The 71,614-nt window shown below is 43.5% G+C and overlaps 2 protein-coding genes and 1 long non-coding RNA gene across 4 annotated transcripts; all 3 read left to right on the top strand.

The window, feature by feature from the left end:
- Positions 1-960: 960 nt before the first annotated feature.
- S100a11 (S100 calcium binding protein A11) lies at positions 961-5,991 on the top strand. Of its 2 annotated transcripts, none has more exons than XM_021660686.2 (3): positions 961-1,116; positions 4,752-4,904; positions 5,707-5,991. In XM_021660686.2, exons 2-3 carry the CDS (start codon positions 4,758-4,760, stop codon positions 5,860-5,862), a joined length of 303 nt encoding a protein of 100 aa, XP_021516361.1. In that variant the 5' UTR covers positions 961-1,116; positions 4,752-4,757; the 3' UTR covers positions 5,863-5,991. The 2 variants fall into 2 exon arrangements, with proteins under 2 accessions (XP_021516361.1, XP_060249122.1); XM_060393139.1 differs by lacking the exon at positions 961-1,116 and adding an exon at positions 2,491-2,508.
- A 12,093-nt stretch (positions 5,992-18,084) lies between these two features.
- On the top strand, positions 18,085-23,649 carry LOC132656985 (uncharacterized). The gene is made up of 3 exons (XR_009594830.1): positions 18,085-18,494; positions 19,184-19,374; positions 21,593-23,649. It is a non-coding gene; the product is annotated as an uncharacterized LOC132656985 (long non-coding RNA).
- Positions 23,650-25,136: 1,487 nt separating this feature from the next.
- S100a10 (S100 calcium binding protein A10) lies at positions 25,137-34,364 on the top strand. Its single transcript, XM_021660679.2, has 3 exons — positions 25,137-25,294; positions 31,189-31,340; positions 33,970-34,364. The coding sequence occupies exons 2-3, from the start codon at positions 31,209-31,211 to the stop codon at positions 34,129-34,131; spliced, it is 294 nt and encodes a 97-aa protein (XP_021516354.1). The 5' UTR covers positions 25,137-25,294; positions 31,189-31,208; the 3' UTR covers positions 34,132-34,364.
- Positions 34,365-71,614: the final 37,250 nt, after the last annotated feature.

The following is a 71,614-nucleotide window of genomic DNA, read 5'->3' on the forward strand; positions in this document are numbered from 1 at the left end:
ACTCCAAGGGTTCCCAAATAAGTGACAGGAACTGTGAGTCTGAAGCAAAGATGAAACTGGATCTGAGGATTTGGTCCCTTGGAATCAGGAGTCAGTAGCAGAAGGTGACAGCAGACACCAGGGCACATCACACATTTCCCAGTCACATCTACTCTGTGTTTTTGTGGGGTTTTTTTTGTGTGTTTTTTTTGGGGGGGTCCCCTTAAAGTGACAGCCCTAAAATTTTAATTAAATAAGAGGCGACATGGCTTGTTTATAGATGAAAACATAGAAGCTCAGAGGGTCAAGGGGTCTTATCAAAGTACTGCAGTGATGTTACCGACCTAGGATTAGAAGCCGGAAATGTTTCATACAATTTCATGCTTCTTTGAAATGCAGGCAGGAAAACGTCGCACTAGCACAGGCCAATGTTTCGCTGCTGCAATAGTTTGGTTGTTTTCTTTTCAGTTTTCTTAACTGCCATTTTAATGCTGGGGAGCAGGGTGAAAATTATCCCTAGACAATAATCGCCAGTATGCTGTTAGCAATGATAACCACAGTTAGGTAGGTCAGGTGGTGCACACCTGTAAGTCCAGCACTTTGGAAACCAGGTGAGGGAGGGGGGGATAAGAGGGTCCTAAGTTTGAGGCTAGCCTGTGCTACATAGAGATTAAAAGTCAGCCTCAGCTACATAGGAAGGCCATGTCTCATAGAACTTGTAATATCACCACTGTTTATTAAATATCTTCAGTGAAGCAGAATAGACTGCCCAGGCTCCTAGGGACCTACTTGATGCCTATGACCCACATTCTTCTTTTTAAAGGGACCTGTCTGCTTGTCGGTTCTGAAATGCAAATGGACCCGTGCAAGCAGAAGAGCAAAGGATATGAACTTCCCCCAAAGCCAAAGGTCTTCGAGATTCCCAGCAGCTAGAGGCCTGTTGAGTCCAGGGAGAACAGTGGGTATGCAGGATCCCAGGAAACAGAGTTTGGCAGGCTGTGAGGACAGGCCTAGGCTTGCGGAGGGCCGGGGGCGGGACGGGCGAGGCCAAGTCAGGCTGAGGGGCGGACCCGGACTCGCCACTCCCGTCCCAGTGCAGCCAGCCTCAGTCGCAGCCCTGTCTTGCTCCTCAACTTGGTAAGTGTAACTTTTGAACTTTATATTTTTTCCTCCTTTTCAATGAAACAACAAAGGGCAAAGCTAGGCATGCTCTAGGCCGAGTGTATCCCGGACTAACGTGCGGACGTGGCAGAAAATAGATCAGGAAGAAGAAACCGTGTGGGAGGCAATTAGAGAAGAGCGGGGAGCAGGACAAAGCCCCAAATTTACCCTCTAACGACAGCCTGGGGGAAGAAACCGGGATCTTTTGTTCTCTCTGCATAGACGTGGTCTAGGGCTGGATGCCGCCGCCGGCCTGGCCCGAGCCGGGGCTGGGTGTGGCCGCCGGAACTTCCCCGGGCCTTGCGCCCCTGCACCCAGGGGGCGGCGGGGACCTCGGCCTAAGCCACCGACTCAGCGAAGGCCGCGAAACACGCCGGAGAACTGGAGACTGGGTGGGAATTTGGGGGCGTCGTCGCTTGGCGTTTCTGCAGACCAGAAAGGGAACATTTCAGAACTTAGCCTTCCTGAGGTCTGGGGGGAGAATCAGCCGCGGGAAGCCGCTGGCAAAGGGCCAAGACACACAGGGAAACTGGAGCCTGTTGCAGCCATTGGAACCATGGGCAAGAATGTGGGAGATGGCAGGTCCCTCCCAGCCCGCTCCGCTCCTCTCCCCCTGACTTCCTCCCTGCCATCTTTCAGCCACTCCCTACGCCACCTGCCTGTTTCCACCAATTCACCCCCAAAGTCTACCCCTGTCCTTTGTCTCTCCAAAGAGGATCAGCAAACTTTGAAGAGTAGCCCAAGTGGGTTTCTGCCTTAGCCCCAAACTAAGCATAGGCTTTGTATTTTAAAACGGTTGAAAGAATTGAAAGGAAAACGATCTCTTGTGATCCACGAAAATCAAGTGTGTAAAGTTTACAGGTACTGCCACACCCATTTGCTCTATGTATTCCCTTCCTTGCCGCTGGGCTATAAACATTCACAGCTGTCCCTTTATTAACAACAGCCAAAAAGCTTGCAGACCCCTGCTTTGCTGTGTCAGTCTTTCATCACTTCCTAGTTATTCTTTCCTTTTACCACTTTCCGTCACGCAGGGTATGTTGGGCTGAATGGATGAGACCCTGATGCTAGAAGGAACAGCTTTCGTGTTGATTAAGAATGAGATGGTTAATTGGTGTGGTTATCTCGTTTAGACGTATTTCTGTCAAGGAGAAGCCTTTCTGGAATGTTCGGTGTTTAGGGTGCATTTAAAGTTTTATTTTACTGTGTCCTTTCACCATGTGTTTTCTCTCTGCTGTCACTGTTCCCATCATGTAAAAGGCCGGTGGTGTGGAGTGTGCCTTCTCTTTCAGGCACTGCTCCAGATGGGCAAAACCTTCCGATCTTAGCGCGCTGCTCTACAGGGAAAGGGGAAAGAAGCCTCTGTAGGTACGGAAAACAGCCACAATGCTAACATGGCCTCCGAGCCAACCTCCCTGCTATCATATGTCATGCTAATAACGAGGCAGCAAGATTTTAGTTCTGATAGGAGGGGCATGTTGTGCAAACATTTGTTTCTAGGCTGTGGTGTTCTGGTTTTTTCTCCATGCCCTGAGCCTACCAACACTTCTCTCCTTCAGTAAAAGCTCCATTTAGGGGAGAGTACGTCTCCAGCACTGTGACTGTTCAGAAAGAATTTGTCTCCAGAAGAAGCTTCTCAGAACATCTGTAGGTGCCAGCAGGCCACAGTAGCGCAGCTTTGATGGTAAAGTGCCTAAGACCAGAGACTTTGGGGCTGGCAGCTTTTGTCATCTTTAGCACTCGTGATCACAAGCCTAAAAGCTTCCAATGTATCCAACTTATTCTCACGTGTCCAGGAAGTCCGTCTTAGGGGGAAATAAAAGGCTAAACGCTAAATTGCAATTGTTAACGTTCGTCCAAATCGTAGTGTGCATCTCAATCATCAATTGAGAAAGCTTCAGGGTGTGGTGGGGCAGGTTCCAGGAAATGCTGCAGTTGCGCTGTTATCCACCAGGGGGCGCACAACAGCTCAGTTCTGAGTTCGGGGCTCAGATCTCAGCTGGAGTGACTCAACCCGGTAGAATTTCCTCTAAGAATTCCGCTATGAGAAAAGCGGAGTCCAGAACAGAATTTGAACTGATGCGCTTCCTGGTGCAACCACAGCTTTGGTTCAGCTCTGTAATAAGAAGTGCGGGCCACCATACCTGTGGAAATGAGTGGCAGTTGGATGGATGAAACAAAGGCAGAATTCTTAAGCTGAGAACCTTGGGGTGACTCTGACATGCTGATTACCCTCTCCTGCCTCAGTTCTGCACAAGAAAATTTAATGGTCTCTAGCTGTCTGCTTTACACACACACAGAATACTGTAACAGTACCTTTCATTCGCCTGATTAACCTAGGCCTAGTCCTGGAAGTTTCCGTACAATCTCATCTAGTCCCTAGAACGTTTTCAGCCTCTGAGACTTACTGCTGAATAAGCTCACCCTTTCTAGTTCTTTCTGAACTCTTGCTGGTTGGTTCAACTCAGCTGTACTGTCTTAAACCTCTCTCCCAGCTGACTTATTCAATCTGGTGTTTGTCTTGGCCCCTGAATTGCTCTGCTTGACCTCAAACTAACTCCAGCAATCTGCTCTAATCTTCTGACTCCTCTTTCGCTTGCTCATTCTCTCTTCAACCGCTCTCTGTAAAACTGCCTCCTCTCCCATTCTCTGTGATGCTCCCTTAGCAGCTTCCCTTTCCTCTCTCTTCTCATGAGTGTTGGGCATATCTATTCTGTCAATCTTTCTCTCATTCATCACTTTATCTGCCACTCAGACATCACTTTTCAAAGATGGGTACTTTCTTCTACAAACTTTACCTTCATTGTTTGGGATTAAACAGGTCCAACATGCCTGGACCTGAAACTTGCTCTATACCAGGCTGGCCCTGAACTCTGAGACCTGCTTGCCTCTGTCTCCTGGGATTAAAGGTGTGTGCCACCACTACCCCGCGTCTCTGCATTCTAGCCACAACACGCAGACCTACAAGGTCTTTGCATATGTTTTCTTGCCAGATCAGCCATGTTCTGAATTAAAATTCCTCTACACAGTACATGTATGGTTTCATTAGGTAGCCCAGGTTAACCTAAACTCTTGATCCTCCAAGTGTATGAATTCCCACACCTTGCTGAATATATTCTGAACACCTACGATGTCCTCCCCCCGCCCAGTGCACAATTACAGATATGCTATTCATTTTCTTCAAAGAAATGCACTAGGTTCAAGAGTTAATGGTGTCTCATTCATCACAGCAGCCTCTCCTTGCTCTTAGGTCACTATGATCTTCCTCCCCAGTTCAGAATGTGTGTGTATGGGGTGGTGGATAGGCTATTCATGTATTTTCTCACACTGTCTCAGAATATCAGGAAAGTTCTCTCATCTAGTGATTTCAAGCATGCAGATTTCCTTGTGGAACACATTAATTACTGCATAGGCTGGAGCTATAAAAACGAAGTTCACAAAATGTCACACTTTGTGGTGTCTTCACCTCTCTGGCCCCTGATAAATGAGCCAGACTTTAAGAAACTGCTTCAACCAAAATGAGGTGCTGTGATCCTCTGACACAGTCCATTCTCTATAGCCTTGCTAATTCTCAAATTATTTTTAACCTGTTGTTTATTTTTTCTTCAAAGGCAAAAATGTCCAAGCCTACAGAGACTGAGCGATGCATCGAGTCCCTGATTGCTGTTTTCCAAAAGTACAGTGGGAAGGATGGGAACAGCTGTCATCTCTCCAAAACTGAGTTCCTTGCCTTCATGAACACAGAGCTGGCTGCCTTCACGAAGGTACCTGTCCCAGCCCCCTTACCCTGATTGCTTACTGCACAAAACAGCCTGGCAGAATGGCCACACATGAAGGATCAGCAGCTGCCTCCTTGTTCCTCAAGGAGGAAATGGGGTCCATTTCTTAGCCCCTGCTGATGCCCTGTAATTTGGGGTGCACTCCATTTGAGCCATCCCAATTGCCTGGTGCTGGGAACGGTGATCTGGTTTTTTCTCTGTACAGAGAGTGGCATGTGAAACGGAACGTAGCCTAACAAAATAATTTCAAATTTTATTTCTCTACCACAAAGACTGTAGGGAAACCCTGCCAATGACGGGAATAATATTGTATTTCTCACTGTTAATGCCCTGAGTCACATGGTTGTACCAGACACTCATCATATTCACTTGAAATATGGCTAATTACTTTCTAAATTAATCTAAATGTAAATGTAGGTGGTGGTTCTGTGTGTGTGTGTGTGTGTTGAGACTCACATGGGTAGATGACACTTCTCAGTAGGACCTATGACTTTTACCTGAAACCACTCTCTTCCATATGGTTTACATGTGGGATTTGCATGTAACACTTTTCCAAAGTTTAATAATCCTTAATGCCACAGAAAAAACATAGGACAACGAGCAAAGAATTCTGGGTTCATGCTCAGGTCTGCTCCGAAGCAGGCCCCTTCATCTCTTTGAATCTGCTGAAAACAAGAGTATCAATAACCCCTTTCCTGAACCTTGTACTTCACCGAGAGTTAAATGTGGCAACATATAGAAAGAGCACTATAGAAAGTAAAATATAAAGGTGTCATTGTCTTTGCAGAATCAGAGGGACCCTGGTGTCCTTGACCGCATGATGAAGAAGCTGGACCTCAACTGTGACGGGCAGCTGGATTTCCAAGAGTTTCTCAACCTTATTGGTGGCTTAGCTATAGCGTGCCATGATTCCTTCATCCAGGCTTCGCAGAAGCGGATCTAACCCTCCCGTTCTCCTTCCAGTTACCAAGCCATCACCTCCTCCCCCATCCACACCTGCACTGAGCCCACCACACCATGCATCCCATGCCTGCTGGCAGAAATAAAAAAAAATGACATTTTTTTAAACATACACTGAGAGTCAGTAGATTTGTATAAAGGAGGGTGGCATGTAGGAAGAATATAATGGAAGCCGTTAGCAGAAGCTGCCTAGAAACAGTTGGATGCTTCTTGGGTATGCACAAAATCATGATCAATGAACGATGCACCCAGAAACAGCTCTGCTTTCTCAAGTTGCTGGTCAGAGGCCATTTGTTGTCATCATTCACAAATTAAAGGGCTATGTCATAGGCCCTGAGGATATGTCAGACAGCCAAGGTCCTGCCTTTGATTTCTAGTGGGGAAGAGAAGCAGAAGAAAGGCTTCTTCTAGTAAGGAAGGATGATGGGCATGTCACTGTGGCAGGATGGTGTGCTGCTGACATATGAAAGACGGAAGGACATTTCAGGAGAAGGAACTGGGAAGGGTAAGAGACAGAACAAAGCAAAGAGATGTCAGTGCTTCGTGATTGGTATGGACTTCCTCACCTATGACTGGCTTTAGCAGATATGAAGTCTTCAGTTTCTAAGCCCCCTGACTAACCAGGATGGAGAAAGCCTGGATGGTGAGGAGCCAGGAGATAAAAGATTTGAGAGAAGTGAGGAGAGAGAAGCAGGTTTTAGAAGTATACTATCCTTGCCAAGAAATTAAGCAAAAATGGACCAGACTATTTGTGAGGTTGTTTTAGCCTGTGAAGGTTCAAAGTGAAAGTCAGTGCCTCAGACTAAGGAGTGCCAAGCTTTTTAGGTATGAGTGTAGCTTCCTCTGAAGGACTTCCTTAACTGGCTGGCAGCATATGAATACGGGAACAATCTGTAAAGGGCTCCATATTCCTTTTGCAGAGGCACCCTGTATTTTAAAAAAATCAATAACAACAAAACCCTAACATTACCCCAGTGAAAAGACAGAAAAATACCAAACATATGAAGGCTATACTGGTGTGTTGGCTCTTCTACAAGAAACTAGTGACTCTCCTTTGAGACGTGAGGATTCAAGGGAAATAGCTGGGAGATCTTTATTTGTCTAGTGACATCAAATTATGATAAGAACTAAGACCAATTAGTTTCAAGCTGCAAACTGAAGATTCCAATAACCAACCTGCATGGAATGCCTGCTACCTGCAGAGAGAGTTGGTGGAGAGCTGCCTGGAGGAGGGGTTGGTTTAGTGGAGCTGATGAGTTCAGGAGAGTGCTGTGGTGATTATGTCACTGGAGTGAGCCAAGGTCTAGGTCCTGCCACCTGAACTTCACACTGTCCCCTAGGCCCCTTCACACAAAACAGTACAAAGAGCTTTTGTTTCATGTATTCACAAACTAAGCAAATATTAACTTGACTGGCAGGACCCTGTTCATAGTACCTCAAGTGAAATAGTGAAAAAAGCAGAGAAGATTACTTCTCTTAAGAACCTTGTACTCAGCTGAGTGTGGTGGTGTGCACACCTGTAATCCCAGCACTCAGGGGAGGCAGAGGGAGGCGGATCTCTGTGAGTTAAAGGAAAGCACCATCAGGTTCATCGTATTCCAGGCTGAGCTTACATACTTCCCCACCCAAGGCTCATCCTCAACTCTGCTGCATGTCAGGCCCCACACAAGAACATGGAGATCCACTTTCATCTCTTCATTCCTTGCTTCCCATCAGATCCCCCAGCCCATTCAACTCTCCCAGATTACCTTTTGATTCTTCCCCTGACCGAGACCACCTCCTCTTGTCAGATATATCTGTGGCTTCCTAACTGGCCCCTGCCCTGGCTTTGCCCTTCCTGCAAGTTTGATCCAGGTGCTGGCCAGCTGCAGGCCGCACGAGGCTCCCTAGTGCATTTGGACATGTAGGGCCATGTACCGTCCACTTTCCTTGGCTCACCACCTTTTCTTGACCTTGTTGCATCCTGTTTCCTGCTCCTACCCTACGAAGTTCCAGTACATGGAGCTTGTGTAATTCCCTCCATGGCCTTTCCTTGCCATGTGTGAGCATGTTGTGGGGACCTGAATTTGACTCCTAGCCCCCACATGGTGTCTCACAACTGCCTATAACTACAGCTCCAGGGAGATGCCACTCCTCTGCCTCCATGGGCTCCTGTGTGTGCATTCATATACACATATAAATAAATATTAAAAAATTGTTTCTGGTTTTGTTTGTTTTCTGTGTAGCCCAGGATGGCCTTTAATTGGCAGTCCTCCTGCCTCTCTGCCTGGCATGGCTTTGCTGTATTTGCATTATATCATATCATATCATATCATATCATATCATATCATATCATATCATATATCATAGCATAAAAACTTGCTTTAACAGAGCCTGGTGTGGTGGTACATGCCTTTAATTATAGCACTTAGGAGGCAGAGACAGACCAATCTCTGAGTTTGAGACCAGCTTGATCTACAAAGAGAATTCCTAGGACAGCCAGAGCTACACAGAGAAACCTTGTCTTGAAAAACAAACTAACTAACTAACTAACTAAAAACAACAACATAAAACAACTTTCTTTAATCAAGGCTTGTAACATGGAAGAGATTTGTCAGATAAACTGGAAAGTTTCTAATACATTGAGACATAAATCCATAAGTCACCATAAAAACAATACCCAATAGTAAAAACCACAATAACAAATTCACAGCATCCCTGTAAAAGCCACCATCTGATTTTCACATGGTTCCGGGAGATGGCGAATATGGCCTGCCACACTAGGGCTTTGAGATCACACTCATCTGACAGGGCTGTGGCATTGCTGGTTCAACTCAAGCAATGCAGGTACCAGCACATTCAAACAGTGCATCGAACAAACGTCCTCTAAATATCAAAGTGTGAAATAAGAAAGCAACACAGTCACACTATCAGAAACAAGATAGGAAGTAAGGACAGCTGTGTAAAGTTTGAGGCAGAAAGCTGTTCATCAGCTTCATTTCTTTGGCTTCTTGGGTAGTGGCTTCTGGAACAGTAAGATGTGAGACTCTGGTTCATGGATCATATAAACTTAACATAGCCAAGGCATATGCTGAAACAGAGGCTGTAATTATTAAGAAGATTGGTACCGTTAAGGAGATGAACTAACAATGGGAAGCATGTCCTCAGGGCAAGACTCCACCCAGCTGAACTTTCAACTTGTGAAAGGAGAAATTAAAAAAAAAAAAAATGCTTGCTCCTAGAAAGCAATTGCTTAAACATATGAAAGCTTCTGCTAATGGGATTAGAGGGAGTAATGGACCATCCTAACTTGGTAGCCATACTTGGTCACCCATGTGACACTGGCTTTGAAGACATGAAAGATGTAAGAGTAAATGGGTCATGGATTTTTTTTTTCTGTGGTTTCAGAGGCCAGAAATGTGTGGCAGGATTGGAGTCCATGTGAAGTATGAAAGGCCATTTTCATAAAGTTGTACAAATGAAGCCTTGTTGAAGTGGAGATCCCAAGATGTGAGAGATTTCAAAGCTGTAGGACATTCATCAAGGAGAACTATATACACAGAGTAGAAAAATGTTGAGAGAGGGAGATTGCAGGCAGCAAACCTGGAGAACACAGCAATCTAAACCCTTTGAAAGTAAAGTCCCAACATTAGACAAAGAGCAACAGGATTTGGTGTCTGCGCTGCTGAGTTTTAGTCTTGCTTTAGTCTAGTATTCCCCAATATGCATCCTTTCCTTCTTTTTTGAATGGGAAAGTATATTATGTGTTATTATATGTTAGAAGTATGCATTTATTTTTTATTTTACAGGAGGTCACAATTAAGAAACTGCCTTGAATTTCAAAAAAGACTTTGGACTTTTAATAAATCTTGAAATTGCTAAATATCATGGAGGCTTGGAAATTTGGACCAAATGCATTTTAAATTATGACATAGGCATGATCCTATTAGGATCATGGATTGGTATCTGGCAGTTTGAATTTAAAAATATCCCCCATAGCCATGTATTATACTTGGTTCCCTGTTGGCGGCAATGTTTGGAGAGGCTATAGAACTGGCAGAAAATCCAGGCTTGCTAAAGGAAGTAAGTCACTGAGACAATCTCTCAGCTTCCTGATCCTGCTGCCATGCCTTCAAGCCATGATGGACTCTTAGTTTCTGGAATCACAAGCCAAAATAAATCCTTTTGTCTATAACTTACTTTTGTTCATAAATTTTATCACAGCAACAAAAAAGCAACTAGTATACACGCCATCTTCCTGGTGTCTACAGTGACAAACAATAATGCACAGTGTTACAGTTTTCCACATCCTTGCCAACAATTGCTGCTTTTTGTTTTCAAATAATGGCCATTACCTCATTGAGGTCATAGTCTGCATTTCCCTGGTGGTTAAGGCGCAGGGCATTTGTTGGAGGTCCCCTGCTGGCTGAGGTTGCAGTCTCTACTGGTCTGGATAGCCATTGTGAGCTCTGCGTTAAAGGCAGGACTCCTTCCCCTTGGCAGGGTCCCCGCTCTCTACCTGACTTCACCTGGAGAGTGTCTTTAAACACAGATCCCAGTAACCACATTTGATATATGGCCTCTGACACAGACCATATATCTCCCTGCTAGCTCTCCCCTTCCTGTGCCTGTATGTTAATTAAGTTACTGTGCTTCCATTCATACAATAGGAGGATGCTGTGTAATGCAAATCAAGTATCAATTCCATACACCTATTCTTGGAGCCCCCACCCATTCCCCAAGGAGTATATAGCCTTTGTTGTCTGGACTTAAAGTTGGATTAGCCACCAGTTGTTCCCAGGTGTGTGATCCCCGTATGGTGCTTGCTGGCCATTCCAGGCACACTTCTCTCATGCCCTTCTTGACTTCATGAGCTGCTGGGAGGCAGGAGGAGAACCAACAGAAATTTTTCCCATTTCTGTATCTTCTTTGGAAAATATCTATGCAGTGAGAATTTTGGTGTCTTTAAAACCCAAGTTATGTTTTATAAACACTTTTTTTTCTCATATCCCAGGTGTGGCATATGGGGCTGCTTCAGATTGTCCACAGCAGGAGACTATTTGCCTCATACATGCTTTGGCAGGAGTGTGATTCTGCTAGCTGAAGATAGTTTAATTCTCTGAACTCTAGAGAGGATTAAAGGACCAGAGCCCAAAGAGAGGAGGCTTGGCTGTTCCTGTCGCTGCTGCTGCTAATCTGTCAAGTGGTTGAGGGGAAGAGACAACAAGAAAGAGTTGGGGATGTCCTGACAAGCTAAAGATTAGATTGGCCCCAAGGAATTCAACATTCCCAATCAGCAGGAAGTGGTGTAAAATGAACCGAATGCCCCCTTTCCCCTCTAATCTTTTTTCTCTCCTCCTTAATGTTGGGTGGGATGGGGGTGGGGTTGGAAGGGATTAGAGTGGAATAAGGATTGGAGATAGAGATATAGGAACCCAATTAAAATAGCAAAAAAAAAAAATACTCCTACATGTCTCTTTGAGTCCTTTCTTTTAGATACAAAGGATAAACTAGGACCTCACACACGTTAGCAGAGGGTTTTGTGTCTACCTGAGCCTGGCTCCAGTTTGGAGACCTGTCTTTGGCTTCTGATTTAAAAGGCGCCACTTCTAGGCAAAAGTGACTCAGTATATCCGCCTTAAAATTAACCCTGCCTGGTAACTGCTATGTGGAATTTTGTCACTGGCCCACCTCTCCTTGCGCTACCTAACCTTGTCCTCTGCGTCATCTTACCTCACTGCCTTAACCCTGCCCCCTGACCCAAACCTATAAAAAGGACAGCTTTATTCAAAAAACTGAGTTCCTGCTTCGACAGATCTCCAGGCTCGGTGGTGATTTATTCCCTGGGGTATCTGAGGAGGTCTGGGCCGTCGACACTCATCATCCCACTCAGCCACAGAGGGCGTCCAGCTGGACTGGCCACCCTCCTCTCAGCTCCACCTGCCGGGTACCGACCCGGCAGAGAGGCACACCTCCATGTCTGGCAGAGTAGTGTTGTTTGATGCACAAGTGTTTAATGTTAGAGGAGCCTAATATATTCAATATTTATGTTTTATTCTTTTGATGTCGCATCCAAGAAATCATCACACCAAGTTCAAGCAAAGATCTATAGTCATGGTTAAGACTCCAATATTGATAATGGGACTTCTAGCTAGAATGAAGATGGGAAGACTGAAAGAAATCCCCGTTCTGCTAGGTAGATCCATGAGGGAGGAAAGGCAACAGTTGTACACAGCAATGAACTCTATAACTTTCAACACCACCTTGCCCACCTGCCAAGCAGGATTTGTTCACCAGAACATGAGAGACCAATCTGAAAGGACTTTAGCATGCATATGGTTAAAAGTGCAAATTAAAAAAAAGCATTGAATATAAGAATACACAAAGGAAAAAAGAACCAAATAAAGATGCTATAAATTAGATCATTAGGAAATAGATAAAGGCTCCTGAACTGAGTGGTCCCACCACCAGTTCATGGCCCAGCCCCAGTGACAAAGGGAAGACTTCTTCCTCCCCACTGAACCCAGGAAGACCTGAGTAACTCATCATCTCTGTCCACCTCACAAGGACCTTATTGTCCGGTAATGCGGTCAGAGAAACGATGGGAATTCGAGCAGCAGTGGGAGGACCACACCTGAGTAGTAACTATGACAATGCATACTTCGTTTCTGGTTCTTCTTACTCTCATAAGCCTCTCTCTACAACCACTGAGGACATTCCTCGATGGTTACAGTCGACAAGGAATGCTGGGAGGAAGAGGCAAGTCTGCACTGGCTGGAAACAGCCATCTGAATGACCTCAGCAGTCCGGGAACACAGCCAGCTGGGGGAGAAAGAAGCCTGCACGGCCTCCTCAGTCGGGAGCAAAACCAGAGAGGAGCAATGTCTGTGTTCCAGAGTCACCGCCTGTCTTCCCAACAGCTTAGTGGCATAACCCCTCCCCTCGAAGTCACCATGGTTTCTGGTAGGAATGCAGAAAAACAAACAGAAAGGACAAGGACTCAGGAATGTTGCAAGTCCACGAACAGATTAATTTTCAGCAGAGGAAGAACACCAGTTCTGGGAATCAAACCCAGGTCCTCCAGAAGAATGCTCTTAACCACCCAGCCAGCTCCCCAGTGTCCAGGGCTGGTTGTTTTTAAACATACTGTCCCCCTTTTGTTTCTATCATAAAAGATTTCTACAGAAATTCAAAAGTGTAATCTGGCTCACAGGACTCTGTTGCATGTTTCCTGTTGATATTAATGGGAATTATGGCCATAGCTAATAACTTACTGATGGTTCATGGTATAGTTGAGGAACTTTCACGTATCATCTGTTACTCCTCTTAACAGTCCTTTGCTATTAGCTCTGCCAATGGCAGCAATGCCTCTGCTCTAAACTCTTTCAGCATGGTCTGTGGAACACATCAGAGCTCACTGATACGCTGTTGTGGATTCTTTCAGTGGTAAATTTAGATCTCTGAGTCCAGGTGAGGCCTTGAGATACAACAGTTCCGGCGACTGTGAGACAGTCGGGAACTGTCTGCTGCCTGTTCATGGACCTTACATGGAAAGCCAGGATCTAGTGTTAATCCTGAGTTATTTTCAGAGAAAAACAAATCCTACCATTTTAGACCAAATTTAAAGCAAGCTTTATTAAATATTAAATACCGATTAAGAGATGGACTTTGGTCAGGACCATTCTCAGGAATTTCCCAGCTGACAATGGCCTCAAGCCACATGTTGCAGGGACTTATAAGGACAAACCTTCGGCCACCATACTTTCCCACGTGGGGTTGTTATTTTCTGAGAACTACAACTCCCAGCATTTCAGGAGCTTACCTGGCTCTTGGGAAGGTGAGGCTTACAGGTTAATTTTGGGCATTACACTAGTAGATAGATATATACACTTCTACCAAGTAAGTAAATACAAATAATACAGATAATAAATACAGAAAATACAGATAATAATTGTCTCTGAAGGCCTCCTTTTTTTTTTTTTTCTTGGTGTTTCTGTAATATACCCCCCCACCTTTTTTTTTTTTTTTTTTTTTTTTTTTTGAGACAGGGTTTCTCCATGTAGCCTTGGCTGTCCTGGAACTCACTCTGTAGACCAGGCTGGCCTTGAACTCATACTGATTGATCTGCCTGCTTCTGCCTCCTGAGTACTGGAAAGAGTGAGTCACAGCACCCGGCTCATTTTTTCTTAATGGAAACTCCCCTGCCCCTACTGTGTGTGTGTTTGTGTGTGTGTGCACCCACGTGTGAGTGGGCATGCACATGCGTGAACAAGTGTATTGGAAAGACATGCCATACATGCACAGGTGAAGGCCAGAGTTCAACGTTGGATGTCTTCTTCCATTGTTCTCCATTGTTTATTTTTTGAGACAGGGCCACTCACTGAAACTGGAGCCCTCTGATTGGATAATCTATCGAGCCACTAGCTGCCAGAATCCTGTCTCTATCTCCTAGTGATGTATAGCAGCTCAGGCGACCAGGCCTAGCTTTTTAGATGGGTTACTCCTATAGGTTATCTCAAACACGAAGCACATAATCACCAATCCTCCTTTTAAAATACTATGTATAGAACATTCTGCCTGCGTGTGTGCCTGCACACCAGGAGAGGGCACCAGATGTCATTATAGATAGTTATGAGCCACCATGTGGTTGTTGGGAATTGACCTCAGGACCTCTGGAAGAACAGACAGTGCTCTTAAACTCTGAACCATCTCTCCAGCTCCCAATCACCAAACCCCTTATATTAGTTACTGCTCATGTCACTGTGAGCTGTGAGGGCAAAATTAGCTCAATGGAGGAAAGGTGCATTGTGGCTCGAAGTTTAAGGCTGCAGTCCATTGTAGCGGGGAAGGCACAAGGCAGAGGCACAAGACAGCTGGTCGTACCTCATTCACAGTCAGCCTAGGGAATGGTGCCACCCACAGTCAGGGTAAGCCTTTCCACCTCAGTTAACCAGGTCTAGGGACACATTTACAGAGGGCCCAGAGGTTTGTCTCCTAGGTGATTCTACATCCTGTGGAGTTGACCATCCAGGATTAACAATCACACCTCCTAACTAGCTGCTTCTCCTTTCTGGCTTCATTTCCCCAACGTCCTTTCCTGGCTAACTCTTTCATGTCTTTCAAGATTATTTTCACATGGTTCAGCCTCCAGGAAACCTCTCATAACTCTTGACGAGCCCTCATCTCTGCACTGAGGCACAGTCCCTTAGCCATGATAGATTTCACCTTACACATTTTTGTTGTTGTTGCTGTTTTGGCCTATCTTCCTCCTAGCTTGATTACCGCAAGAGAAACATTGTATCTTTATTTTTTTATCTACATGTTTCTATAGTTCTAGGCAGATAGCTGCCACTCAGTCAGCATGTGAATAAATGTAGCTCCGCCCCCCCAAAAAAACTGAGGTTCTCCAATACACAAATCTGTTTCCCAGTATACAAAAAGCAACTGGTTCCAAGACCCCTAAAAATTAAGAGATGTGCAAAATAACACAGCACAGTATTTGCACATTACCTATGCATGTTCCTTTGGATTTTTTTAGATCAGCTTTAGACTATTCATAACATATAATACACTATAAGAGTTAGGTAAACCATGGTTCCCCTGTGTTATTTAGAGAATAATGACCTATTCATATTCAATGCTGATACTGGTTTTTAAACTTTTCTTGTATATTTACCATCTATAATTAGTTGAATCTGTGCCTGCAAAACTCATAGATTCAGAGGGCCAACTTTATTGGTTAGTATCCTCAAACTGAAGATTAAAAAAAAAAAGAATGTTAGGTGAATTTTCCTAAGTTACAAATCTAATGAATGGGAGTCCTTGCACTCAAATTCTAAATTTTTAGTCTTTTATCTTAAAAGCTGCCCCATTGAGTACTAGTGAGAAAAAATATTCTGTGTTGGCTCAAGGTGATGGGCAGATGTCTCATAATGGGAAGCCACTCTGTCCCTTACAGTCCTTGGCAAAGCTCAGGCTAGTACATAAGCTACTACCTTCAGGAGCTGAGGGAGGGAGGGAGACAGCACTCACACTGAGACAGAATGCTGTCCATAGGGAGGAATCCATACCTTCATTCTTGCTCTCTGCAGATGCACATACAGTGAATAACTCAGAGAGAGCTATGGCAGCATGCTCAGCATGCTCAGCATGCACAGCTTCAAGCCACAAGTCCTAGCACTGAGACAGGGAAGTGGACACAGCTATTCACCCCTAACAAGGAACTATTTGTAAATTAGTTTTCTCTAATGGAGTCTCCTTGAGTATATTAACCACATTTCAGGCTAGGTGCCATGTCCAGGAGTAACGGACCAGCAAAAACAAACTAAATGATATTTTTTGTAGGTTTTGTTTTCTCTAATGTTGCTTTTTTGGTGTAAATGTTGTTTTTATTTCCTCAGATGATGGGATGAGAGCCAAACCCAAGCTTTACTCATACATGGCTTGGGCTGAGCCCAGAGCGTTTCTATCTAACTATCTTTAGGCCTAGGTCTGGAATCTTCTAGTCTCTATGTAATCTAATCTTCTGCAAGCTAGACCTTGAAGGCTTCAGCTTCCAGCCTCTGTCTGCTAACCTAGTCTTAGAATGTTTTCAGTATCTGAGAGTTACTGCTGAATAAGATCAGCCTTTCTAGTTCTTTCTGAACTCTGGTTGGCTGGTTCAGCTCAGCTGTTCTGGCTTAAAACTCCTCTCCAAGCTGACTGATTCAAACTAGCTTCTCTTGGTTTCTGATTGAATTGCTTGGAAAAACTGCCTCTGAACTACACAAACTCAGCTGCACTCAGCTGAGCTTCACCTAACTGTATTGTACTCCTGAACTCTACTGTGCTGTGTCCACAAACCTCTTGCTCTCTCTCTGACCTCCTTTTCCTGACCTCCGGAAAATTGGTCATATCTGACCTCTGGCTCATTCTGACAAATTGTTCTCTGATTTGTCACTTTGTCTATTCCTCAATTAAATCTCATTGTGTAGTATTAAAGGTGTATACTAAGGGTGTGTCTGTATTCCATCTGGCTCACACAGACCTAGGTCTTTGGATATGATCCCTTGACAGAGCAGCCATGTTGCTAGATTAAAATTCCTCTGCAGTTTAGACGTTTAAAAAATCTTGTTGGTGTTTTGTTTATTTATTTTGGGTTCCATTTTTGTATTCTTGTTGGGGAATTTTGTGTCTGTTTTAGGGGGTGTTGGGTTTGTTTTAGAGAAAGAGTGTGGAATTGGGTGAATGAGTAGGTAGGAGGATCTGGGAGGAGTTGGAGGAGGAGAAAAGTGTAATCAAAACATATTGTGTAAAAAAAATCTTCAATATAAAAACAAGTTGCACTCAGTGGGTTATTTTTTAAGGAAAATTTTAAAAAAGAGGACACGAAGTCAAGAGGGGTAGCGTTGGATCTGGGAGGCATTAGGGAGGCTAGCGGTATAATGATCATTATATATACATAAAGATCATAGTACATTGTATGTGTGTATAAAATTCTCAAAGGTTTAATAAAATATATCTTAAAATAAAGACATGTAAGATACAACAAACTGTTACTATAATTACAACACTAACCAACCTAAAATGATTGTGTGTGTGTGTGCTGGGGGTGGAATCCAGAGTCCCAAGCATGGTAAGTTAGAGTTCTACTGCTGAGCTACACCACCAGGCCCTAAAATACCTTTTGAGATAACAGCGCATTATGATCTATAAGAAAAAATCTGTCAGTGTCTCAAACAAACAAACAAACAAACAAACCAAACCAAAACTCCCAAACCTAAATCATTCTGTGAACCTTTAGCAGGAGAGAACTAGACTACTCTTTGGTTCTTATAGGACATGACTAGGTTCTTGGTTGTCAGAGGATCTATGCTCAAAGAGATGAGAATGAATTTACTTAAAAGTCCACCAATAAAACTGGTTGAATCCCATCCCCAAACTGAGTTTTGACACATCTGGAGACAAAACAGAGTAGAGTTCAATCAAACATCTCTATGTTCACCTTTTTTTTTAAGTACCTGGTGCACACATCATTCCTTTCTTCAACATTTCCCCTGAGAAATTACACCAGACACAAGAGCACACAAGGCAGGGTGCTGACCTACAGTTTATGTTCAGCCAAGTAGGCCACTTCCCCAGCTCCCTATTGGCTCTTCAGAATACAATCACTGACTGCCTCAGCCAGAAAAGATTGCGCAAACCCTGAAGAGCTATTCACCCCGTGGCCACCAGAGGGCTCCACAGCACTAACTAGAAGGCAAGGACTCACCCTTTCCCTGTATAAGTCTGTGATCTTCCACCCAAATGGAGGCCCTGGGAATTCAGGCCTGAGGTCTCCCGTTGGGCCTGCATTTTACAAGGGGTTTAGGCCACTGCAGTTCCAAGGAGTCAGATTTCTGTGAGCCTGCACCATTGCCAGGCACATTACACTCTCACCAATTAACACAGAGCAGCCATAGCTCAAGTAACAGTTTTCCTCTGATGCGGTCCAGGGTTTCCGCCAGCAGCGCTGTTTGTTTTAACTAAGGGAAAGCTAGGCTGCAGCTGATGGCCTCCATGGGCACACTGGCTGTCTTGCAGTTCTTCGCTCAGAGCCGAGCACTGGGATTTGGACAAGCTGGCGTTTCCAGCCTAATTACTCAAGTAAGGTACAAGGTATGTTTTCTCCTCCTTGGGGGGGGGGGGGGGAGGGGGAAGTTCTGGCAAGAACTGGGAAATAAGATTCGCTGAGGACTAGAAAACGGTAGAAAATTCCATCTTCCCTTTGCCAGCAATTCCAGCTGGTGACAAAAGCAAACTTAAATGTTAGAACTGATTCTTATTCTGGTTCTATATTTCCCCCACCCCTGGCTTATAACAAACTGGAAAAGAGAACTAGAGAGATGGCTCAATTGTTAAGAGCACTGGTTATTCTTCCAGAGAACCTGGTTTGATTCCCAACAGCTACAAGGTAGCGCACACCCCTCTGTAACCCCAGTCCCAGGGATCCAAAGCCCTTTTCTTGCCCCCACGAGTACCATATACCTGTGGTGCAGAGCTATATGCAGCCAAACATTCATCTGCATAAAGTAAAAATCAAAATTTAAAAAGTTGCTAAAGGTAAAAAGACTGACAAGATCCAGGGTTTTTTATTTGTTTGTTTGTTTGTTTTTGTTTTTGTTTTTCTTGGTTTTGCAGAGACAGGTGTGTGTGTGTAACCTTGGCTGTCCTGGAACTCTGTAGACCAGGCTAGCATCAAACTCAGAGATCCACCTGTCTCTGCTTCCTGAATACTGGAATTAAAGGTATGCACCACCACTGCCTGGCAGAAAATATTTTCAAACAGCTAAAATTTTTTTTTTCAGACTACTTAAAAGGCTGACTCCTTCTTCAGTATGGCTGCACATAGATCACCAAATATAATTCCCATACTCTTCATAAATAATCCTCATCATCACCAAATTCCTCCAGGGTAGGAATTTGAAATCGGCATCAGAGGTGAAGAAAAAGACGCAGTGGAGACTTGGCCATGGCACAGTGCCTCCACACCACAAAGGTGGGTTTGGCACAGATCTGCCTGGCCTGTGAAACCCATGTCTAGCTTGTGTGGAGTACTTACTATGTGGCCGGCACTCTGCTAAGTATTTACATGCATTTTCTTACTTATATTCATAAAATCCCCATGAGGTGGGTGTCTGCTATGAAGTCTCTTTGCAGAAGAAAAAGCTGGGCCTTGGGAGGCTGGGTAACATAGTCAAGCTCTCGTAGATAATAAACAGCAGAAAAATAAGATTCACTCCCAAGTTCATCTTAATTTGCAGAGCCTGCCCTACTTGGTAGCTGGTTGGGTTTCTTTTTTGTTGTTGTTTGTTTTGTTTTTTGTTGTTGTTTTGTTCTGTTTTTCTATTGCCAGCAAAATATTTGAACAGATTCTTGTAAATGCTGCCCTTCTGGGCTCATCTCATGTCCCCCCTCCCCATATTCGGTGTGCTTCAGACACATGTTCTGCTATCAGGCTAGCATTCACCCCGCCTCTCCTCCCTCCCTCTGGAAACCTCCTGCTCCTAGCAATTGTAGTGCTGGGTTTCAATGACCCCAGCTCACAGCAACCTTCTCTAATCTTCTACTTAGAACAGGTCCCCTCCATTTTCATTTTTCCTTTCCACTAGGAAAGGCTCGTGTCTTAGTTGGAATTAGTATCACTCTGATAAAATACCATGACCAAAAGCAGTTTGAGGAGGAAGGCATTTATTTGGCTTATGCTTCTACACTATTGTTGATCATTGAAGGAAGTCAGGGCAGGAACCTGGAGACTGGAGCTGATGCAAAGGCCATGGGGGAGCACAGCTTACTGGCTTGCTCCCTTTGGCTTGCTCAGCCTGCTTTCTTATAGCACCAAGGACCATCAGCCCAGAGGTGGCACTATCTACCTTATCCCTCCCCCAACAATCACTAATTAAGAACAAGCCCGAAAGGCTTGCCAGCAGCCTGGTCTTATGGAGGCATAGTCTTAGTTGAGATTTCCCTCTTCTCAGAAATCTGCTAGGTTCTGTCAAGCTGACATAAAACTAGCACAGCTCATTAGGTCAGAGATTTTCTGTCTTGGTCATTGGCATATTTCCAGCTAAATCACTGTGGGAATTGATAAGTCACTCAGGAAATATTCGATACAGTATATCCATTGGCATTTGCATCTTTCCTACAGAAGGAAGTGGTGATTTCTAGCCCTGAGCTAAGAGGACTTCTGTAGGATTGGTGACGGTCCCAGGAGTTAATAGATATTGTTGCTCTTTCAGAGAACACAAGTTCAACTCGCAGCACCGACATCAAGTGACTCACAACTGCCTGTAACTCCAGCTCCAGGGAACCAACATCATTTTGTGGCCTGTGCAGGAGCCTTCACACATATGGCATACCCTCATAATGGAGCACGTACATACACATCAAAAATAGACCTCTTTTTAATGGGGAAACTTTTGTGGGAAAACAAAACACTAGTCTTTTGAATTCTGCCACTTTTAGACAGAGAAAAGTTATGCAGCCTTGGCTGAGTCCTCTACTCACCTTTGGTAGTGGCAAACACCTTTGGTAGTGGCTTTTTCTAAAGCTACTTTCCATGCAAAGTAGAAGATCACACAGAAGAGGTAGGACGTGAGGAGCCTGAGATGGACAGCTTCATGCTCATTAGATAGCTCGGTCTTTCCATGCACAATAAGAGATGAATCCAGCACATCTTACTGGCAAGGAAATGCTGGCTGGCTGTGGTGGTGTGCCTAGAGCCTAGGAGAGCTGCTCACTTCCTGTTTACATTCTTCAGCTTTGGCTCATTACCTTAGACACAAGCTCCCACTTACTAAGCAGGTGTCAATGGAGGCACCAGTATCAGCACCCTGAGCTTTAAGGACTTTGCATTTTCCCCACTCCTCTGGGACAGTTCCTGGAATCAGCACACTCCTGAGTCCAGACCAACAGCTGGTTTTTCCTCTCATCTACCTCCACCCTCCCACCAAAGTGCCTGTTTGCTCTTGGTCCTTTAAGAACCACATAAGCAAATTCAGAAAAAAATTTCTTGCAGGAGTCCAGGTAAAACAAGCATATGGGCAAAGATAGCTGTTCAAAAATGAGTCCTTTCATATATTATTTGATTTATTATTTATAATAATATAACAATTAGGAAAAAACCCTAAATGTTCAACTCTCACTATAAGCTGGGCAAGCTTATACAGTCATATTTATTTAGATCAGTTTCTCTTCTTTTCCTTTTGTATTGACAGAAAAAAAAAAAAGGATGAAGAAGGAGAAAAGAAAAAAAAAGTGTTGGCCAAATCAACGTAACTGAAGTACCCTGCAGGACTGTTGTGACACCTCCAAGGGCACTGAAATTGACCAATAAAGTTTCTTCGGCTATGATTTATGCTTACCTAGAATCTGGGTAGACAGAATGCTTATCTGGGCTGTACAGGTTTCTGCATGGTCCAGGGCACAAACTGCTACAAACAGTCTAACTTCCAGGACCTACAAACACTTCACCCCATCAGAGTCTAGGACAGATTGGTCAATGACCTTGTGCTGCCCAAAATACTAGCACTGGAAAGAATGCCATGTACTCACACAGGTTATGTTGTAGCAAATAAACCCACTAATTCTTGGGTCTTTTTTACCCAGTGATTAGTTTTTAGTCAACAAGTAATTTTCTGCTATATGTTGATTTGCGGACCTAAGTTCTCCCAGCTACGGTTCTTCCACCTCTAGACCGTGGAAGTCCTGGCAGACATAAACAGAAACATGGGAAAATCACCTTTGCTGCCTGAACCTGGGAATGACTCACGTCACTTGCAATCACATTCTGTGGATGACTAGTCACATGGTCCCAGATGGATGCAAGAAGCGCTAGAGACTTAATCCCTGGCCGAGTAGCCGCTTCCCGGAAACAGCGCCCTGTGGAAGAGAAACTGATCACCACTGGTAACAGGGTTTTATTGCTTTGCCCCGTGGAGAAGGAGGAGTCTCTAGTAATGGATTACCAATAGAGCAACTTTCCTGCTAGCATTCTTCACACTGGAAGGTCCCTGGTGGACAACTCGTATTCCTCCTCATTCCAGGGACCACACTACATCGAGTCCCGGTTCCTCCAGTGCCATTCAGTTTGCTGCTCTCTTCACATCTCCCCTTCATTGCCTGCTCCAACATCATCCTTCACAGAGCAGCTCCAGCTCAGGAGCTAGTTTCATTACAGTCAACAGTTACTAGGGAGGCAGGGCTGGCTTCGCTTTATCCATGTGGTTGATAATGCATAGCTGTTTCCTGCAGAAAGAACTTGGCAGGGATGGCTTTTCCTGGAGAGGAGAGTTTGGGTTTTGGTTTGTTTTTGGCTGCCTCACTGTGTAGCCCAGGCTGGCCTCAAATGCACAATCTTCTTGCCTCACAAGTGCTAGTATTACAAACATGTGCCACCAAACCCTCTCTCCTAAAGATTTCTTTAAGTATTGCAAGCTTCGCGAACCTATCAGTACACAGAACATCTAAGAAGCTTCATGGGTGTTAGTGAAAGAGCATGTGCTAGAGTTAGCGTCCATGCTGTTGGCTCTGTTCAGCATGTACCCTCAGCATTCCCACAGTGTTTCAGAATCGCAGCATCTTCGTAGAGTGGCACCACTAGGGCTCCAGAAGCCCACAGTTCTGCCAGCAGACTGAAGGAAAGAACAACTATTAAGTGAATGAGAAGAGCGGAAATGAGTGAGTGAACACGGTGTCTTGACAGAGAACAACACACATACAAAGCAAAAGTGGGCTTGAGATGTAACTCAGGAGTAAAGGGCTTCCCTAGCATGTGAGAAGCCCTGGGTTCAATCCCCAGCACCTCAAAAGCAGAGGGGTTGGGGAGAGAATGAATATTGTGGAACAAAAAAAAAGAATACCACCATTTTTTTAAATCAGTATAATTATAATTATGTAAATATATGCATCAGACTAGCAAGGAATACATGAAAATGTTTATTCTTTGGTCCATGCATTTATAAATAATTATTCATTGTTTTAGTTGCTATGTTTTCCAAGCCCTCGACAAAAAGAATGTGATGTTTGGGTCAGCAGTGGTTCAGAGAGTAAAAGTGTCTGCTGTGCAAACCTTACGACCTGAGTTCCATCTCCAGATCCCACAGTACCAGGACGAAACCTGCTCCTGAAAACTCCACTGATGTGCTCTGGGACGTGCACGTGGAGGCCCTTAACAACTAAAAGCAAACAAACAAAACCATTCAGACACATGAGCACCCATAGGCATTTTTAAAAGGTTGTAAAAATTTTCAAGATTAAAGAGTTACAATGACAAGTTAGTTTTTGAGTTCTTATCAAATGTTGCTTTCTCCGTGAATCAGATTGTCGCTCACTTAGGGGCCTTGGAAGCCCCTGTCCAACACTCCTGTCCTGCTCACCAATCACGGGGAATTAGGCTTACTATCTCCCCAGAAACCTTGGAGCCCTTTGAGAGAAGAGGCCGGTTTCCCATCTTTGACTCCCCAGGGCCTCACACACACTAAACATTCTAAGGCTTGTGGCCCAGCTGAAGAAAGCCAGTGAGTAGGGATATTATAAATCCAATTGCGTCTTTCCTGAGACCCAAGGGAAGTGGCAGGATTTCCTCCACTGGTCTGGGTGACCTGGGGCCTCAGAGGCCTGTAGGATAATTTGGAAGAACTGGCTCTTTGGAGAGCCAGGCTGAGGTTTCAGAGATCCCGGAGAAAAGAGAGCTGACCCACGTGGGATTCTCCCCCACCCCCATCACTCCAAGGCTGTCATATGGTGGTGGCACTCGGAGGAGTCCTGTTCTGTTCATTCCTTTGGAATCTCTCATTCCTCCCAGGACTTCCCCTGGTGACAGGGGAAACCCCAGTACCACATACTGTGCTGTCTCACCAATAGCTGCGAGTAGTCTGCATTTAAACCCAAACCACAATAAGTGTGGGGGTGGGGGTGGGGGGATCGTCAGGAGACACTTCGGTTTTCTCTAAATACCTTCCAGAAATGTCTTCCAAACAGCTTTTTAGGGTCAAATAGAGTCAAGAAAAAGGCTCTGAAACAGGTTTTAGCAATATTGGCCACAACTGAAACTCAACTATCTGGCAAGCGAAACAACAAGCTGAACTAGGAAGGGTGAACCCCGTTCAAGAGATCTGAGACCCCCCCCTGAAGATGACCAGCATGTGCCCTCACCACTGAGTGACAAAGCTAGGCAGGAGCGCGGGGGCCTAGCTTCTGCTCTCAACACAGGAGACCCCAGGTAGATCCTAGAGCAAAGTAGGTGGCCCAAGCTGAGAGCTGCTCAGAGCATTCCTCCTTGTGTAGAAAATGATTCCTAAGCTGTAAGTTCCGGCAGAGGCTCTTGGCTCTAGTTCTGGGCCGGTGTGCCCCGCCTGCCTGCGGGACAGCTGGATTCATATTTCTATACTCACCCACTTTCTAAAACCAAAACCGAGAGGAAGGGCACTGCCCTGGGTGGGAGTGACTAAGAGCATTTCAGCTCGCAGGGACGTTTACAATAGCACTGTCCCTGGGGACTGGCGAAGTTAGTCTGTCCATAGAGTGGAAAGGTGCAGCGTGTGTGTGTGTGTGTGTGTGTGTGTGTGTGTGTGTGTGTGTTGTTTTGGGAGAGGGAGGAAGGGAAAGAAGGAAGAAGAGAGAGAGGGAGGGGAAGAGGGAGGGGAAGAGAGAGGGGAGGAGAGAGCGGTGCGCCCTGGGGCGGGTTGTGGGGAAGGCAGGGAGGGGCAGGGGTGGGTGGGGAACGCGGCGGGTTGGGGGGCAGGAAGGGAGGGGCTGGGGCGGGTGGGGAGCGCGGCTGCCTGACCTCCAGGCTCCTCCCGCTCCGGGGTGCCTCCGCCCTCTGTACCCGCCCCGCTTACAAAGACCCGCGGTCTTCGGTGCTGGCCTCACCGCTGTGTGCCTAGCTCTTTCAAGCACTGCTGCGCCTCGGGGCCCAGGTGAGTTCAGCACCTCGCATCTGTCATTGCGGAACCTCAAACCCTCTTGCTTAGGTCTCTAGCCGGGCTTGGCGAGGTGCATTGTCCTGTTGCCTTGGGTGGGGCCATCCTCCAACGCCCCCAGAACCGCTGGGGCGGAGGAGGCCACCCCACCTTGGCATTTGGGGCGGCTGCTTCTCTGAGTTCCCTCAAGGCGTGTGGCTCTTCACTTTCACCCTTTCTGCTTTGCAACTAGTCTTAAGAGTTAACTAGAGTTTAGCAGAACTCGCTCTCGTTCTGTCCCAGCTGGCATGTTCCTTGCTGCCTTGGGCTGCAAGCAGACCTGAGTCCAGATGTTCTTAGCCTCCGCCCAACCCGGCTGCCTGAGCTGCTTTGGGCCAGGAAGAACTGGCGGCTTTGCAGCTGGAGGATTCCCTGTCTAAAGGATCCTGCTCTGCTAGATGCCTTAGCCCCAGTGCAAGCTGTAGGTAGGTTGGAAAGGATCTTTAAGGCAGGACCTGCGATTTGTTGTCTTTATAAAGAGGTGCTGGGGTGAGAGGGAGTGAGGTGATTTCTCTCTAACAAGTTTCCCTCTTGCTGCTTGAGTTAAATAAAGGGAACTAGAAAGAGGAGTGACAGCAGACTTGGTGAAGGATCTTCAGTCCCAGATTAATTTGATGTGGTGCAATGAGGAGGAGGTACCTGCTTCCTGGCCTGAGCTTGGCCACAGAGATGACCTCTTTGGGAGGGCTCTGGAGAGAGTGGCGAGGTAAACAGAAATGTAACAGACCAGCGAAGAGCCCAGAGGCAAATTTTGAAATTCACTAAAACCTACCTCCCTTCAGTCTCTACCCGCAACCCAGGGAAGCTTAGACACAGTTTTCAGGGTGGGGTTAGCACAAAGGGTTCCTGGATTCTCCTGGTGATCTGAGGCCTGTGACTCAGCTGAGACCATGGGTGTGGCCGAGCTGGCTGCAGATACTCCCTCGGATGGTATGAACAGATCACTCCCTGAAGGAAAAGAGGAACTGTGCCATCTTCCAGGGCATTTTCCAAGAGGAAGTGAGTCACACTCTAACTGGCCACCAATCTGCAGGAGTGGCTTCTCGACGGTGCTGCCTGGGAGGATAGTAATTAGACTGGCAGGGCCATGCCGAGACCGTTGATAGGTTATCATTAGGTTACTGGCCTATGGCAGCCTATGGCAGCAGGCCTCCACTTCACTGGGGAAGTTGCTTCTCTGGTAAAACACTTTTGCATTTAGTGCTGCAATTTTTTTCCTCTGGAGGAAGCTTGAGTTTTTTGCTTCCAGGAGTGGATTTTTTACGTGTTGTATTTCAGGTCAGGTAGAAACACCCTGTCAGAGAGCTTTGCTTTCAGTGTGTTTCAAGCAAACTGCAAATGATAATGCCAGGAGCTGCAGCAGGAATGAGTTCAAGTAACTCACTGAAATTTCATTTGCCTTCCTCAGCCCTCCCCCACAGATTCCTTTGCAATGTCTGCCTCCTGAAAGCCAGGGAGGAGTTTCTTCACTGTAACCTTTGATCCAGCACTCAGAGCTTTCATCTCAGCTCACTGCTTTTTGTTTGTTTGTTTGTTTGTTTGTTTTGCCTGCTTGGCATAGAGCAGTTATTTGAGTTTATTCTGATTTCTGGGTGATGCTGTTCCCTGGCTTTTCCTTAATACAACATCAGATGGGCCATTGTCTTCCTATTCCTGGCCTATGGCCAGGCTCTGGGCAGTCTTCTCAGTGTGATTAGGCCTTGGGCTGGGTGGGGCTGAGACTGTATTGCTTCCATGCTTTCCACTGACAGCTCAAAAAAAAAAAAAAAAAAAAAAAAAAAGACGCCCCTCCCCAACACCACATATTTGATATGCTTTTGGACACAGTCCATTCATTTAAGCATAGCTAAGGGAAACAATGGGATTCTTTCAGAATTATGAGATATAAATTAATGCTCACAGTGCTGGGAATAGCTGGACTAAAATATGGGCTCTTAAGTTTCCCTTTTTTTTTCAGGACTCACAACTTCAGAATCAAAAGCAAAGGAAGTAACATGGTTAGCATGTGTGAGGCTCTAGTTCTTCAGGGCAAGCACTCCTCTTCAAACAGAGGAAAGGAGGGAGGGAGGGGAGAGAGAGGGAGAAACTATTAAAGACAACTTTCAGGACTTTGTGCCCCTTCAACTAAATAATTTCCACTTGTCAATGTAGCTATTGTTGGTTGGTTTTGGCTGACTCATGACAGCGCCTCATGGAAAAATGGGTGTTCTTGGTTGGGTGAGAGTAAATTTCTCAGTTCTTTCTTCCTACTGAATTGCATCTGGAACTTTGTTTTGTAGACCATGTCTGTAGTAAGCAAGTTTTATTTGGTGAGAAAGCCTGATCCCAAATCCATTGTTTTAATCTCACTCCTCCCCCAAATATACTTTAAGGGTCAGATTTAAGATTCTCCTCTGGGTTCAATTAAAAAAAAAAAAATTATTCTTCAAATTCTCCTAAAGAACAGAAACTCTAAATGTTTTAAAATAATGGATGTTTATGTTCACTGACACCCTCATTAATTCTTGGTGGGTTCAAGAAAAGTAAGATAGGGACAAAATACAGATGAACAAAATAAATCAGATCTCCAGCTTCTGAGATTTATAGCCTAGACCTGGGCATAGGTCCAGAGCAGACATTTGGGATTGCTCAGGAAGAGGGACTCCTGCCTGCTGCCCCACCCAGAAAGACCAATGGAGAGAATGAGAACATTGTTGGTTCTTACCACCCTAGGTGATATGTGCAACGTAGGTGCTTGGTGTTAAAGAAACAAAAACCAGAATTGTTTTCTTCAGAGAGAGAGGCAGTTAAGACGCATTGCTCAGGCTAACGTGTGAAGGGCATACGTGGACAGCAAAATAAAATGGTTCAATAAGAGGTGAGTAGGCCAGGAGCTAGGTCCATCCCACAGAGCTATGAAGCAGTGGAAGGTGTCATGAACAAAAGAGAAACAGCAGGGGGAGAAGCCCGCCCGTGTGTTTCTGACCAGACTTGCTTAGCAGGACACATTTTTTTTTTCCCTTTGTGCCTGGAATGTACTCTCCGTGCTCTGCCATTCCGTTCATAGGTGAACCCTGTTGGGGCCCCTTTCCCTACCAGTCCCAGAACTCATGTCCTCTAGCTGCTGAGCTACAAAGTTGTCAACTGCCTAAAGATACTCTCATCTGTACCTCAGCTACTTTGAGACATTCATTTAACAAAGGTGATATTGTGTTCTCTCAGTTAAAGCAGAATAAAATGTTGTTCTTGACCAAGACAGCTTTAGAGTTAGGACAGACAATGAACACATGTACCTGACTAAATTAATCAGGTATGGAGCGCGGTGTCCAGGACACTGAACAGATTCCCCTGACTCTCAGACCAATTCCCAGGGTCCTCATGACAAAGCATTACCAAACCAGAAGTGAAAGGCCACCCAAGCTAGAGTGGAGTTGCTTGATTCAAGTTCCTGAAAGGCTTTTAGTAGAGTAACTGATTAGAGAGCTGTAGTGAGAGCCCTGTAAGGCAAGCCCCATCTATGCAGTAGTGTTTGGGCAGAGACCACTTTGCCAGAGAAGGACTACATGATTCATTCATCCAAGAAAACAACATTTCCACATTTTTCCTTTCTCTTACTTTTTCTTGTTGTTTGTTTGTTGTTTGACTCTTAAGACAGGGTCTATGTAACCCAGACTGGCTTGGAACCCTGTTTCTCCTGTCCAGCCCCACCCCACCCCTGAGTGCTGCGTTCATAGTTCTTGGGGCTGCCACACCTGGATCCTTTGCCTCACTTTGAAACTTTCTCCAGGACAGTTCCTTGCATGTAGCCCTGGTCAGTGCCTATGGGATCCTGTGAGTTTCAGCTCTGTTTTCACTTTCTGGCCAGGCTCTACTATTATACAGGCCTCTTGAACAAGCAGGGAGTCGGTTGGCTGCTTAGTTCCCCAGTGTGTGGGATAAAACAGGTAGGGGAGTCAGAAAGGGAGGACCAAAGGGCAGATATGGAGCTTCAGGGAGGAACATTGTCACTTCATAACCAGATGGGTAAGGAAGGATTGGACTGACCTCAGCTCCCCCTTAGCTCTTAGCTAAGGTAGCCTGACCTCACCCTCCTGAGGAGGATGTTCAAGTAAGGCCAGGATCTTTTTGGATTACAACTTGCATTCCTAGGAGTCCTAAGTTGGCCCATTATTTGGGGGATCCCTATTCTGCCGATTCCTCTCTCTTCTCTGGTGCTACAGTATACTTTCCTGAGAAAAATATACTGTGAGCAAAGTTCAGTGGGTGTCCACCCAGCTCTCACATCTGGGACATCACCTGGAATCTTCTCTCTCAGAAGAGGTCACAAAGCTCTGGCCCTGAATATGGGCCACATTTAAACTTCGTTGGTGTCCAGTTCCTTTCCTGGACCATCAAAGGACTGAGGTGGCATGCGGTGCTCTCTTTTAAGTGTCTTCAGTTTAGTTCTCTTAAATTCCTGCACTTCCAAGTCAATCCAGGCAAGGCAGACTCCCTCTAAGCCCACTTCCACCAGCAGAATCGTGGTATCTGGGATCGGGGAGGTGGGGTAGATCTGCCATGAAGAAGAGAGGAAAGGGGGTGTGGCTTCCCTGGATTTTATGGCACTGTACACCTTGAAGGGCAAGCTTGCTGCTAAGCTTGCTGCTGTCCAAGTCACACACAGGAATCATGCCTCATCCTCATTGACAGTGTTCTCAGAAGTAGCATTCTGTATCTGGTTCTTATAATTTTTTGAGGCCAAGAGGTAGAAGTTACAATCCTTAAATATAACTCTTTAGTGCTCCTCTATAAAAGACAGTATTAAAGCCAGGCCTAGTGGCTCAGAGCTGCAATATCAGCAATTCAGGAGGCAGGAGAATATCAAGTTAAGGGCAGCCTAGGCAACTTAGACCTGTCTCAAAATAAAAAGTGAACAGAGGGCTCAGGCATAGAGTTCAGTGATGGAAGACATGCATGGCATGAATACAGCCCTAGGGTGCTGTGGGTTACAGAATTTTGGGATCTGTACTGAGCATACCCCACGCTTCTGTTGTTGTCCTTCAGCAGAGGAAGTTGCCAGCTTCTACTACCATCTGTGCTCAACCTCTCTGTGGACACTGAGCTGTGCCGGGCACTGGGTCTTGACAAAACGTCTGCCCCAGTTCATTGTACCAGAATACAATGACCTAACATTTTCTTTCCACTCTTTAAACTCTTCCTGATGAAAGGCCCTTGTTCTTTTGCTGCACCCCAGCTTGTGAGGAGAACAGTTCTTTGTAGTCCTACCAAAAATGTATCTGGCTGCCAAAGGCGTTTGCACATGCTTCTGATTACTCCTTCTCTGCTGAGCTTGCTAATGAACTTTGTGAGGAGTGTACTCAGGCAGAGCAGCTGTGGTTTACTGCTAGACAATGAGTTCAGAGTCCTAGTATACATGTCCAGCAGGCCCATCTGCAAGCAAGTCTAGAGTCAGACTGGTCCAGGTTCCTGAGTCTATGTTAACAAGGCTGGGCTTGTGGCTTGTTGGTGTTCAGCCATTTCTAGGAGTTACATTTTCATCGTCAAGGGAAATAAGGAAATGTCTTCATTCATTTGGTGCTTTCCAGTTGAAAAGAGCAGCTTTTTTCTTGCTTTTCCAGGAATTTACACCTTCTTTTCTTTATTAAGAATATGTAGAGTAGCTGGCATCCAGGTGGACCCATATTCTGAGATTCAATACCTGAAATGTCTGTTGCCACTGACAAAAGCCTCCAAACAGGGCCTTAGATTGATTTATTTTTATTGGAGAGGTGATTAGACCTTCTGTTTTATCCTTTCCAATTGCCCTCTCCAGACTTTCAGTACATGTGGTTTAGAAGCTAACACAAATTCTGTTTCTTTACGTCCTTTAACAGGTTTCAAGAGAATCTTCAAAATGCCATCTCAAATGGAGCATGCCATGGAAACCATGATGCTTACATTTCACAGATTTGCGGGCGACAAAGACTATTTGACAAAGGAGGACCTGAGAGTGCTCATGGAAAGGGAGTTCCCTGGGTTTTTGGAAGTAAGTGTTGAAACTCTCAGAACCTGACATAGAAATCAAAGTGTCTTTCCTTCTTTCATGCTTTCCCTGTAGATTCACTACTTGGAAGAGTTTTATCCATTTACTTAGTAGACAGTACCTACTGTGTGTTAAGATGTCAGGGTAGCAGAGTGGAAAAGACTCCACCCCTTCTCTCAAAGAGCTCTCAGTCTGCAAGTGAAAATATCCACACCCACTGGCATGACACAGGCTTTTCACAAACGTGTAATGGATCAAGGGATGCTGCACCTCCGTTCTATAGCCCTTGTGATGGAGGTTCCATATTCTTGTCATATGTCACTTAGAACAACTTAAATGTCCATTATGTGTAGAAGTGAGCTACAGGTTGAGACCAGGGACTCATTCATGCAAAGCACGTGCTCCCCTCTACTCAGATCTTAAATCCCTTTGGACAAAAAGAATTAAGGCCCTGGCTCTTGTACTAATAAACAGAGAGCTTTGCAGGGAACTGTTTTCACACATAATCAATATCAGTTAAATAAGTGGCCTGGCTCCTCCTATTAAGCTACAGTCACCCCAGTGCTCTCTCAGTGAGCTCGTTCTTTGCTGACATAGGCTGACATAGACTGGCGCTGCAGTCTCAGAGAAGGGCTCAGAAGACCAACAATGGTGAGTGGCTTCCACTCTCTTTCTGGTCACCTCCTCTCTCAAATGAGAGGGCTGGACATACTTGTTCACATGCCCATTTTAACTTGTCATGATCTTTCTAGACGGACAGAAAACGCAAGAACAAAATGTGCTCATTTTAAGCCAGCCCATCACACCGATGGTGGCATTGTCAATGTGAAAATACTCACGAATCATGGGTGACCTAAGACACAGACCCTCCCATCCGCAAGGCTTTGTGACATGAGAGACAGAAAGGATGTGTACAAGGGGGTGTGCTGAACATGGCAGAACAGCACAGGCTGGTCATGGTTCTAGACCTGTGCTCACTGCCTTAACAGTGTTTGCCTCTAAAGTGGATGGCTTATGTCATCCACACTTCACTCGTTCTGACCACAGCCAGGAAGCTGGGGGTGAGGCCAGAGTTAGCTACGTAGAACAGATTTCGGTTGATAGCCAAGGGTAGAAGTGTGCAGTCTCAGGCAGACAGTGTGACTCTGTTACCGTAAGAGATCTCTGACTGCAATTTCTAAGCATCTGGCACACTTAAAATATTGCATGTCAGTCTGATCCCCCACTAATTATAAGGTCACTGGAATTCATAATTTCTTCGTCCCTTTAACAACCACTACTGCATTAGAGGTTACTTCCTTCTTGGAGATAGCATGGACCTATAGGTGTAACCACACTTTTGCACATCTAACCACTGTAGCAGCAAAAAGAATAACCAAGCTCAACAGGTGAGAGGCAGGGCATCCGCCTGTCTGTCTCTGACCCACACACTCATGCTATGTGTTAAGGAGTTTATGATTCTATCATACATGTTCACTTTGAGTGTGTATGTAGGTGTGTGTTTGTGTAAAGGCCAAAGTTTAATGTTAAGTATCATCCCTAAATTACTCTTTGCATTAGTTTTTGTGTGTGCCATAGTATGCATGTGGAGGTCAGAGAAGAACTTGGGGAAGTAGGTGGTCCCCTTCTATCATGTGGGCTACAGGGACCTAGCTTAGGTCATGAGACTTAGTAGCCAGCACCCTTCCACTGAGCTATCTCACCGGTCTGTCACACTTGAAATAAGGTCTCTGACTGAACCTGGAGCTGACCAATTTGGCTAGACTGTCTGGCCAGTAAGCCTGGGGAATCTTTCTGTTTCTGCCTCCTTGTTACTGGGATTCTAGGAGTACACTGCTGCATTAGCTTCTATGTGGGCGCTATGGAAGCAAACTCAGGTTCTCTTGCTGGCACCTTACCCACTGAGTCACCCTCCCAGCCACGCACACTTGTTCTGAAAATGTGTCCAATATATAACATCCATGATGAGCTTAAGATGACATAGGTTTACGCACTCAAACAATGGAAAGAGGTTGGAGTGTGTGACTAGCATTTTTGTTCATGAAGAGTGGAAGAAATCTTAGAGAGGGCACTCACCCAAACCGCTCAGTTTGGACTTGAAACCTGAAGACAAACTAAACTGTGTGATGGACTCAGGCTACTTAGCTATGACAGCATGCTGGCTTGACCCCAGCTGTGAAAGGAGAAAAGAGAGCTGTCTGCATCTTCTTTAAAGTGAAAACAGTGTCCTCCTTGGCACCTGCTTAGAACTGATACAACAGTGACCCAACACTTACTATCTGAGTGATCTGAGGCACTTTCTTCATGAAGAGTTCCCTTTTTAAGGATCTGACTATGGTGTCCGGAATGAAAATTTGCTTTTTTTTTTTTACATCTAAGTTTGAAGTAGAAAATGGTGAGTGTGGTTCTTAAGCAGAATCTAAATATGAAGTTACTGAAAAATGCATTCCCGAGAAATACCAAAAAAAAAAAGAACAAAAAAAATGTGCTGATGATGACTCACAAGAGACTTGAAAGACTGTGCTTCTGCACATGGTTGTCAGCGGTTTGAATCAGATAAGATAATAGTTGCCTACACCATTAACTGGTTGTTTGCCTTTGTTCTTTCTTTTTGATTTTTTTTTTTCTCTAGAATCAAAAGGACCCTCTGGCTGTGGACAAAATAATGAAGGACCTGGACCAGTGCCGAGATGGCAGAGTGGGCTTCCAGAGCTTTTTGTCGCTAGTTGCAGGTCTCATCATTGCGTGCAATGACTATTTTGTAGTGCACATGAAGCAAAAGGGGAAGAAGTAGGCGGAAGGGAGCACTGGCGCGCCCTCCCTGATGCATGCTCTCCTACAGCATCACTTGAGGAATCTGTCCCGCTACTTCTTGTGAGCAGATCGGGACCCTGAAGAAATGTGCAAATAACATCCAACTCAATTCGACAAGCAGAGAAAGAAACGTTAATTCAGTGACGGAGAAGCTTTTGAATTTTATACTGTTCGCATCCTGCTGCCCTCAATAAAGTCCCTTTTTTTTTTTAAGTTCTGAATTTGAGCTGGTGTGTTTGTTGTTCCTTCTGAAATGCTTGCTTCCTGCTTCTTTGGTTCAGGAAGAGTCAGCATAGCCTAGGACACTCAGCATACCCCAGGGCTTTCCTTAGGACCGGCGAAATGAGAACACACTCTTCATTCCAGCTTGGAGCCTGACTTTTCTGTTTGCTCTTGAAACTATGCCTAAGTGAAAGTCCAAAATTCAAAGTGTTATAAGAGGCCTTTTCAAGAACATACTTGAATTCTGTAATTCCTCAATGTAGTTTTATCCCACTAAATGAGTGCCTTTTTAGCTAGGACCTTGGATGCCCATGATGTCTAAATCCATTTTCTCACTGCAAAAACTACAGCAAAATCTAGAGTCAAAATAAGCCCATCAGAAAATGAGCCAAAGCTCATAGGGTTGGCACATGCCTTTGATCCCAGCACTTGTGAGGCAGAGGCAAGAGGATCTCTGAGTTTGAGGCCAGCCTGGTCCACAGAGTGAGTTTCAGGACAGCTTGGGCTATATAGAGAAACCCTGTTTCAAAAAACAAACAAGAGCATCTTAGCCAGAGTCCTCCTACCTGATTAGCTTCTTTAGGTGTACAGATTTTAGTTTATTTATCTTATATTATATGTCTAGTATCCACTTATGAGTGAGTATATACCCTGTGTGTCTTTTTGCTTCTGGGATACCTCACTTAGGATGATCTTTTCCAGTTCCCACCATTTACCTGCAAATTTCATGATTTCTTTGTTTTTTATTGCTGAGTAATATTCCATTGTGTAGGTGTACCACAATTTCTGTATCTATTCCTCAACTGACTAGTGTCAGAGGGAAGGGGAGGAGGACCTCCCTTTTCAGTAGACTGGGAGAGGGCCACGGGTGGGGAAGAGGGAGGGTGAGATTGGGAGGGTAGGAGGGAGGGAGGTACGGGGGGGATACAAAGTGAATAAACCAATTAATAAAAATAATTAATAAAAAAACAAACAAGAAAGAAAGAAGATACGACATGACACCATAATAATAAAATCTGACAACAGTGATTTAGTTAACTTGCAGATGTTAAGAAATAAGCAAGATGTGACATATAGACACTGCATAGTTTTTGGATGAAAATCACAATACTGATGTTGAAAATAACAATGTTTTCCCCAGCCTTTTGTGTGCCTGTTATATATATTCCGTGTTATATGCTTACTAATGGAGAGGCAATATATAAATTCCATGAATTGACACATTGAACGGTTCCAGTTAACTAGGTTCACAACAATGGAAACATTTAAAACAAATTTTCAGAAACAGGTCTCACATTTCCAGCCTGGCTTTCAACAAAATGTGTTGTTTGAAGTGTTATGTAGCTGAGGGTGACTTTGAACTCCTGATCCTCCTGTCTTCTACCTTCTATCTGCTGGGATTACAGGCACACACCACCATGCTCAGCAAAACTGTCTCTTTTAATATTGGACTCACGATTATTCCAGGGGAAACTTCCAATGTAACCCTAGAAGAGAGTTCAGTACAAAGCCATCCACCAATGTATGGAAAAGTTGATAAAATGGAACTGGATAGTTCAAAACTAGCTTTAGAGAAAAATGCATAGTAAAGATGATGAGAAAATCCGAATAAAGTACGAAAAATCACAGCTTTGCAACCATAAGATCATATCAGCTGGCTTACCAGGCATTGATTAAATGGAGGAGTGGAGACAGCTGGCTAAAGAGTTTAGGTTGACCCAGAAATATCTTCCATATCCATGTTCTAGAGCTAGACAGCCAAGGTTGCTCCTGGGTCAGGAAGCTGCTTGCTAAACTGAGAAGCCATTGCTACAGCTGGCAAGTCCAGAACCTGAGACACAGTCCGCACAGACAAGAGACACCTTTGCCCTGTCTCCTTCCATATATGACTTGTTTCTACATCCAAGCTTCAATCAACAAAGTTCTAACTTCAGGGGAATCAGAGTTTGACCCTGGTCAGACTCTGTACCCTTGTGCTGGCTTGGAGATCCATCTTATCTGTCATAGTGAAATAAAACCTAAAGTGATGGTTGATTTTCTTTCTTTTTATTTTATTTAATTACTTTGAGATGGGGTTTCTCAAACACAGTTGTGGCTATCGTGGACTCACTCTGTAGACCATATTGGCCCCAAACTCATAGAGATCCACCTGCTTCTGCCTCCCTGAGTGCTGGGATTACAGGCATGGGCCACCCATGCCTGGCTTGTAATGGTTGATTTTCAAAAGTGCCTTGAGTCCTACTTAGGTTTAGTTATAGATGAAAACACCAGGCTCCTGCTAATGTTTGCCAGTCTAGACACCCCTGCTTACACCAGAAATTTAGAGTAAAAAATTATTAATAACCAAGCTTGCCTAACAACCCACAGATATAACAAGTTCATGTGTCTAACAAGCATTAAAATAAGTGGGATATAAAACACAGAGATAAACCCAGTAGGACTTTATTGAGAAATAGGAAAAAATGCAAGGGGCAGATAATGAGGATTGCCCACCCCTGATTGCTCAGACAGTGAGAAACGCCGGGAGGGACCAGTGTTCAGGGCTTTGAGAACTGTTCTCTGCACTCCTTTGAAATACCCCACCAGTTTTATCTGTTGGAGGCAGCCAGCTTTGCAAAGTTATAAAATAAACTGTATCACTTTTGCTACTCTGAGTCTTCAGGAGTGTATGCTTTGGGGGGAAGGAGTGTCTTCATTTCTCATAATAATGAGCCTGTTTTTAAAAAAATTGATTTATTTTTATTCTATGTATGTGACTGTTCTGCCTGGACATATTTCTGTGTTCCATGTGTATGCCCTGGAAGCCAGATCTCTTGGAACTAGAGTTATAGAGAGTTGTGATCTGCTATTTGGGTGCTGGGAATTGAACCCTGGTCTTCCAAAAGAGCACCTAGCACTCTTAACAACTGAGCCATCTCTCCAGTCCAGATGATAGGTAGTTGGAAGAGAGCTTCCAATGTGGAAGTTAAAGAAACTGTGTCTTTGAGGAGAGGAGACTCTAAAATGTAAAGTCTTTGAAGGCCACAGACATTAGAGAAATCAACCGGCCCATTATAGTGGGGAAAGGTCCTCTCTCCCATGGGAATGTGTGCCGGTACAGTTGTACCACCTGCCTCTTGGGGGAACTGCTTTTAGTGAGTGGAGCGTGATTAGTGCTCAGTCCTCAAGTGGGCAGATAAAACTAACACAAGATGGTGAGCATGTGCCCAGATGCCCCGATCCATGAGAACATTCATACTACCAGGGTGCCCAACCTTTGACATCTGTATTGTCATCTGCAGGGTTCATACTCAAGAATAGCGCAATTAAGTTTTTAAAAAGTCACATACACAAAAGTCCCCACAACGTTTATAGTGAGTTTATAATGTTGTGTTGGGGTGCGTGCATAGTCCTCCTGGGCTGCATGTGGCCAGTGATTGGACACCCCTGACCACAGAACACGAACTGTCCCTGCAAGGAGAAGCTGTTGGTCGGGTGAGGAACGGAATCCGAACAACTGCTCTTCATAGTGGATCTGGAGACTTGGGGGAATTCGAAGCAGTGTGTTCTTCTGAGCAGATCCCTCCAGACTCTGGCAGCCGGAGAGGTCCCTGTTGCCAGGGAATCTGTGTCCAGGATGGGTGTGCCCTTGTGCGTTGATGGAAGGGCTGCAACACCTAACTTTAGCCCCATTGGTCAACATGTTTACAGGGACGCTAGCACCGGGAAAGCAAGCACAGTGTGGAATCCTTCAAGTCTGTGCCAACCAAAACAGAGTTCCCACAACCTGACCTGCTAAAGCAGCCGGCGAAGCTTTGGGGCTTGCAGCCTAACAGCTCGCAGAAGGCAAAGTTGTAAGTCTGCCAAGCAGCAAGAAGTGGAAACAGCTGGAAAATTCCACTCACTCTGCTAAATGGCTGAGTTGTAAATTGGATCCCACCCTCTCCACACCCAGAAGGAGGAACAGACGGCAGTGCAGAAAGTCCACTTCAAACATGTGTCAGAGCTGATCGGGTCAGTCCATTTTCTTTCTCAGACCTGTTCCCTTGTGTACCCCTTGAACACTAGCCAACAATCTGTGATTCAATCTTTTCCTCCCCAGCCTGGAAGACTGAGGACAAGGCCGTAACATTTTCTTCCAAATTGACTTAAGTACTTCATCCAGCTCTTAATCCCAGAGAGAAAGTAGAAGATGGCAATTCATTCATTCACTCTGGTGCTATGTGAGTGATGCTAGGCAGAGTTCAGTGGCAGAGACAAAGAAGCAGATGACCACAGCAGCTGCCCAAGATTGAGATCTAGGTAGCAAGATAATAGATTAAGCAGAAGAAAAGTTTCATAACACTCAACCGAAACTGGCAAAAAATGATGTCTGATGGGCATCTTGGGTCACTGTTGACAGGATGTAATCTTTACAACCTTTGAAAATATGAATGTTGGCAAAACAGGATCCTTTAATACTGTAATTCTTTGATGTGCTTTCTTTGATCCAGTATTTCTAATTTGGAGACTTTATATTAATAAAGTAAGCAAAGTTACAAAATTCATACATGAAGTTATTTGATCCACCATGACTTAGATTAGGGATAACCTGTTTTATGGTGAAACTACTTTATATAGTTGTACACACAACAGTGAAAGCCATGACTTTGGAATAGTAAATGAAGTGGAGCTATGTCTATACCAAATAAAGTGGGTGCAGAATTAGTACATAATAGGATTTCATTCAGTGGGCAGGTGAGATAATCAGAGGAGAGTCAGTAGAAGGTGGGAGCTCTCTAGTTCTTGGAGGTTAGAAATTTGGACAAGAGCTAACAGTCACTGTGTTCACTCTGTCCTAGGCTTTGATGACTGTTTCACAAGTAGGTAGCTACAATGCTATTCTTGCTTTTCAGGTGATTTGATCAAGAGCAGAGGTGATTGGTGATGGAGCAGGATTGGATATAGGCTGCCTAAGATATTTTTGTTTTTGATTTTTTTTTTTTGAGACAGGATTTATCTGTGTAGCTTTGGATGTCCTGGACTTGCTTTGCAGACCAGGCTCATCTCAGACTCACAGAGATCCATCTTCCTCTGCATCCTGAGTGCTGCCTCTGAGTGCTGGGCTTAAAATTATGACAACCACTCCCAGCTGACTGTCTCACAACTTGTTTATTCCCTCCCCTTTGGCATCCAGACCGAGCAGAAAGAAACAAAGGAATTTTCAGGATAGCAAAGGAGGGCAATGTGTAGCTGGCCAAAAGGGAGCGTGCTCACACGGAAAGTGTGCAGAGTTAGGCTGGGAAGGGGAAGTGAGGCTGAAGAAAAAACAAATCATGGAAAGTAAAGGGTATGTGTGCTGTGGTATTAGGGTCACTTAGTTGAAAACACTACAGATGAAATGTTTGAGTATTACTTTTTTTTTTTTTGGTGGTGGGATGGGGAAGAAAGAGATGATTTATACACAAAGGAAGCCTGTCAGACCACACTCCCTTTATCAGTGTTCCTCCTACCCATCCATTTCAATTCCATTTCAAATGGAAAAGAAGCAGGGTGGAGATTCATATTTGTCTTTTTGAGCTGTTCTGGGAACAGAAGAAGTGAAGAAAACTAACACACAAATTTACAAGGGAAAAACTCAAGACGACAAAACCTTGGGGCCTGGGTGAGAAAGACCTCCGTCTATGGAACACTCACTCATCTGGTTTCTTATCAAGACCTGCAGATTGTACTGCAAAGTACCCTGTCTGCCTGGACTGTAGCTACTGAACAGTGTCTTTAATATGTGAGTGTGAGCAAAATCTGAAAGAGGTTGTGTGAAAGCGAGAGTGGTCACATCAACAATGGGATTTCTTAAATGCTGTGGCATCACCTGTCTGTGAGAGAGGAAATGATTTCCATTAGGTCTTGGGACTCAAAACTTGGAGAAAACAGCGTTAAACCTTATTTGCCTTGTTATTAAGAGCTGTGAAGGGATGAGTCCTTTCATACCTGCTGTTTTACAGCCTCTGTGGCTCTACCCTTTGGCCTCTTTTAAGCTTGTCCATCACAGCCTAGTGAGCAGAAGAGCGCTTAGCCTCCAGCCTGGTGTTCTAGAAGAGACAATGATTCATCTTTGGACTCTGCTCTATGATGTGCCACCATGGGATGCCAGCGTGAGTCAGTCTTGGCCTTCCAAGAAACTTACACAATTGATATTTACCTTCAATGATGGGTTTGTCACACTGTAGAATGCAGAAGATGTGGCCTCTGTCTTACACATGTACAGTTTGATGGCGCAAGAGGCACGTGTTTCAAAGCACATACCCAATAGTATGTGGCACACAGAAACACCATGAGGCATGGCAAAATGCTGGTGTAGCTCTGAGTGTTGGGGTGTGATGAATGAAGAAGGGTTTAAAGATCATCCTGAGTGAGGTATCCCAGAAACAGAAAGACACACATGGTATATATTCACTTTTAAGTGGATGTTAGACATATAATATAGGATAATTATGCTAAAATCATTATACCGAAAGAAGGTAACCAAGAAGGAAGACCCTGGGTTAGATGCTCAGTCCTCATTCAGAAAGGCAAACAGGATAGGCATCAAAAGAGAGAGAAAGCACGGAACAGGACAGGAGCCTACCACAGAGGGCCTCTGAAAGGCTCTACCCTGCAGGGTATCAAAGCAAATGCTGAGACTCATAGCCAAACTTTGGGCAGAGTGTAGAGAATTCATGAAAGAAGGGGGAGATAGAAAGACTTGGAGGGGACAGGAGCTCTTCAAGGAGAACAGAATAAAAAAATCTGTGCCCAGGGTTTTTTTTTCTGAGATTGATACTCCAAACAAGGACCATGCATGGAGATAACCTAGAACCCCTGCACAGATGTAGCCCATGGCAGCTCAGTCTCCAAGTGGGTTCCCTAGTAAGGGAATCAGGGTCTGTCTCTGACATGAACTCAGCTGCTGACTCTTTGATCACCTCCCTCTGATGGGGAGCAGCCTTACAAGACCACAGAGGAAGACAATGCAGCCAGTCCTTATGAGACCTGATAGACTATGGTCAGATGGAAGGGGAGGAGAACTTTCCCTATCAGTGGACTGGGGAAGAGGCATGGGAGGAGAAAAGGGAGGGAGGGTAGGACTGGGAGGTGATGAGGAAAGGGGATACAGCTAGGAAAGAAAGTGAACAGATTATGATAAAAAATTTTTTTAAGGAAAAAAATAGGGGAAGATACACTTTGGACAGGCTAATATGGGAGAAGAGCAAAAAATAGAGGAGCCAGAGCTGGTGGGGACTGAGACCTATTAGACAAGGCGTGGACATAGATTTGAGTTGTGTCTAAGATGTGTGAGCAAACGAGGGACACCCACAGTTGAACTGACATGGGAGTGGCCAGGTTCACGGTACATTTGTGGAAACAATCGAGGAAGAGCTATGTATGCTGTCAAAATGGTCCTCAAGACAGGTTTGAGTGAAAGAGCAATTGGTATATTTGTGTCTATTAAACAAAGCTGAAGAAAATTATAATGGGGAATATACACGCATAATTACTTTGACATGCCTAAAAAAAATCTCTGAAGGAATATAGATGAAATTGGGAAGACTGAATGTTTCCCAAGAAGCAGTGCAGCTGGGATGAAAGGGAGCAGGAGGACAGCATTTACATATTCTTTTGTACCATTAGAATTTGAGTCCATGAATATAAAAATCAATAAAAGTACAATTTAAAAAATAATTCACAGTGTTTGGATATATATTAAGTATAATTGCATTCTTTGAAAATTTAGTACACATATACAATAAAATATGATCATATCACTTCGCATTTGCTCCCTTCAACTCCCATTCATATCCCTCCCAATGCATTCTCCTTCCAACTTTACGTCTTCTTAAAGTAAAACAAACAAAAACCTCATACAATCCCAGCATTCAGGAAGCAGAGGCAGGCAGATCTCTGAGTTCAAGGACAGCCTGGTCTACAAAGTGAGTTCCACTACAGCCAGAGTTACACAGAGAAACCCTGTCTCAAAAAAAAAAAAAGAAAACAAACAAAAAAAAACAAAAAAAACACCAAAACAACAACAACAACAAAAAAAAACAAAAGCAAAAACAAACAAACAAAACAAAAACAGAAAAACAAAATAGACAGTGACAAAACTACTTTTTATCTCCAGTTAGTGCACAGGCATGACATCATCTAGAAGAGCAAGGGAAGCTAAAACTCATCCAAAAAGGATGATATGCCCCCACCCTCCAAAACAGCTATTAACTTGCCAATGGTTCCTCAGTAAGGGGTAAGACCTGGAGAGTATTTCCTTCATCTATGTGATAATTAGGGCTGGCTGATCTTGTGTATGTCATATACAGGTAGCCACGGCTATTATGAGTTTGTGAGTTCAATAGCTGTGTCAGGTCAAGAAGCTAGCATTTCAAAACTCTCCTCCTTATTCTCCAGTGTGTATTCTTTCAGCCTCCTCTTCCTTCATGCTCCCTGAGCCTCAGGGATCATCATTCACTCTCTTATTCTCAGTACTTTGTCCAGCTATGCATCTTTGCATTGACTGCTACCCACTGGGGAAAAATATTTCTCTTGGAGTTAGAGAGATGGCTTGGTGGTTAAGAGCACTCAGAGAGGCAGAAGCAGGTGGTTCATTATGAGTTCAAAGCCAGCCTGGTCGGCAAAACAAGTCCAGGACAACCAAGGCTACACAGAGAAACCCTGTCTTGAAAAAAAAAAAAGATGTTCTGTTTGATTCCCAGTACTCACGAGGAGGCTCATAGCCATCTGTAACATCAGTCCCAGAGGTTCCAATGCCTTCTTCTGGCCTCCACAGGTGCCAGCCAGTGTACACAGTACATACACATATAGCATCCAAAGCACTCATATGCATAAAATAATAAAATAACTAATCCTGATTTTTTTAAAGTAGATTCTCTGACCAAGGTTTAGAGCAGCTCAGGTCTATGGGTATATACAAAAATATTTAGAAGACACTTGACAACATGAGCATTTAGCAAAATACCAATAACAAGTTCTTCTCAAGAGCCTGTGGTTTTGACAAGGATCTTTTCATATATTTTTAAAGAACTTTGCTGTCTTTAGTGAACATATGCTTTTGTGCTCGTTCAACAATCTATTGTGTAGTGATCATACAAACAAGTCTAGGCTAGTGTACTAAATCCAGGATGTGGGAGAGGAAGATACAAAACATCCCATCTCCAGGGTCCCTGAGTCTACGTTGCACAGCACCCCCAGGATGTTGAGGGAGGGAGGGGCAGTGACCATTCAAGTTACATCATGGAATAGGAGCACTTTTCTAGACCACCCTCTTTGCCTGAAAATGTCATAGACTTACATTAACATAAAGCTTGTGTACAAGCCATGGTTCTTCAAATAAAATGCCCTCCTGGAAGGCATTTCTTTTGGCTGCACTCTCTGATTACCCTCCATAAAACACACACACAGAAAGAGAGAGAGGAGAGAGACAAGCAGACACCCCCAAGACAAAGTCCAACACCCATTCATGTTTAAAGTCTTGGAGAGATCAGGGGTACAAGGCACATACCAACTTAAGTCAATCTCACTGAAATCAGGGACAAGACAAGGCTGCCCATTGTCCCCATATCTCTTCAACATAGTACTTGAAGTCCTAGCCAGAGCAATAAGACAACTAAAGGAAATCAAGGGGATAAAAATAGAAAGGAAGAAGTCAAAGTGTCAATATTTGCAGATGATATGATAGTATACATGAGCGACCCCAAAAATTCAACCAGAGAACTCCTTCAGCTGATAAACATCTTCAGCAAAGTTGCAGGATACAAAATCAACTCAAAAAAATCAGAAGCCTTCCTGTATACCAAAGACAAAAAGGCTGAGAAAGAAATTAGGGAAACAACACCCTTCACAATAGCCACTAATCACAAAAAGTACCTTGGGGTGACTCTAACCAAGCAAGTGAAAGACCTGTTTGAGAAAAACTTCAAGTCTCTGAAGAAAGAAATTGAAGAAGATATCAGAAGATGGAAAGATCTCCCGTGCTCATGGATTGGTAGGATTAACATTGTGAAAATGGCCATCCTGCCAAAAGCAATCTACAGATTCAATGCAATTCCCATCAAAATACCAACTCAATTCTTTTCAGACCTTGAAAAAAAGATTCTCAGCTTCATATGGAGAAACAAAAAACCCAGAATCTCCAAAACAATCCTGTACAACAACAGATCATCTGGAGGTATTTCCATCCCCGATCTCAAGCTGTACAACAGGGCAACAGTAATAAAAACTGCATGGTATTGGCATAGAAACAGAAAGGAAGATCAATGGAACTGAACAGAAGACCCAGAAATAAATCCACACACCTATGAATACTCGATTTTTGACAAAGAAGCCAAAACCATTCAATGGAAAAAAGATAGCATCTTCAACAGATGGTGCTAGTCCAACTGGATGTCTACATGCAGAAAAATGAAAATAGATCCATATTTATCACCCTGCACAAAACTAAAGTCAAAGTGGATCAAGGACCTCAACATAAAACCAGATACTCTAAATCAGTCGGAAAAAAAAGTAGGGAACAGCCTAGAACTCATTGGCACAGGAGACAACTTCCTGAACAGAACACCAACAGCACAGGCTCTAAGAGCAACAATCAATAAATGAGACCTCATGAAACTGAAAAGCTTCTGTAAAGCAAAAGACACCATCATCAAAACAAAATGACTGCCTACAGATTGGGAAAGAATCTTCACTAACCCTTTATCTGACAGAGGGCTAATATCCAGTATATAAAAAGAACTAAAGAAGCAGAAAAGCAACAGACCAAGTAATCCAATGGAGCTAAACAGAGAATTCTCGATAGAGGAACATTGAATGGCAGAGAAACACTTAAAGAAATGCTCAACCTCATTAGCTATTAGGGAAATACAAATCAAAACGACCCTGAGATTTCACCTTACACCCATCAGAATGGCTAAGATAAAAAACTCAAGTGACAACATATGCTGGCGAGGTTGTAGAGAAAGGGAACCCTCCTCCACTGCTGGTGGGAATGTAAACTGGTACAACCACTTTGGAAGTCAGTCTGGTGCTTTTTCAGACAATTAGGGGTAGTGCTACCTCAAGACCCAGCTATACCACTCCTAGGTATATACCCACAATTTGCTTAAGTACACAACAAGGATATTTGTTCAACCACATTTGTAGCAGCTTTATTTGTAATAGCCAAAACTTGGAAACAACCCAGATGTCCATCAACGGAGGTATGGATACAGAAATTATGGTATTTTTACACAATGGAATACTACTCAGCAATCAAAAAGGAGGAAATCATGAAATTTGCAGGCAAATGGTGGGATCTAGAAAAGAACATTCTGAGTGAAGTATCCCAGAAGGAGAAAGGCAAACATGGTATATACTCGCTTATATAGACCTACAAGATATGATAAACATAATGAAATCTACACACCTAAAGAAGATACTCAAGAAAGCGGACACGGGCAAAGATGATCAATCTTCACTTAGAAAGACAAATGGGATGTGTATTGAACGTATGACAAGAGTCTACTGCAGAAGGCATCTGAAAGACTCTACCTAGCAGTGTTTCAAAGCAGACACTAAGACTCATAACCAAACCCTTGGCAGAGTGCAGGGAATCATATGAAAGAAGGGGAGTTAGTATGATATGGAAAGGATAGGAGCTCTACAAGGATCAAATATATCCGGGCACAGAGTCTTTTCAGAGACTGACACTCAACCAAGGACCATCTATGGATATAACCTAGAACTTCTGCTAGGATGTGGCCTGTGGTAGCTCAGTAACCAAGTAGTTTCCCAAAGTAAGGGAAATAAGGACTATTTCTAACAGGATCTCAAGGTCAGGCTCTTTGACCTCCCCACCTCCCCAGGGGAGGAGCAGTCCTGTTAGGCCACAGAGGAGAACTTTGCAGCCAGCCCTGAAGATACCTGATAAAACAGGGTCAAATGAAAGGGGAGGAGGTCCTCCCTTATCAGTGGACTTGGAAAGGGGCAGGGAGGAGACCAGGGAGGGCGTGTGGGGTTCGGGAGGGAATGAGGGAGCTGGATACAGCTGGACACAGAGTTAACAAAATGTAACTAATAAGAAAAATAAAATTTAAAAAAATGATTAAATTAGTCAGGCATGGTAGTACATGCCTGTAATCGCAGCACTCTGGAAGGCAGAGGCAAGTGGGTTGCAAAGCAAGTCTAGGACAGCCAAAGCTACACAGAGAAACCCTGTCTCCAAAAACAAAAAAAACCAAAACAACAGAAAGATTAAATGATTGCATTTTATGTTAGTGTAAAGAATTTTTAAGTGTACTGTAGTTTAACAAGTAATATAAATGGATAAGAAATACAAAGGCCTGTAATGACTAGTAAGGCTTCATTATGTGCTGGATTTATCATCTGCCAAACCCTCGCTTTGACCAGGCACTAGCACGTGATTGCGAGTTGACTGTTGGGATCTGTTGGCAGTGTTGGGGACCCTCTGTGTGGTTCTGGCAATTATTGTGGTCTTTACCTGTCTCTCACAGATTCCATTTCAGCTTTAAGTCCCTTTTCTATTGTCTCTAGCCTTCATTCTGGTCCTGGTGCTGCCTTCCCAGCTCTGACTGCTCATCATAGTAAGATGGAAAGGGGTAAGAGCCAAAGACACCCAGTGGGAAAAGACTTACAAACCTACTGATCATATCAAGGAAGTCTGTGAAGGACTGTCTAGTGCTGTGAAGGAGCTGTATGAGACTCAGTTTCTACAGTGATTAGATGTTTAGGCTTTGAAGCCAAACATACCTGTGCTCCAGTCTTGCTTGTGATGGTCTTTGGGGCATGCTTTTAAAAATAGGAAACACCAGGAGCTGAGGAGATGGCTCAGTGGGCAAGAGCCATGTAAAAGAAAATTTTACTCACCTATTTCATGTCTCTGAGGATTATTGCCTCTGTCTGCTAACCAAGGCCTGGTCCTGGAAGCTTCTAGGCTCTATACATTCTGAATGTTTTCAGCCTCTGAGACTTACTGCTTAATAATGTCACCCTTTCTTGTTCTTACTGAGTTCATAGCTGGCGCTTTCAATTCAGCTGTTCTGGCTCAAACTTCTCTCCCAGCTGACTTATTCTCTCTCAGCCCCTGAATTGATCTGCTTGGCCTCAAACTAACTCCAGCAATCTGCTCCAATGTCCTGGATCCTTCTCATTCTCTGGCTCATTTAGTCTTCATCTGCATTTAGCTCTTTCTGTCTCTGCAACCTGTCTCTCTATTACTGTCCCAGCAAAACTACCTCCTCCCTCTCTCTGCATTACCCCTTTTTCTCTTTTGTGAGAGTTGGGCATATCCTATGATTCTGTCAAATCTTCTCTGATTCATCACTTTCTTTTTCTGCCACTCAATTAGACCTCACTTTCAAACATGGGTGACTCCTTCTACAAACTAACTTTATCTTCATTATTTGGGATTAAAGGCATATACCACCAAGCCTGGACCTAAACTTTCTTTACCTGATACATGCTCTATACCAGTCTGGCCTTTAGCTCAGATTGTTCGTCTCTATCTCCTGGATTAAAGGCATGTTTGTACTCCAGCTGGATCACATGGATATAGAAAGTTTTTGGATTTGATCTCTTGCCAGAGCTGCCATGTTCTGAATTAAAATTCCTCTACCAGGGCAGTTGTTTTGCAAGCAGAGAACCTGAGTTCAATTTTTCACCAACCACAGAAAACGTCAAGTGTTGGTGTGAACGCCCGTAGTCAGTGCTGGGGGAGGGGTGGAGGAGGGCTCAGACAGAGAGGATGTCTGTCTCCACAGACAAAACAAAAACAAAATGGTGGGTTTCAGGTTTAGTGAGAGACTGGGTCTTAAACTAAGTAAGAGCAATAGAGGATAATACCCAAAGCCCTCTTCTGGCCTCTCTACATGTGCACACTGCACACACACCCATGCACACATATGCATATACACTGGCATGTAACACACACACACACACATACACACACACACACACACACACACACACACACACACAATCTATTGCCTGCTTTCAATAGACCAATAGTACTCCATAGCTATTGGCACAATCCTTATTTAATCTTCACAGGAAGATCTGAGTATTTTTATTATCCCCACATCTCTGAAGAAGACGCTGAGCTTTAATCAGTTCTGAACTCTGGCCAAGGCCACATAGTACTTTGAGTAATAGAGCTATGACCCATACTCAATTCTGACCCTATGCCTTTAACCAAATAATGATCGAGTAGATTGGGAAAACAGGAAATGCAGGAAACCAGGAAATTCTTGTCATTGTCTTTATTAGAGACCATCAATCTCTGCCTGAGACATAAAAGCATAATAATCATTTAGAATCCCAGACTTAGGAGCCAGGGTTTCCAGGTAGCTTTGATACTTCAAGGCTGAATAACCCTGAGCAAAGTACTCAGCCTCTCTGTGCCTCTTTTCTTCTCTCAGTAAATGGAGATAATAGAACCTGCTTCAGAAGATTGATCTAGGATTATGTCATTATCCGTCTAGCACCTGGAACAATGGTTGGAGCTATATAAATATTTGCTATGGTTCCTTCTGCAACTCTTTCTAAGTTTAGGTTTAAACGGTTGAAGGCAAAATCCTGGGAAGCTAGTTATGTGCCAGGGACTATTACAAAGCATAACAATCCGTGCTCCAACCAGCAGGTCCCTTCCTGTCCCTAAGTGACATGACATAACAATGCTTTGCTGGAAAGGCAAGGGCTTTGGAGTCAGAAAGACTTAATTTCAAATTCTTGCTTCACCACCTTTTCTGCGGCCTCAGGCAAGATTCCTGACCCTTTTCATCTTCTGTTTTCTCATTTGCAACACAGACAACAGTACCCACGTGGCGGGGCTGTTTGCAGGAGGCCAGAGCACTCGCTCAGATGTACCACACTTGGAGGAAAGTTAGCTTGTTCGTCCTAGTCAGAACTTTGGTACAGAGCTGGTCAAACATTAATGAAGACAAGGCTAGATCTCCACCAAATGGCACCATGTTCTGGCAGAAGCTCTTTGTATACTGGCTTATCAAGTCATAAAACAGGGACCCAAGTTTCAGAGCACTTGCTGCAGAGAACTTGAGGTGTGAGAACACTGAAGGTAAATAAGTGTAGATTTGGGATCAGGCTCACAATTTCCTGTGTAACTCCAGAAAAGTTATCCAACTTTTCTGGGCCTCACTTTCTGACATACAAGTGTATGGAAACAGTATCCACCCCCGGAGTTCTGTAAATATTAAACAGCATGAAACAGAACACACACTCTACACTTCCAGCTCTTCTAACATGGCCCAGCCCCTCACATCCTTTCTAAGGATAGTCTTGCTTTATGCTTTGCCTTTCACCAACTCTTGGCCTTATTAGAAATCTCCCCTGTCAACTCTTTCTAGATCTTCTCTCCACCAATCACTTTACCAGGTCACCCAGCTCATTCCCACCAATACTTAATTGTAAGCCTCTCTCTCATCAAAAGAAAAGGCAGTCCATCAAATTCTCCTCCTCTTTCTCACTTCATTCTGATCTGCATTATGCCCACTTCAGTCCAGTGAAAGTTTTTTTCCCACTTTCATAAAACACCCTTTGTGGAAAAAAAAAAAAGAGGCGTTTTTCTTTTTGTTTTTTATATCTATCTATCTATCTATCTATCTATCTATCTATCTATCTATGTTGGATCCACTTAAATCATGATGACGCTGGCAACAGATTTTCTATGCAAGAGGTTTATTATTGTGGAAAAAAAAGAGGCGTTTTTCTTTTTGTTTTTTATTTTTATCTATCTATCTATCTATCTATCTATCTATCTATCTATCTATGTATCTATCTATCTATGTTAGATCTACTTAAATCATGATGACGCTGGCAACAGATTTTCTATGCAAGAGGTTTATTAGGTAGATATGAAGGGAGAGCAGGACATGATGGGGAGGGGGGAGGGAAGGGATGCCCCAAGAGAGTAAGAGAAGAGAGGACCAAGAGAGAGAGAGAGAGAGAGAGAGAGAGAGAGAGAGCAAGAGGGCAAGAGATCGACCACATGTCAGGTTGTCCCTTTAAGGGGCCTTCCGGGCATAGCCACCTGGCTGCAACACATGATGACATCATAAGTTGCTAGGCAACCCAGAAGCAAGATTTGTTCCAAAATCCTATCTATCTATCTATCTATCTATCTATCCATTCATTTATTTATATCTTAACTAATCTGGCCTCCACAAAGTCCATTCTTGTTGGTCATTTCCTGTTTTAAAACACTCTTTCTTTGGTCCCCTCACTCCCCCCACCCCCACACCCCCACCACCACCAAGACAGGGTTTCTCTGTCCTGGACTCCATTTGTAGACCAGGCTAGCCTTGAACTCACAGCGATCTCTGCCTCCCCAAGTCCTGGGATTAAAGGTGTGTGTCACCACTCCCTGCTTCCCCTAACATCTTAAGCTGTTGATTTTCCTCTTGTCTTTTGGTTTTGTTCTTAGTGTCCCTGTTAGTATCTTCTTTTCTTCCTTCTGTGTTGTCTTTCTCAGTGACAAGGGTCCTCTTTTCTTCCCATTGTGAACCCATTCCTGAGTGAATCATCGCCAGCCACTCATCTCAGAATAATGACAGCCTTCCTGCACATTCCACAGGCCTCTCACACTCCTCATCGTCACATGTTACGTCTCAAGACAGGTGGGAAAGCTGACCTCAGGGTTCAGGAAAGCTCACACAGGCCTAAGCAGAAAGGAAATTATAACACAATAACTCTTCATTCAGCTCCCCACTTTGTTTTGTCCCTTCCCAATCTATCTTGTTCATTGGGCCAAACTAAACTTTCTGAAATACATTCTTGAGTATGTTGCAATGGATACACATGTCCTCAGGACAAAGCCAATCATCCAGAAGCAGCTGCCAGCATGCTCTGCCCTCAGGTCTGCACAAGCTATCACCTGCCCACCACTCCCTTACTCAGTGGCTTTCTGGGCTGTTCTGCCTGAGGTGTTCTCTCGGGAGCTCAGGCCAACAGTGCCAAGGACTGAAGGCCTCAGGAGCAAACCCAAACAAGAAGGGCTAGTAGGCTGGGACAAACACCCCCGTTCCTCAGCTCAGCATCACGGCTTAAGAGGCCTTTTCTACACAGCCACTCAGTGACCACGCTTCCAGTAAACAGAGCGACAAGTTATCAACACAGCACTTATGTACTTTCTTCCTTTCCTGCCTTATTTCTTCGAGTCTTCATTGTTTCATTTATTGAGAATTACCTTTCAAATAAACCACCCAAGCCAAGCAATGACATAGACGTTTTTCTTTCTCCTTGGGAGGTTGAAGTAGGAGGATCATTTGATCTAGAAATTCAAGAACAGATTAGGCAACATATTGAGACCCCTGTCTAAAACAAATATATATATAATAAACAGATAATCTAAACCCTTCGCTCAGCTTTTCCTTTTGGGATCCTCCACTCTGAAACAGGTTTCTGGATATAGTTTTAAAAGTCCTTTCATCATCAGTTTTCAAAGTGTTTTCTCAACGTGATCTCTGTGTTTGCCAGTTTTTACACTATCCGATGGTCCACAGAACTCCTTTCAGCTCCTTCATGCTCTCCTTCCTTGCGCTCTTTGCACACAGTCTTCCCAGAACTCTCTCCACTAGTTATCATATGATCGATCTAAAACTGAATCACCTCCTTGAATGTCACCCCTGGCTGGACGCAGAGCTCAGCGGTGCCAGGAAGTGAAGACAGAGCATGTGCAGAACTCAGTGGTGCCAGGAAGTGAAGACAGAGCATGTGCAGAACTCTGGGCTCTTTCCTCAGTGGTGATGAAGGAAGACATTCTGAGTTCATGGTTCCGATTCCATGCTCTGTTTATCTGCTCTAAGAGTGTCCAGTAATTTTCTGAAATGCATAGATCTTCTGCTAAAATGGCGTTAATTATCTGCTTCTACCAGCACTGTGTAAATTTCAGAGGTCAGACCATCTCTGGTGCTCACCATGGCATCATTTCCATGGTTCTGCATTTCCAGGTACAATGTAAAGCGTTGTAAACAAGGTATGGCATATAGCAGTCACCAGCAGTGTTTTCCGTGAGTGCAAAGAACCAGCTCTGTGCTCAAACTAGTTACAAATAACCTTAGCAGCTGGACCAAAAAGACATCCTTCAGAGGGGCAGGAGATGCTATGACCCACTTCCTTCCTGCCCTCACCTGAGTCATTCTGTGAGCACAGACCTCCAACTCAAAGTAGAAAATAGCTTTCAACAATAAATGCCAGAAACCATGTTGTCTTTGAAGAGGCATCACTGTCAAAATAATTTATAATTTTGAACTGATCAACAGATAGGCTTGATAACTGAGCAACAAGTTCCCGAAGTCTACTAACAAATTCTATGATTTGGCAACAGAAGAGGGAGGCTACATCCTAGCAGTGCAACCACTGAGTCAAACAGCACAGCTCAGGTCTGACGTCTTTCCTTCCAGTGGTGACAGCCAGAAGAGGTGGGGGCAGTCAAGTGTGGGGATCAGAAGAATGACAAACCCGACATATATTATACTTACTCACTTTGGTCCTGATTCTTCCTTCTGTTTACTTGACTCTGCTGAGACTGGGTAACAGAGCCCCACTGGGATGCAAGATAATACATTTATGGGCAGGGCGTCTGTTTCCCAACAGAACTATAGTGCGTAAGGGTCATCAGCCCCTGCTGCCAAAGTAGGATTTCACTTCTAGAAACCTATGTAATCTGATGTGGGTCCTTATGAGTACAGCTACAGGCCTTATTCTGGTATTCCCCAAAGCATAGGGATGCTCTGTGCCTCCCTGCCAGTGCACATGCCGTGCCCCTCAGGGGACACCTCTTCCTAGAAAACCTTTCCTCTCTCCTTGATGAACAGGCTAGTCCTTACCTCTGTGATGGTTGACTATTTTCTTCTTCAAGCCACTCCTTTTGTTTATATAAACTCTCATAACCACACTGTCATGTTCTGCTACAGTTGATCACTTATCCGTCCTTCTTACCTGGAGTTTCTGTGAACAACTTAAATACAGAGATCATCTCTGTGTTTTCCTGGCTTTACATGATATTCAAAATGTGCTGGGAACTCAGCAAACATGTGATGACTGGATTAATGAGTATGTTTTTATAGGAAGGAGTCACAAATAATGCCAAGTGAACCTTGAGTGGTAACATTCTTTTGTTGCTCATGGATGCCAGCAGATAATATTTCTAAGCCAAATGTATGCCTGCCAGGCATCTAATTGCAGTGTACTTTGTGACTAGAAAAACCGTATGCAAGTCATTTAAATTCATGTAGGGATATAAAAATTTTTATTTCTACCGAATTTTTTTTTTTACTTACGTTCATGAGTTCAAAGCAAACATGCAAATGGAACAGGAAGCAGAAGTTAGTGTCCTAAGAAAAATCAATTCAACTTAAGACCAGTCTGAACAATTTCTAGAAATAAAAGGATATTCAAACTCTGCTTAGTTTCTTGTTTACTTCATTTTTATAACAAGAAACAGGCTTCTATAAGAAAACTAAGTCAGCTGATTCATTTTTAAAAAAACTTCGTAGGGGAAAAGTTTTCATATTTATACTCTTTTCAATTAAAATATCAATGTTTTTACCAAAAATAAACATTTTTAAGTATTTGAAATTAACAACTTAGTATGCCTTTTTTAGCCTGGTTTAAAATCAAACATTGACTTAAACCAAGCATTCTGGTTTCAAAGCTTAAGTATAACTGTACATTCTTCATTATCCTGCCCTGTACTTCAGTCAGAAGTACCCCGAAAAATAGCATCTATTGACTGTAATAGATGCCAGATATTATATTATATATTAATATATGCATATTATATTAATATATGATTATAGTAAATATAATTAGATTATAGTGAATATCTCAATATTACATATTATATAAAACATATGTATAATATATATTATATTTGATGCTGTATGTGTGTCAGCTTGCTTACACTCTCTATTTTAGGCTGCCCAGGACCTTATCCATCCTTACAGGTTTGCTTCTATTGCCCTAGTCTTGCTGGCAGTAGGCTTCCCTTCTCCACAAAGGCTAGAAAGCCAGGCACTCACTGTCTAAGATTCCTTACAGCTGAGAAGTTCATGCAAGACCTAAGCCCCACCTATCAATAAAAACCCTATAATCAGAAGCTACTGTATGTGCCAGGTGACGTATGAGTTTTAAAGCAAACTCAAGTAAAGACGGTTTATACACTTAGAAACTAAGACTCTGCAGACAGATATTGGGGTAAAATGAACATGGAAATAGACTACACTGATTCACTTTGCATATGTGACAGTGAGGGGTTTTAATTGCTCTTTCACTTGGGTGACTAGAAATTGACTAATGGTAGTCATGCTGAATGAAGCCAAAAAGAGAGAAATTACCCCTTAATTATGTTTGGGTGGGGGGAATCACCCTCAAAGTGACAAAAATGTATATGTATGTGTTGTCTGTGGTAGTTTGAATGAGAATCGTCCCAATAGCTCATTTGTTTAAATGCAAGGTCCCTAACTGGTAGAACTGTTTTGGGAAGGATTAGGAGACATGACCTTGTTGGAGGAGGTGTGTCACTCATGGTGAATTTTGAGGTTTTAAAAGCCATGCCAGGTCCAGACTCTCTGCCTCCAACTTGAGAATCAGGATATAAGCTCTAAGCTAATGCTTCAGCGCCATGACTCCCTGTCTGCTGTCTTGATCCCTTCCATGATAGCCATGAATTAACTAACCCTCAGAAACTGTAAGCTCCTAATTTAATTCTTCCTTTAATATGCCTCAGACATAGTATCTCTTAACAGCAATAGAATACTAGTAACTAAGACACTGCCCAAACCTTCCCTTAAAGTGTCTCCAACGAGAGACCTGTAACCAAGGCCTGAGATGGTGCTGGAAATACCATGATCCTCAGGAAGCAACCTAGAACTGATCTGCTTCCGTGCTGTGCAAGCGGGAAACAGTTCAGCTGAAATGAACTCCCTGATGCCAGTTAGACCAAAAACCTTTCAGGGCTCCAAAAGTCAAGTAGCAGGATTTTGCTGCCAGGTGCCATTTGCACACAACGAATGAGCATTTGGGCTGTCAAGGTTACAGAAAATTTTCCCAGTAGGGGTGGCTTAATCATCGTATTTTTCCTATGACCAAAATAGTTTATTCTATTTGTACATATGGAAATATTCCAGGTCTGAAGAGCAGAGACAGACTTGAGACCACAGGAAGCCATGCCTCTGCACCAACTCCCAGATGTGGAGTAGCCCACACAGTGAGCCTCCTGGGTGAAGAGGGCTTTTGGTACAGTTGAGCACAGTCCCTACAATTACAGACAAAGCATAAAGTATGTATCATCTTTCCAGTCACTAGAACAGTCTTCAGGCAGTCATTGGGATAACCATTCAGAAATACTGATCTTCAGCTTTGATCTAACCTCTTTCCTAGAGACCACTGAGGTCCACTAGCTAGAGTAGAAGCACATGGAAGTGAATGAATAATGGATTCTTTCTCATTCATAAATATTTGTAACATGTTTATTGGAGACTGAAACATCTTAAAGGCTGCTAAGGTATTTTTGTATTTGCTTTGTATTATCTAAAGTTTCTAAAATATACAAGAATTAAGTAGTCTTTATGTAAAAATGTGATGTGTTTTACATAAAGCTACTGTGACAACATCCTCAAAATATTTTTTTTTAACTCAAGGACAACCTTATATCCTCTATAAACTTTCTGTCTCCTACCCAGGTTATTTTTGTAACAAATATTGGCAAGCACTCATTGCGAATATTTCAGCATGTAGCTCTAAGGAACAATGCTGTTTCTTTGTAAATAGAACCACAGTTCTATTTTTGTACACAAAAAAATCAATGTGTTAATGAACTTTTAAAAATGGGCTATTATAACTTTCTTAGATACTTGATCATCTAAGGAAGATAATCAGTGCTTGATAATTGTATCAATCAGGGTGCATCCAGGAGACAGAAACCATGTGGTCATTTGAATAGGCAAAGTCTAATGTGAAAAAATGATCAGTTAGTAACATGAACTTAGCTAAAAAAATAAAAAGAACTCTTAAAGAATATAGAAGCCAGGTGTGATGGCTCAAGCCTTTACTCCCAGTACTTGGGATGCTGAGGCAGGAGGATTGTTATGAATCCAAAGCCAAAATGAGATACATATGAAATCCTATCTCAACAAACATATGTACAGAGAAGAGCTATAGAGAGAGCTACATCTGGGCTTAAGGAAGACTAGAACAAAATGAACAAGTAGGGGTTTTATCATTATTTTTTTTTTTTGTTTCTCTCAATTCTCTCATGCACCAATCAAGACGATAGTTCTGTGACCTTGGTCAGGAGACAGTATGAGGACTTCTTCCCACCAACACCCAAGCAATCACTTCTTTAGCATATAGTGCCTTTTACTTTAATTCATCTTGAACACTGTCCATCTGAAGGGAGCATTGTATCCCGCAGGTTGAGGGCTTGACACACAGGACTACTTCCTTCCAATTCAGATTTCTCCGGAGATCGCAGGCTGCCTCTGGCCCACTGTCTTTATTTGGGTTTATAAAGTGCTAGAGCAGCTCTGAGTTCAAGAAAACACATTGCTTATTCTGACTCTTATCAAAGGGGGGGGGGGCAAGATGTGACCTGCACTACAGTTGTAGGAAAATCCCTATTTCCATCTCCATAAAGGAAGAGTTTGTTGTCCTGCAGACACTGGCATGCTAAGGACAAACTGTCCTAGCACCTCAAGCATCAGTTTTCAATTTATGTGAAAACCTTGGCTACCGTTTAAGATTTCCTGATGCTGCAGGGAAGACAGGCCTTGGCTAGCTTCAGTGTCTTTTTGATTGTTCTGATGGGTCTGTGTGTTTGTTGAGACAAAGTCTCATTGCATACTCAAGCTGGCCTTGCTCTTTCAATGTAGCCAAGGCTAGCCTTGAACTATTTGTCCTCCTGCCTCAGTGAGGTGCTAGGTACAAGAGCAGGCTAGTGTGCTTGGATAGTATTGTTCTGACCAACCCAAATATGAAGAAGAAATTGATGTTGACATGTATTGAGGCAAGGAAGAAGATGGTTGGATCCAGGAAGCCTTAGGATTTCCAAGGGCAGAGTGGGATTTTGGGTCATGTTTCTATAGGAAAAGCATTAGTTGGTCAAGGCTGAAGGTAAATGGATGGAGGATGAAGGTGGTAAATACTTTGGCCTGTGACCTGATATAGAAGCACAGACTGCAGTTTTACCAACATCATCTTCTTTGTAATGTATTCACATTATGAAATGGATTTCAATCTCCTCAGCTGTGGGGGATAGTTGGATGACAGTTAGCTTTATAATTATTTTTTTCATACTACAGGATACTGAGGTGGATCAGATCAGAACCAGTGAAGGAATGGAGACAACCCAGAGGTTCTAAACTTCAGAGATGTCATGAAGAGACTCAGTATGCCCCCAGGCAGGAGGGATGTGGGCACTGTCAATACTGAGTTGCATAGGAAGCTTTTTGTTTTGTTGGTGTAAATACAGGGAGAAGAGATTACTGTCAGACAAAGAGAACTATACTGGATACTTACCCCTCTCTTCCTTCCTTTATCCTAAGGTGGTATGTGGTATATATTATTTTGTGGGTGTGTGCCTGTATGTTTGTGAGCATGTAGGGGTCAAAATTTCAACATCAGTTGTTTCCTTTCATTGTTCTCCATCTTTGTTTGTTTTGTTTTGAGACAGATGGCTTGGAGTCCACTGATTGGTTGGTTAGCTGGTTGGTTGAAGAGTGAGCTTCAGGATCTCACTGACTCCTAAGTCCACCCTTTCAGCACTGTGTTATAAGTGTGCCACACCATCACACCCAGCTTTCACTCAGGTACTGGGAATCCAAACTCAGGTACTTAATAACTGAACCATCTTCCCAGCCCCTTCCTTTGTTTTTTTCTGTCTGCCTTCCATCTTCTTCCCTCTTTTTCCTTCCTTTCTGATTTTCTAAATCTTTTTTTATGTTGTGTGGGTATTTTGCCTGCATATCTATCTGTGCACCATGTACATGCAATGCCCTCAGTTGCCAGAAGAGGCTTTTGGTTCCCCTGGGACTTTGGTTACAGACAACAGTTACAAGCAGCCATGTGGGTGCTGGAAAGCAAACCTGGATCCTCTGGAAATCTTAATCACTGAGCCAACTCCACTTTTAAAATCTCTCTCCTTTAAAATGGATTCTTTAGGTGTACAGATTTTAGTATGATTATCCTATGATCTGTACACCCAAAGAAGCTAAGCAAGAAGGAGGACCCTGGGTAAAATGGTCAATCCTCACTCAGAAAGGCAAAGGGGATGGACATCGGAAGAGGGAGAAAACAGGGAACAGGAAAGGAGCCTACCATAGAGGGCTTCTGAAAGACTCTACCCAGCAGGGTATCAAAGCTGATGCTGACACTCATAGCCAAACTTTGGGCAGAGTGCAGGGAATATTATAAAAGAAGGAGGAGATAAAAGACCTGGAGGGGACAGGAGCTCTACAAAAACAACTAAACCAAAAAAAAAAAAAAAATTCTGGGCCTAGGGGTCTTTTCTGAGAATGATACTCTAACCAAGGACCATTCATGGAGATAACCCAGAACCACTGCACAGATATAGCCCATAGCAGCTTGGTGTCCAAGTGGGTACCCTAGTAAGGGGAGCATGTCCTGTTTCTGACATGAACTCAGTGGCTGGCTCTTTGATCACCTCCCCCTGAGGGGAGGAGGCCAGCCTTCCCAGGCCACAGAGGAAGACAATGCAACCAATCCTGATGAGACCTGATAGGTTAAGGTCAGATGAAAGGGGAGGAGGACCTCCCCTATCAGTGGACTGGGGAAGTGACATGGGAGAAGAAGAGGGAGGGAGGGTGGGATTGGGAGGGGATGGGGGGCTACAACTGGGATACAAAATGAATAAAAATAAATAAATTTTTTTTTAAAAAGAAAAAAAATAAAGGGGTGAAATTTTAAAAGTCTTCATATCGTATGTTTCTTCCTCTCTTGTTTTTCTTTTCTTCTTTCTTCCCCTTCTTCCTTCTTTTCTCCTCCCTGCTTGCCTTCCTTCCTTCCTTCTTCCTTCCTTCCTTCCTTCCTTCCTTCTTTCCTTCCTTCTTTCTTTCCTTCCTTTCTGTTGAGGCCTACCAACATTGAGACATGTCCAGGCCTTACTGCCTAACATAAGAACAGCCATTTTGTCTTCCCTAGTGCACAATTCAATACATGCTGCTTTAAATAGAAAAAAAAAACAACAACAAACAAACAGAGATTATAAATGTATGTTATATTTGAGTTAATGATAAATGTATGTTCTGCTTGAGTTAAACTACAATGTCTTGCTTTGTTCTTTTCTCTTGGGAATAGTAGGAAGTCGAAAAGTCTCCAAACTGCCCAAGAGAGGGAATGGGAAAGTCCCCAATTTCCCTTACCCTATAGCCCAGCCAATCAACTTAAAGTTCAGTTGAAATGTTTTGTCTAGCTACCTAGGCACAATGTTCCAGGGATAGAATTGAGTCTTCCTGCTTGGTTGTGTTTTTTTCCTTAAAAAGCTCACTCTGAAAATGACTTGGGGTTATAGTCTTGGTTCCTGAATCTGTACTGCGTCCCTGACTGGTCAGTCTTTGTTAAGCATTCAACAAACTTTCATTGATTTGAGTTTGTTGTCTGAGTGGGCAGTGGGCAACTATTCCTGGACCCCAACATTTCCTTCCCTCCTCCCCTCCCTCCCTCCTTCTTCTTTCCTTTTCTGTCTGTGTTCTTCCTTTCCTGTCTTCCTTTTGGTGGTGGTAGGGTGCTACTTATCATCTGGGAGCTTCTTTTTGCTTTTTTGAAGTTTTCTAGTCTTAGGAGTTCTAGTGGACAAGAATCTACCCTTTTCTATAGAAACTGCAACACTGTGTGCTTTCCTTCTTAAAGTCCTTCGTTGCTAGGGATGACCCAAGTTCATCAAACAGATGCATCTTGCTCATTCCATGGCTTGGATGTGGGTAAGCTAAGAACACAGGGAATACAAAATCTACTCTACTGCTTTTCCTGAGCAGAGAAGAGCAGGATAGGTTAACCAGAACTCATGTTTCAGGCAGCATTAGCTCCTTGAAACTGGCTTTTTAACATGCTTCAGGTGTCCTTACAGGTACGTGGCCTACTTTGTCCTATTCATCTTCCTTTCTACAGGGTCTGAAAGCAACCCAGAAACCTCAGTATGTTATAAACTATGCAGATGGTTTCTGTTGCTGTGAACTAAGGCCCCTGCCTATCTTCGGTGGCTATTGTTTCGTTTCCTAGATGTGGAAATTGAGGTGTTCAAGAGGTTAAGTGAAAGAATAACTCTAGCTAGAGTAGTAGGATTGAGCCTAGACCCAGGTCTGCTTGTCTGTTTTGTCTGGCATCTTTCCTTAGTGTTCTCTAACAATCAGAATTTAAATACTTTTCTCTGTGAAAGAAAAAGTGCCAAAACCAAGACTCTGTCACAGTAATATTCAGAAAAGCTATGTATATTTTAACAGAGGACTAAGAAAACCCTTTCCCCAACAAAATTTATTAGAATCAAATACCAGAGTTGGAAAGCTTTGGAATGTAATATTTCCATCCTGTTCACTATAAAATCTGTTTCCTTTATGGGCCAGAGCACGCAAGGTAATATGTTGTTCCAAGGAGATGCTAAGAAAAAGGTGCCTGTTTTCCTTGCTGCTGTAAAATGGGGCCATTCTTTTTTAATAATCAATCAACCAAACTGACATCATCCTAAGGAAACGTGGGTTCCTGTCTCATCACTGAACAATCATGGGAAGTTCACCAGTTCCAGGTCGGCAGGGCCAAACTGTCCACATGAGCACAGAGCTGGCAGATATGTGCCACAGAGAAAGCATGACTCTCCTTCAGGCAGCTTTGGGATGCTTCAGGGTTACATTTTATTGGACATGTACCCAATAAATGCTAAGTGCATACATTTCTACCATTCCCACAGGAAATAGGATTGGGGGTGTAGCTCAGTGGTAGAGCATTTCCCCAGCATTTATAAGGGCCTAGTTTCCGTTCTCAGGATAGAGAGGCCATCTGTGTTAGTTTTTTTGTGATAAAAGTCTGACCAAAACTAATTTAGGGAGGAAAGGGTTTGTTTGGCTTATACTTTCACATCATAATCCATCATCAAGGTAAGCTAGGGCAGGAACTGAAGGAGGAACCAAGGAGCAGGAGTGGAAGCAGAGACCATGAAGGAGTACTATGTAATAGGTTACTTGACCAGGGCTTGCTCAGCTTGCTTCCTTTTGTTGTTTGGTTGGTTGGTTTTGGTTTTCTGAGGCAGTGTTTCTGAGACAGTGTAGCCTTGGCTGTCCTAGAATTCACCTTGCTTTCTTATACAGCCCAGGACACTTTGCCCAGGGGTGGCATGACCCACAGTGATCTGGACTCTTCTACATCAACCAAGAACATATCCCACAGACATGCCCATGGATTAATCTAAGTAAAGCAATTCCTCTCCCAGGCGACACCAGTTTGTGTCACATTGACAAAACTGGTAACAGCCAACCATCTAATCTGGAGTTTATAGCCTCAGCTGATGGAAGGTCTGAGTAATCTAAATGTAAAATCTTCTATGTATGGTCTCGCGTTAAAGAATTCATTCTTGTTAGTACTGCAGACCCTATTCCCAGGTGGCACTACCGCTGAAGGAAGAAACAAATTAAACTCTGAAGCAGGACCAGACTTTCTTTCTAAAAGATCCCTATAAATGCAGAGAATTTCATGGGTCAGCAGTGAAGAGCTCCAGGGTATATTCAGACACTTAGGGCTACTTCCAAGGAACTTATACACCCACTGACTTAGGCATGCTATTTTTATATCTCTTGTGCTAAAAAAGAAAAAAAAAGACCCAGACATTTCACTGTCTAGGATTATGTCTTACCTAACCCAGGGAGAATACTCATTACCTCATGGGGGGAGAAAAACTGATGCACAACACTATCTTCATCTTCCCAGGATCAATATTTAATCACTCAGAAGACAACCTATGGCCTAATGTGTATCAAAAAAGTAGCTCTTTTTTTTTTCTCCCTTAAGACTGTATTATTTTTAGTCATATGTGTATCTACGCGCAATATGTACATGAGTGTTCACAGCAGCAAGAGACATCAGATTCCCTGGGGCTGTGTAGTTACATGTATTTGTGTGGGTGCTGGGAACCAAACTCTGGTCCTCTGCAAGAACAGTTCATGCTCTTAACTGCTGAGCCATCTCTCCTGCCCCACAATTCTTGCTTCTCCTTCTGTTGATTCTACAGTTGACTTTTCTCCTCCTTCTTTTTCTTACAGTTTTGTATAAAGCCATGTTCTCCTCAAACTCACTATTGTATCCACAATACAGGCAAACTCCTGATCCTTCTGCCCTTGGCCTCCTGAGTGCAGGAAAGCAGGCAAGTGCTACCACATCTATTTGTTATCTTATCTTAAGAAAAAAAAAAAGAATCTTTACCTGGAGGCTGGGGGAGGGTAGGGAGGGTATTAACAACAATACTTCCCTTTCCCAAAGAGACCCATATTGAATCCTCAGAATTTGCAAGTAGGTTACCTTATCTGTCAGAGACTACAGGTATGCTTAATGGCCAAGGATGATGAAATGGGAGGTTATGGTCTTATCTGTGAAGCACAGATTTAATCATGTTAATTTCTAAAAGTAAAGGAGCTTGCCTAGCTTCATTTAAAAAATGAGAAGGAAGAAGAAAGGTAGAGGTGGAGGATGAGAACTGGCCACCAGTTCTTGGCTTTGAACATAGAGCAAAGGGCCAGCAAGATGATTCATCAGTTAAGAGCACTGGCTCCTCTTCCAGGGGAGCAGGGTTTAAATTCTAGCACCGACATAGCAGCTTATAACCATCTGTAACTCTAGTTCTAGGGGATCTGATACTCTCTTCTGGCCTCCATGGGTACCAAGAATGCACAAAGTGCTTAGACATGCACACAGGCAAAATACCTACACACACACACACACACACACACACACACACACACACACACACAATAGAAACAAATACATCTTCAAAATAAATAAAAGAGAAAGGGACCATCAATGAAGAAATGTGGGTGACCTTCAGAGCAGCCCTTAATTGACAATAACGAGCAAAGAACTGGGGTCCCAGTGCTATAAATGCAAAGAGCTAAATTCAACCAAACATCAAAATGGGTAAGTAAACATCTTCTTTGACAATAGGGATTAAGCCCAAGATCATGCACATGCCCGGCACTAGCTATACCTCTTTTTATTTTGACTCAGAGTCTTATTAAGTTGCCTAAGTTGACCTCAAATTCACTATGCAGCCCAGACAGACCTCAAACTATGGTTCTTGTCACCTCAGCCTCCTGAGTGCTGAGCTTACAGAAAGACCCTCTTTTTGACCCTCCTCTAAAAAGAGGTGACCATATGGACATGGATCCTAGCTCAATAAGATTATGCCAGAGTTCTTACCTATGGAACTGTAACACAATATAAGTGTCAGCTAAGCTGCTGAATTTTTGTCTACAACAAAAACAAAACTAGGTTGGTGTGGTGACACACCCTTTTGATCAGAGCTTGGGAAGCAGAGACAGGTGAATCTCTGTTAGTTCCAGGCCAGCCTGGTCTATGTAGCAAGTTCCTGGCTGGCCAGCCAGGATTACATCTCTGAAAAAAAAGAAAAAAAGAAAAGAAAATGAATGAGGATAGAAGCTTGTATCTGAAGTGGAAGTTAGTGTTTTGCTGCTCAACTTTACAAACAACATTGGACAAGCAAAGGGCAGGGAACTTGGTCCTGCTTCACTATTTTCTCATTTGTTTTCCCCACCACCCACTAAAAGTTTGCACTGGGTTTATCTAGAGTGGCAGCTAGCAGTTTCTCTTCCATGTGAAATTATTCATGCATGAATGAGCCATTTGCGGTGGAGATGGGAACAGAGCATGTCTGAGCTAGTAAAGTTTTCCCTTTCTCTGGACCACAGAATGCTAGAGTTACATAGGAGCCTTGAGGTCATCTAGTTGAGTTTTATTTTATAGTAAAGGAAGCTCAGATACAAACAACTTCCCTGAGATCACATGCAGCCTGTGTCAGAGCTCGGATTCCGGTCTTTGGCCTTCCATGTGTCCACAGGACACAGTTGCAGGACATAACAGTGGATGTTTTTTTGCCCATTTCTAATTTTTGCTTGAATTCAGCCCTTGCTACTAAAGCACTATGGTCCCTCCTTCCCTTGACAACTGTTGCCAGGAGAGGGCTGTTCTATTACCTCATTCATGTCCCTTCTGTTTTCAGGGCTTAGTTTTCATTACCCCGAGGTGTCCCGCTCTGGACATGGTGCCAGGACCACATGAAGACATGCCTAGGCAGTCAGATGAGGGGTGTTATCCCTAGATATATATATATATATATATATATATATATATATATATATATATATACACACCTGCCTGCCACAGCTGCCTCTGGGCTACTCAGGAATTTGGATGCCCCCATGCTGTGCTCTACTCTTTTCCATGTGGCTTTACCTGCTCTGTTGAGACAGGAGAAATAGGTCAGCTCTCTCCCCACAGGTGTTCTAGCAGTATAGGTTGAGCTAACACAGTAAGAGTAGATAGCAGAAGCAGCCCCTGAGCAGAAGCAAGAAGGCAGCTGATGAATTCCTGACAGCAGCTGGGGGCAGACGTGACAAGAGAGCAGAAACTGCAGAGACTATAGACGGTGGGGATACAGAAAAGTGGAGAGGGAAACTACAGTCCTAACTGCTGGACAAGTTCCAGAGAGGTTCTAAGCCTATGCACAAGGCTTCTAGTACTCTAGATTTGAGAGCTGTGATACTAGCCACTGTCCAGGATGAAATATCCCAATACCTTAAACTCAAGGGCTGTGATAATAGCTGCTGTAGGTACAGCCTAAGGCAAAACAACCAAGTCCCCCCCCTCCCAGCTGTAACAAATTTAATTAATTCATTAAAAAGTTGCAATTTGTGATCTGGGAAATGGCTACAGTGCCAGAACCCACATAAAACCAGGTGTAGTAGCAGGAGCCTGTCATCCCAGAGCTGGGGAGGCAGAGGCAGGAGAATCTGTTGGCATGTAGGGGCCAGCTACTCTGGCTTATGAAGCAGACATGGGGAGACCTTACATCAAACAAGATAGAAGACAAGGACAAATAAGTGAGGTTACCTTCTCCCCTTTGCACACTTGCCATGGCACATGCATGCATACACGTGCACACAGCACACAGATTTTTAAATGGTTAAAATTTCCAGTATGGTAGTACACTTGTAGTTCCAGCGCTCAGGAGAAAATGCAGGAAGTTCAAGTCCAGCCTGATCTATAAATTGAGTTCTAGTACAGCCAGAACCACATGTGGAGGGAGACCCTTTCTCAAGAAAGAGAGAGAGAGACAGAGACAGAGAGAAGAGAAAGAAGATGAAGAGTTAAAATTCTGTTATTAATCTCTTTGTTATTTAAAGTATAAATCTTTGCAACCTAGTTATTAATCATCAAAAATTCAATGATTATTTTTGAGAAGTATCATCATAAATAAATTATGCACCTAGATTTTGTACTTGGCTTTGTAACTTCAATGTATTTTCTTTGCCTTTTAAATTTTTTTCTTCCGCTTGGCTCTCAATTCCCTTTGATGTTATAATTTATCAGATCCTTCGATCTTTACAGGATTATGCTAAGATTTTATACTTTATTATAATGATTTAGAATGGCTGAATTTTATATTCTTTTTACCTTTTCCTAGCTTGACAGGTTCATATATGGAGCTTTTTTTTTGTTTGATACAGGATCTTTTACTCTATTGCCCAAACTAGCCTGGAACTCACAGTATAGCTCATGCTAGCCTCCAACCCACGGGCAATTATCCTTTGAGAGCCACTGTGCCCAGCTTTCCCAAATGTTCAATTTTCCTCGTGTTTGGATTCTGCAGTTTTTTCAGTTGGCTCCATGATCACTGCAGTGTTGCTAATGAACCTCATGTTCTAATAGCATCTCCACACCATAATTTTCTCTGCTTCTGACTTTCCTTTGGCCTGTCATTACTGGACCGGATTCTGGTGTTAGAACCCAACCTCTATAGTGTTGTCCTGTTCTTGTCTCTTCCCTGGATGCTCCTTCTCTCTTTACTCCTCATCCTTTAAGGGTCTTGTCACTTCCCACCTCTTTGAGTAACACAGCCTCTAATCTTCTGTCTTACATAGACAATAAACATCCAGAAGGCAAGAGCTGTCTTTATAGTGTTTATATATTTGCTAGTCTCAGCATGTTGTTTCTTCTGTGGCCACAGCTCAGTTAGATCTAACTGGTTAGATGAAGTGGTATAATACCATATTCTAAAATCTCACAATGATATTGATTTCAAGGACATAAAACTACATATTGAGATCCTGTCAAAAAAAAAAAAAAAAAAAAACCTCACCACTGTGGTGGCTCATACCTGTAATTCCAACATTTAGGAGCAAGAGGACCACCACAAGTTGAAAGTCAGCCTAGGCTAAATAATAAGTTCCAGGCTAACCAGGATTATAGATTGAGATCTTGTCTCAAAATAATCTAGATAAGCAACTGATTGGCTGGCTTTATTATTCCGTCATCTCCTGAAGGCCAAGCCTATATCCGGAACCTTCCTAGTATGCTAGTGAATGAGGCTGAGTGATAATACTACAAAACTAACTACTTGAAAGTTGTGACATATCCTCCCAGGGTGCAGCCAGCAACACTGCTTCTGACTGCTTGATACAGATTTTCTGACGACAGCCAGTTAGTATATTGCACAGTAGTCCTGTGCAATATGATTTTGCATAGATTTTCCAGCCTGAAATCATGTTGACCAGCAGTTCAGATCCTTCTGGTTGAAAAATAACCCCACTCAAAATCGACTAAAAAGAAACCACTGAGGAATGTGTTTCACTCTGCCTGACTCGTGCAGAGGAATATTTGTGGACAGGAGACAGAATGAGGCCACAAAAATCTCCCCAGTAGGTTAGTTGAACGGAAAAGCTTTAAGAGTAAGAGCCAAAGTTAACCTGTAAGCCCTACCTGCCCAAGGACCAGGTAACTTCCTGGAAGGCTGGGAGTTGTAGTTCTTGGGAATCAACAAAGCCATATGGGAAATACAATGACCTTATCTTTTTGTCCTTAAGAAGCTCCTACAACACGTATCTCATTGCCACTTGCTGGGATTCTAGAGAGTGGACCTGGCCAGAGTTCATCCTGGTCAGTATTTGATTAAAGCTTGCTTCAAATTTGGCTCAAAATCGTGGAACTGATTTTTCTCTTGTGACTCTTAGGACAAATGCAAGAAAGTAGATTTTATTTTATTAGAACTAATCTTGCAGTTTCTCAACGTATGTAGGAGTGCAAAAGACTATCTACCCAGAACGTGTACCAGAGAAAGAAGTAAGAGAAGATGTGCACGTAACAAAGGAACAAGCCAGACCTCCCAGTCCTGGCTGCCTCTGAGTCCCTGCTGGAAGTCTCCCACTGAACTCAGCCTGAAGGTTTAATTGAAAGCAGTTGCCTTTTCCCCACCCACCCCTAAGTATGACTCACCAACTGTCGTCTGGGCCAAAGTGTTTTTACAAAATATTCTGTGTCTCCATGGTAACAACCCAACACTGCCCTCCCTCGTTTAGTTGACTCAGTGCTGTGGAAGGGGAAGTCTGTTTGACTAGTTATAAATTAGAACCATTACTCACAGGAATGCATCCTCTTCCAGAGGAGAGCTGCCCCATAACAGTGGAAGGAGCCAGGGAACATCAGGGAGGCCCAAATATAACACAATTGCTTCTTATTAAGCCACAGGCAGCGCTGGGAACAATGGGAAAGAGTTGCTAATTGCTGAAGCCTGAAAACCAGTCACTTTTAGTTTCTCAGCACACAGATGAAGAAGCCCACAAGGCAGAGTTTCAGGTGGCACAGCCGGTGAGTGACAGACAGGATTTGATCAGCTGCTCTCAGTCCTGGTAATGGCTCTTTCTAGTTGTACCTAATCACCCCCCTATAGCGCCAGAAGAGCCTCACAATTTATCCTGAGTTTGCTTGATTTTTCTAACTACAGTTTTCTTTTTATAGAGGCTTCAGAGACTAAGGAGGGTAGGTTTTTAAATAGGCAGTTTTCTGCTAAGCAAACACAGAAGTGTTTAATGGAAACCTGTCTGCTAAGGTGGACAAACCCACTCTGAGGCATGGTAGAATCTTTGGGCCATCAACTAGACCTCTCCTTCTACAAAAGCTTCTCGCTTTTACAGTGACTGTTGTTAACTTTGCACCAGGCATTTCAGCCAGCACACCTCTCATTACAAGGGGGTTCTGCAGCGGGCAGGTCAGCATCTGACTCTCAAGATATAAGACACAAAGTACGGAACTGACCTTTATGGCCAGGGGGTGCCGCTGAGGCACTGTGTATAGTGTTGCCCCTTTCTAAGCCCCTCATGAATGTGCTCACTTGCAGAGACATCAAGCTGGCCACTTGAATTGCTTGACTCTGGCCTGTGAATTCTGACTCCAGAGCCTTTGTCTGAGACTCAAGGTGAAAAGGCATAGTTCCTGCATTCATATAGCATCTAAGAATGGATCTTGATTCAGACGCAAACCATTTTCTAGGCCTGGAGGTTAGCTTAGCTATCTCATCCTTGTCTGTTAATATTGTTTCTCCTTTAAATGACAGAGCATCATGTACATCATACGATCTTCCCTTCCTTCTAAAGTGCACAAATCCATGGTTTTCACTTTACTCAGAGTTCTCCACTCACCACAACAATTCATTTCAGAGCATTATCCAGGAAAGAAACACCATCACCATTGACAACTGTTCCCAAGTTTTACCAACCTGCCTCCCTAGCCCAGGCAATTACTTATCTGTTTCTATCTCTGCATTTCCTTATTCTCAATTCTTCACCACCATTCTGCTTTGTCCTTTGTGAGTTAAGTTTTTCATATTCCACACATGAATGAGATCATGGCTGTGTCTGGCTTATTTCACTTAACACAGTATCTCTGTGTTCTTCCATGTTGTCACAAATAACAGAATTTTTTTTTCAGCTAAATAGTATACAGTTCTGTGTATGTACCAAGTGTGGTTTATCCTTGCATCTGCTCCTGCTCTTTTATGTATCATTTGGGTTACACATCCTACTAGAAGCATTGCACCTCTGTGGTGTCACATGCGAAACCCACCTGCCACAATAAACAAGTGTGATTAATCTAGTCACTTGGCTAGACCTGCCTCAGGGAGGTCAGCAAATTGTGCTTGCCAAAAATGTGCTGATTAGAGGGCAGGCCCTGCAGCTGGAAGCCTGAGGTGTCAACACCTCTGCCATTTATAAGCTGTATGACTGGGCAAAATACCTTAGTTTCTGTCTGTAAATGGGTTTCTCTGTGTAACAATCCCTGGCTGTCTTGGACTTGAGTTGTAGACCAAGATGGCCTGGAATTCACATAGATCTGCCTACCTTAGCCTCCTGACTGCTGGGATTAAAGGTATGTGCTACCACGCCCAGCCATCTTCCTTTTTAAAGTACTGTGCTTAAAGAAACTGATTCATCCCAAGTGCTTTTAACAGTTCTGGAATATCCTACCACATACTTCTGTTTTTGGATTAAGGACTTTGTGTTCAGCTGTGTTTAAGGAATTTGCAGCAGGTGAATGTCTGCAGCCACCTCACCTGAATGTGTCCCATCATCTCATCTGAAATATGGTATGTGTGGAAGGACAACATGCTTGCCACATGTAGCACAGCTATATATACACTTCAATTCAATTTTGTTCATGTTCAGGTTTTGTAAAGCACTTACAGCAAAAGGCCTTACTAGGGCGAACATGGGAGCCCTACTGAGCAAAGTCAAACAAATTGCTTTCTTAGCTGATTTTCAGTGCTCCTGTATGCTAGGTAAGTATCCTACATAGAGCTGTACACCACAATCATTTTTCCATCCTAGTTTTTAGAATTTATTCTTCTTGTGTGTTTATGTACAATGATGGGTGTTCATGAGTGTACACATGGAGGCCAGAAGCCAACTTTGTGGAGTCAGTTCTGTCTTTCCATCTTCACCTGGGTTTCAGGAGTTAAAGGAAGGATGGCAGACTTTCATAGCAAGTGCCTTTATTTGCTGAGACATCTCACTAGTACCAGAATCACTTTTGTAAAATTCTATGGTTTCAACTGAGCTCCTCGAACAAGTTCAAGAGGGAAAATTGGATAGATTTTAGAAAAACTGACAATGTTTACTGTAATCTGCTAACACAATTAGCAATCCTACAGAATGAGACCCAATTCCTGATGTTTTACTTATGCCTTCCCTCAGAGAGAGGGTAGAAGCTGCTATCTGCTGACACACAAGCTTGAGAATAACTAAATGGAGGGGTGGAGGAGGGCACAGCCTGGGGTAGAAAGAAGAGCACCCAACTTCATTTGCAACAACAACAACAACAACAACAAAAACCCCACAATCATTTCTTATAGTTCTTATATGCTAGCTTGGAAGGCGGCTGCTGAATGTGCCCGAAGCTGCTAAAATCAGGCTGATTACACTCCTGTTCAGTTTCCGGAGTTCTGGGTGACATGGTCACTAATTTCTAGCTATTGGGGCTTTGCTCTTCCGAGACTCTTCTGATGAGAAGAACTTGGCACAAGTCAGCTATTGCTGTTGCCACACACACAGGCCTTAGCGAAGATTTCGCACATACCAGGCAGCAGCCAATTCCTTGAGCACATTCCAAGAATTTGAAGGGAGACTTCCCTTGAGAAAAACCTTACTAAGCTCAAGTCTATAGCTGCTGTGTAGGAAAGAGGGTAGGGGATTTTCAAACTTCCCCATGTTTTTTTTTTTTTATCATTTTTTTAAATTATTATTTTTTGTGTGTATGGGTCTTCTGCCTGTATTTGGGTGCATATGTGTGTCTGGTGCCCATAAAGGCCCCATGAAGGTCTGAAGATGGTGTTAGGATGGGAGGTACAGGTAACTGCAGGATGCCTCGTGGGTGGTAGGGGTTGAACCTGGGTCATCTGGAAGAGAGCCCTTAACCACAGAGCCATCTCCACAACTCCAACCTTACCATATTTTTAAAAGAAGTCAGAAATAAGAAGGGCATGGTGGCTCATGCCTGTAATTCCAGCACTTGGGGAGACAGGTGGATCTTTGTGAGTTCAAGGTTAGCCTGGTCTACAAAGCAAGCCAGGACAGCCAAGGCTACACAGAGAAACCTTGTCTCAAAAATTTAAACCTCACCTCCAAATAAAAAATACAGATTGCAACATACAATATCTCCAT

The sequence above is a fragment of the Meriones unguiculatus genome, chromosome 10 (genome assembly GCF_030254825.1).
Source record: "Meriones unguiculatus strain TT.TT164.6M chromosome 10, Bangor_MerUng_6.1, whole genome shotgun sequence".
Lineage (NCBI taxonomy): Eukaryota > Metazoa > Chordata > Mammalia > Rodentia > Muridae > Meriones > Meriones unguiculatus.

Excerpts from the sequence above, each read along its gene's own strand:
- S100a11 (XM_021660686.2), top strand. The coding sequence starts at position 4,758 with ATGTCCAAGCCTACAGAGACTGAGCGATGCATCGAGTCCCTGATTGCT. Across the intron at positions 4,905-5,706 it reads AGCTGGCTGCCTTCACGAAG|AATCAGAGGGACCCTGGTGT; the intron begins GTACCTGTCCCA and ends TTGTCTTTGCAG.
- S100a10 (XM_021660679.2), top strand. The coding sequence starts at position 31,209 with ATGCCATCTCAAATGGAGCATGCCATGGAAACCATGATGCTTACATTT. Across the intron at positions 31,341-33,969 it reads AGTTCCCTGGGTTTTTGGAA|AATCAAAAGGACCCTCTGGC; the intron begins GTAAGTGTTGAA and ends TTTTTTCTCTAG.